The sequence below is a fragment of the Episyrphus balteatus genome, chromosome 1 (genome assembly GCF_945859705.1).
Source record: "Episyrphus balteatus chromosome 1, idEpiBalt1.1, whole genome shotgun sequence".
Classification (NCBI taxonomy): Eukaryota; Metazoa; Arthropoda; class Insecta; order Diptera; family Syrphidae; genus Episyrphus; species Episyrphus balteatus.
This window is the reverse complement of record NC_079134.1, coordinates 151,921,550-151,993,638: the sequence shown is the minus strand read 5'-3', so window position 1 is coordinate 151,993,638 and position 72,089 is coordinate 151,921,550. Positions and strand designations below refer to the sequence as shown.

Below are 72,089 nucleotides of genomic sequence, written 5' to 3'. Positions count from 1 at the left end.
TTATAGGTGATGTTTGTTGGCGCAGGTCAAAAGCTCTGTGAAGCCAAAACTTGAACTTCAGCATTTTTGAAAGAAAAATAAGATAGACGTTATTCAACCTTTTTATTATTTTTTTTTTTTTCATTCCAAAATTTCCGTTTTTTCACTCTTCAAAAATTTTTTAGAGTAAATTCATTTTTTTTGTAGGAAGTCTATAAAAAAATGGTCTAAAACGCTCAAATTAAAAAATAACATAAAAATTCCCAAAAATTTTAAATCATTTTCAATCAGTTTTGGAACATAAGAAAAAGCGATCTACATCGTGACTTACAAATAGAAACGGTTACAGAAGTTGTTAAAAAATACGCTGTATCGATTAATCAGAGACTGCAAAGTCATACCAATTCTGAAATGGTGTCCGTCTTGAATACAAGAAACCATGTTCGGAGATTAAGAAGACCCAAGCCTCATGAGCTTATGGTCTAAAAAAACATGGGAAAGTATTAAAAGTTTAAACTTCCCACAAAGTGATTTTACAAAGTTAAGAAAGAAAAATCTGATGTCGATCTCTCAAGATTGGTCCTGATAAAGAGGTGGTTTTAGTGGTTAAGAGTCCCACACTACTTGGTGTCGAATACTGCCAAGTGTCTTTTGAAGATTTCCTCCCGTCAAAAAAAAAAAAATCAGTTTTGGGCAGAGATCAGAAATAAATCTCAACCTTTTGAAAGGTTCCTTAATAACACTTATTTATCGCCATTTTTCAATAAAGGTCATAAAATAACCTTTATTTTAAAAAAAGAAAAATTTCGATCAAGGTCTGAGAGAAACCTTTATTTTGTATTTTTGTATGTTTCGGTCATCCAGTGAGATTTATCGCTGAGAGAAAAAAATAAATCTCATCTGCAAAAATTTATCAATTCCTAGAAACATGGGAGTGGTGCCATATGAAAGCTTATATTCTCAGCTACCCGTTAGTGGTATAATCGGATTTTTTGGATTTTTTTTTTTCAAAATTTCGAGAAAATCGCGTTTGAAGGTTGGGGTAAATTTTTTTTTTCGAAAAATCCCCGAATCTTTGAACGCTCCTGGAAGCTAAGCCGCTTGAGAGCAATTTTTGGGAGTGATGCCAAATAATAGCTCGTGTCATGGGCCTACGCTTTGCACATTTTCAGATTTTTAAAAATTCATCTTTCATGTTAAACCGCCACATCATGCCTATTTTTTCAGAATCGGGCTAAACTTTTTTTTTACCTTTAAGTTCTCCCGGTTTGAGAACGCGTGCACCTACAGGGATGAGAGTTGTACCCAAATGTAGGTTAGAGTCCCCGCTACGTTTTGGAATCAAAAATTTTTTTAATTTTTTTTTCAAATTCCGAGATATAGCCGTTTGAAGTTGGGCGGGCAAAAACGCTTCTGGAAGCTGAACGCTTTTACCTAGATATTAAAACATCGGTCTCCTGAAATATTCGAAATAGCATTGGTTATGCTTGTCGTCCCAGCAGCGACTCAAATCACAGTGGAAAACACATTTTCGTCTTTAGATTTTACTCTAAACGAAAAGAGATATAATCTTGGGTCTAAAGAACTTTGAGAGTCTATTTAGTTCATACATTAATACATAAACTTAGAAAAAGCATCCTTTTCATATTTATTTTTGCAATATAAAGACATTCTTGACAAATTCGACATTTTCCTTTGAATTGACCACTTTTGATTTATTTTCAGCGAAAACGGTTAAAGGTTGACCTTTTCCATTTATTTTTTGTAAAAATCTCAACCATTGAGAGATATTTAAAAAAATAACAAATAAATCTCAACCGATAACCTTTATTTTTGATTTTTAAAAATAAATCTCAAACCTTAACCGAAACTATTTAAAGTAATGTGGTAACTCTCAGAGAGAAACCAATTGATAATAAAGGTTGACTGTTATTTCTGGTCTCTGGTTTTGGGGGCAACACTGATCATCGTCTGTATTAGAAATATTCAAAAAAAACAAGATTTAATCAACGTTCAATAATGCAGTCTGCTTTTGGACGAAGTTTGTTTCGCCATCGCCTTTGTAAAGATTACAGAAGTGATTTTTACAAATCATCCACTATGATGTAGCTCATAATTGCAGCTTTACTCCTTTATTGTAACACTTTATTTTCAACTTGTTTAACTACGCTTCTTAAGAAGTTTATCGAGAAAAGATCCTCAAAACACCTTATCGTCTGACATCAAATTTCCTGCTACCGTTGGCGTTGGTGTGGAAATCCGCATTAGAACATATTCTACAGCTAGGTCATATCAGTTTCGGCTTCTATAAAGTTGCCTGCTTTTTCTAGCTTGATATTCAAATCAACCAAAACAGTTTAAATATCTTACCTAGTAATTTTCTCGTATATTTGGGGTGTGTAGAACAATTAAACTCATGCTGGTGAATAAAGTCTTAAAATGGAATGTGGAATGTACTCGGTGACGCAGTTAAAAATCAGGACATTCTGCCTAAGTCTGATGCCTCTTTACGAATCCGCTTCCACAAATTTACTGTGGTTGCGCTATCAATCACCGAAGGCCCAGCTTTTTCCGTCGTATTTTTTGGATGGGAATTATATCTTTATTATAGCAGTCCACGTGTGGATTCGAAATTCGTTGTTCTCATTTCTTTTGCAAAGGTTCATCATCAGTGAATCCATTAGTATCCACAGGAGACCCTTAACCTTGAGAAAGGTTTAAATTTCTTCCGAAAAACTACTCGTGTATAAACATTAGGGTGGACCAAAAAAATCATTTTTTTCATTATTTTAATTTGCTCTACCGCTAACTTGTTTTCTCGACACAAAATAATGCTACCCTAATTTTTTCAGAATTTTTCGATGATGTTTAGGGGTTGCGCACACCCTTTTATTAAAGAAATAAGCCCTTTTAGTTTTTAATTTTTTCAAAGCTTAAATAATTTTTTAATCGAAAAGCTGTTTGAGTAAAAAGTATTGAGTATCAATAGATCTACTTACATCAATTAAAAAAAAAAAAAATATTTTTGACTAATTCCCAAGCGTTAGAAGTCGAAATTAATGGTAAGTGCTGGGAAAAAAGCCTTAAAACTATGTTTTACTGTTTTTTATAACGGTTAGAATTATTTTTATCGTATTCCTCATCAAATTTACTATAAAAATGGTGCTTTTATATTGCTCAATTCTTCTTAAATTCATAAAAGAAAAATAATTTTTAAAAAAGATCATACCAAAACAAGTCAAGAAAAAATGTACTAATGTACTATATCTTCGGCGCCGAGATTTGATAACGGTATATTGTAGAGGAGTTAAATACGATAATTTTTTACTATGGGAGGGGTGGTCTATGTGGCTCCGTTTAGACGGGAATGGCAATTTTCTAAAAGATAACTTTAAATAATAAAAAAAATATTAAAAATCAATGGCAACACTTACAGTTATGAATGATACCTTTTTCAAAAGCTAGAACTGTACACTTTATTCTTATTTTGAAATAAAGTTATTTCAATCAATTATTTTTGAAATAATCGATGTAAAAGTAAAAAATTGGGAAAAAAGGATTAAAAAACACACTAAATACTATTTTTGTGAAGATTGTGGATTACAATACAAAAAATGGCTGGTAAAATAAAGTGTCACAATTGATTCCTTATCAGTTACTGAAGTCCATTTGTTTTAATGCTTTCTAGTTTTTGAGAAAATTGAAAAAATAAAAAAAAATTCTTTATTATCAGACCTACTCGAGATCGTACTTCTGATGGTTCTACGAAATTTTATTTTGAAAACTATCCATATTTTTTAATGATGTTGTTGTTGATGCAGCGCCTTATAATATTTAATAAAGGATATGTTTTTTGATGGTGACAAAAATATCGAAAAAAGCCATAAAAATTATAATCTGATAAAAGGAATTTTTTTTATTTTTCAATTTTCTCAAAAACTAGAAAGCATTAAAACATATGGACTTCAGTAATTGATAAGGAATCAATTGTAACACTTTATTTTATCAGCCATTTTTTGTATTGTAGTCCACAATCTTGACAAAAATAGTATTTGGTGTGTTTTTTAATCCTTTTTTCCCAATTTTTTACTTTTAAATCGATTATTTCAAAAACAATTGATTGAAATAACTTTACTTCAAAATTAGAATAAAGTGTACAGTTCTAGCTTTTGAAAAAGGTATCATTCATATCATCAAAAAATTCTGAAAAAATTGGGGTACACAGAGAAAAATATGACCAGCTAAAAACTAACAGATTGCCATATTGTTTTACCGTCCATACATTTCATAAGGAAATCTTATTAAAATCAACGATTAATAAGGTTTTTTTAAGGAGATTTCTTATTATTTTTATAGAGAAAATCTTATTAAAATTTGACTGAAAAGTTGATTTTTTTTGCAACTTAGCACTAGAACAAAAATCGCGATCAATATTTTCATGGCAGGTTGGTTCAGGTGGTAAGGTGGGCGACTAGTGATTTGAAGTCTCCAGTTCGATTCCCAACCTGGTCATCGTTTTTTTTATTTTTTTGCAGATTTTAAAACAATAAGGAAAACCCGATTGTTTTAATAAGGTTTCCTTATTGGATGAAAACCATAGAGAAATCTTATTGTTTTTGTTCTATTTTATGTGGTCTATTTTTCTCTGTGTAGCATTATTTTGTGTCGAGAAAACAAGTTATCGGTAGAGCAAATTATAATAATGAAAAATAATTTTTTTGGTCCACCCTAATAAACATAGTACCTACTGCGTTACACTCCAAACCCTCTATATCCATATCTTTGAATAAACCATCAACGAAAAAATCCCAAACACACTTGAGGAATTTTAAATACCTTTTTGTGTGCTTTGTGCTAACGAGCATTTCACTTTCCCCAAAAATCAGTTTATTACAATAATTCTCTTAATTTTAACCCAAACCCCGCATCATGATGGTAAATTAAAATAAATCATTCAAGTGAAAGAAAAGGAAACGTGCGGGAAACAACTCGTGATATGACACATTTCCCTTATATATTTCATTTGGAGACTTAATTTAATTAAAACAAATGATTTCGTTGTGTTTTTTTTTTTTTTTTTGTATGTGCGCACTTCAATACCTTTCTTTCCCTTTTGGAATATCCTTTCTATATACGTCCTACACTTGGGCTTTTCAAAGTCTCCCAAACAACTGCTACCAACCTATACCTTATTTAACTCTTAGAATCATCGGCCGTTATACACTTGTACCTGTTTAATAAAATACCACCACCGCATTTACCTACTCTTTTATACAATATCCTTGCATGCCAACGCAACGTTTACCAAACTCACGATGGCCAAGTGAAAAGTTGTATTGGTAACGGAGACGTTAATGGGCTGCATCATAAAATAAAATCGCCCCTTTTCATCTCTGGCTTCAACCAGTGCGGCCGCCAAGGGGCTCTCTATGGTGTGTGCCTAGTGAATGCCTTTAGCCGATGTTAACTTATGTGGAGGCTCGAACCAAAACCTTCAACCCTTATGCATACGTTCGTTCGTTCCCTAATCCCATTGAACAAAAATTATAAGCAGGGGTGAATTATGCTTATTACCACTGAATTTTAGACACATTGCTCTGCCATTTTCGTGCTAATGTGCTGCGTGCGCCTTATTCAAAATAATACCCCGATCTCAAGCCCTGTGTTTGTTATTGTTGTTGTTGTTGTTATTTCAAATGTCCATGTTTTTCTCGTTTTGAAAATGAAACGAATCCCAAGAAGTCATTCGCCGGATACATGCGATTAGGTTAAGGATACTTTTATTCCCTGCTTTTGTTACAATTTATTGTGTTGTTTAATGTAATAAGTGAATTATTATTCACCCCTTCTTTGAGTGTGTGTGTGGGTCCGGCATAATATTGGGCCTACTCTGAGTTTGTTCATGTGTACATTTTGGAGTAACGCGTGTTACATATTCTTTATAGGATAAAAATGATTTGCAATGTAATTTAGATTAAAGGATTTCCAGGTACAAAAAACCAAAGAGAATGGTCAGTCGAGTGTGCGAGGACAATATACAAAAAATACAATCCAAAAGTGTGTGGGTAACAAAAAAAAAGGGGATCACACTTCTCTGGTGTGTGATTAATTATTCTGATGAATCAATATGGTTCAACTGTTTTCAATGATTATACCAGCAAAGGTGTAGAAAACGATGAAAGGATTGTTGGTGGCGATAGGTAGTTGAATTAAATAAACCCGTGAAAATGTTACGGAAGTTGAAACGGTACAAATGAGTTATGGTTGGTTAAGGGATTTTGAAAAGACTTTTTTCAAGTTCTATGGTGCCTTTGATGCTTTTTGGGCGTCAAAATTAACCACGAGTAAAACTAGAAATTGAATTAAAAAAAAAAATAAAAACAGAAATTGACCGCCGCACCGCCGCCGCACCGCCGCACAGTGGGCCCATATGGCCTTAGGCATCTCAAAAATCTGTAACTTTGTTGTCTTTTGTGATAATTGCTTCAAATTTGGAATATAATGCCTTTGATATATAACGAATCATTCAACATACTTTTTTTTTAAATTAAAATTTATTTTAAGCTTTTAAAAATTAGTCAAAGTTCAAAAAGTACGATTTTCGCTTGATTTGGGTATTTAAAAATATCTGTAACTTTTTTGTCTCCTAAAATAATTAAACCAAATTTGGAACATATAATCTTTAAGTATCAGAAATCATTGAGCGTAGTTTTTTTTAAATGCAAATTATTTTTGAGCTTTGAAAAGTTAGGCAAAGTTCAAAAAGTACAATTTTGGCTCGAATATGACGTTCCAAAAATCTGTCATTTCTTTGAGTCTGAAAATAATTAACTCAAATTAGGAACATATTACCTGAAATGTTTAATAAATTATTTGACACACTGTTTTTTTAGCTAATATTTTTATTTAAGTATTAAACGTTTATTCAAAGCTAAAAAAAATACGATTTTGACTAGGCTAGAACGTCTCAAAAATCTGTAACTTTTGTACCTTAAAAGATTATTTTCTCAAATTTTGCAAAATAAGATAAAACTGGTTTCTTAATTTTATAAAGGCCTTCCTTTCGTGTCTTAAAGTTACTTAATTATTTTTATGAGTATTAAATTAAGAAAAAATACATTTCAATGTAGTTTGTTTGTGTTACGTTATTTGAAATTAAAGCTATTTTATTGAAAAATTATAAGAAAAATATTGATTATACTCATTTTAAATAAAGTCGTTTGTAAGGCAAAGTGAAATAGTCGAAAAACTACGCTTTTGAGAAAAGAGCAAAAAAAGAAATCACAAAAAAAAAACTTGTTGTCAATTTTTACCAAAATCCTTCTTAATTAAATACTTTAAACGGCTCTTTTGAAAATTTTCGAGTAAAATCAAAATCTGTAAATTAAATCTCTATGTAACTTTTTCCATAGATGAAATTTTTTTCAACAGTTACAATATTAAATTCTAACATTTTTCTGCTATCTTAGACTTTTTTTAATAGTAGGTACAAATATCTTCAATTTCGGGTGCATATACTAAGTCTAAGAGCCCACAGCAAATTTTAGGAGTGGAGGTATAACCAAAATGTGAGTATGCAGTTTTATAGCCTTATGCGTTTTAATAACGAATTCAAAAGTCTGGCAGCTTTAAATCGCGGCTTTATATGGTTTCCGAGGGGTTAAATATCGCGAGTTTTCCAATTAATGTGAGTAGGCTAAATTAACACAAAATCACATTCTGAATATAAGGACTGATGCTCTGTCATTCCCCCAAAGCCTGAAGACATCAATCTTGACAGTGCGATCAATAGAACTCAAGATATGTATTGAAACAGGTCAGGATGCACCAAAATACGTTTTTTGTACTATGTCTTTCGACAGATATATCGTTCTCTATCAAAGAAAAGCAGATAAAAGCAGCCAATTCTTTTCGTATCTTTTAGTACATAAACCAAAGAGCAAAATTGTGAAAAAAAGTAGACAGCGGAAGACAGCGGAAACATTTAAAACTCAATTCGAAATTAAAAAACTGCAAATAAAAGCTTATTGTGTGAAAAAAATAATATTAATTTAAAATATATTTTAAAAAATTTGTATTTTCAGCAATATAAATAGCAGTTAAAATAAGCTTTCCAACGACATACAACACTTATATAATTTATTCAAATATAGTTTTGAAAACGTATCGTGAAGATTTGCTTTATTTTGTTACTCAAACAAAGTATTTTCAAGTGGAGACAATTTTATAATAGAGAAACTCATTTTTAAAATCAATTTTCAATGAAAACATATAGATTGACTTTCCCTTGATTCATTTCCGTAAAGAAATTACCAAAAATTAAAATTTCATAAAAACCATTTTTGAGACGCAAATGGTCCTTTGGGCCCATTGTGCGCCGCCGCGCCGTTTGCCGGTAAATATCACCGCACTACGTCCGCACCATTTCATTTTGTATGAAAAAATTCGCTTCACGAGCGAACGATCACGTGGTTCGACGGTGTTGCGGCCGTTAAGAAATTACGAAATTTTTAAAATGGTGCGGTTGTTCTGCGGCGGTGGTGGGCTGGAATTCTATATTTACTCGGGACGGGCATTTTTTGACGAAAAACCATGAAAATCGGTACACTGAAGGATATTAATACGAAAAATATGAAAAGGCTGCCAACTTTTTTTTTCAAAATGGCGACTCCAAAATGCAAAACTAGCCAAATAAGTGAAACACAAAATTATACCTGTTATTACGATATTTCGTGGATCGTTTTTAAACAAGCACAATTTTGACATCTCTTCTATTTATTTTTCCTTAAAAAAAAGAATATTTTTGGGTAATATGGCTGCCAACTACATATGTTTTAATGTAAATATTACGTAACATGATAAAATGAATATCAATTAAAACTGAAAGATGTTATTATTCCAACTTCAAATCTGAAATTAAAAAAAAAATCTAGGGCGTCACTTTTTCGAGATATAAGATGTTAAAGATGAGTCTTTTTCTTTGAAACGTGACGTCATCGATTTTTTTTAATTTTATGATTTTTTTTGGGAATTTTGGAACTCTTGAATGCCAAAAACCCAGCTTTTGTCCAACATTCTTGAAGGTCTGCCCAGCTTTTATCTCAAAAAAGTGTAAAAAAACTACAGAATTTCTGTATCAAAAATCACTCAAAACAAAAAGAAAAGTGGAAATATTTAAAAACAAAGCTAGAAAAGGCTAATTATACAAGTTTGTAACACACTCGCATATTTTTTTTGTATGGTAATCAGTATTTTTGTGAACCTTTTAAAAACCACTGATTTTCTCCAGTCACACTCCCTTAATTTTATTACAAAACGTAAATACCTTCAGTACTAAAAAAAAAAACACATAATTAAAATGGGAAATTGCAATTAAATTAATTTCCCTTCGTAATCTACATAAGCTTCAGCACATGCTTTCCATTTATTTTCGCTCAATTCGAAAAAAAAAAATCTCAATACTCAAAGTATCCGAGTCCGAATGTGGGAGACAGGCAACATCTATTTCATGGAGACACGATGATGGCCCATCGCTTGGCACAAACACACAAAGGACGAAAGACGAATCTTATTTTAATTCGCTGGCAATACCTTACATGAGAATGAGATTGTTTTGCAAGTCCACTTCTATACTCGTACTTCCATTCATTCTCCCTTTTTACCTTCTGTTTACATTAAAGCTAATCAGAATGAGCCAAAAATCTGTCAATGCAGAGCTGGATTTGGTTGATAAGCCGGGGGGCGTTTTCTTTTGAAATTTTATTGTAAACTTCTTTGAAAACTGGACGGAAAATATGTATTTTCTTGTGATGTTTCATTTTCTGTTATAGAACTTTTATTTTTTAAGTGCAAACTTCTTTAGTATCGTAGTGATTTGAAATACGATGAAACGAAAAAGCTACAGGAAAAATTAATTGATTATAACTTTTTTTGTTTTGATGGATAGATTAATGAAATTTATACTTTAGATAGGTAATAGAATAAACTATAATTGTATAAAATTTCAATTAATTTCATATTCAAAATTCTGAGATAACGGTGAAAAGATGTTCTTTTTTTAAACACATTATATCTTTTGTTCTAGAGCACATACAAATTTAATTTAACTTTAATTCTAGATGTCGTACAGATATGATTGAAACATCATTTTAAAGCTTAAATGAGAACCTTTCATATGATATAAAATTTATCACAAGTTGTGATATAAATAAATGAATTTAAAGATGATGGAAGAAATAAATTGTGAATTGCACCACATGTTTATTTTTATCCTTCCTTTTCCTTATCTACAAGGTATTCCGGGCATGTTCAAATTGTCTTCAACAATGTAAGGAACAAAAACCAAAAAAAAAAAGAAGTAAGATCTCAGGTGAAACTTTGGAAAATGTATTTTACTTTGTTTTTCCAATTCTTTGCTTCTCAGTTTGTTTTCCAATTTTTTCTTTTGTCAGTCCAGCTTCATTCACCCCAAAAAAAAAAAAATTAATGGTTGAAGAGATGAACAAGAAGAAGAGATTTGGGGAATGGAAAAAGAAGAAGTACCTTACCTTACCTACGCTCATTTCGTTGAATGCAATCCAATCTTAAGGTAAACGAAAGGACATTAAAATCAGCTCAAGGCAAAGGACATTAATGGATTTACATTTTCTTTTATTCATTGCATTGCACACTTAAGAGGTCCGGCATTTTTATAGATATTTCTTTGCGACTTGACTTCTTTAATTTTTTTTTTTATTTTTTTTTTTAATTTTCTTATCACTCTGTTCTGTTTGTTCTTTATTTCATCCTGATGGAAGGATTCTTAAGGTAAATGGAGGGATTGTTAAATTTAAGGGTATGTGTCAGGGCCAAAAAATGATTAAGACTTTGCGCGAAGCTCTGTAGAATCCACATTTTTGAGAAGATTTTATTGAAATAAACGATTTTGGATTAAGAATATATTAGGTGACATATATAAGTGGCTTAAAAAAAAAATAAAAATTTTGTAGTTGTCAAAATCAGTAAAAACTATGAAAAATCGTCAAATTTAGATGTGTGTTGTTAAGAACCGCTGGGAAATTCATCAAATGTTATTTTTTTATTTGTGAATATTTTTTTTTTACATAACAACAAATACCTCCAAGTCTCGACTGAATCGTTTTTTTTGAAATTTGTTATAATTTGTCTGAAAAAAAATATTGCCAAACCCCGAAAAAAAGGGCAAATTTCCAAAAAACATCAATGCTAGATTTCGCATAACTTTTAAAGTTCAAAAGTTATAGAAACAAAATAAACTGTTTTTTAAAGCCTGAAAATTCATTAACATTACTGTATTTTTTTTTTTTTTTTTTATAAAAAAAATATGAGTTTTTGGAACAAAAAATCTGAAAAAATTATAGGTTTGGTGTCTTTTTTTTTGTTTTGATGGCGGGTAATCCATAAATAATTTTTTTAAATTTTTTTTATTATTTTAATATGATAAAATATATTTCAGAGCTGGGATCTGTTGATTGTTTTTTTTAATTTTTTGGATCTAACATACTTATAAACGCAGTTGAATATGTCAATATGTATAATGTCGTTGTGAAAGAAGGGAAACCTTGACAATATCAATTTATTTTTTTTATTTTTTTTTGTCATTTTGTCAATAAGTTCCAATAAAAAAAAATAGTTTTTCATGCATGGTATATTTAATTTTAATTTTTGAAATTGTGTCTATTTTGCGTTTTTCACCTAAAAAAATTCTTCGATCACGCACACAAATAACTTTAGTTCAACAAAATTCCACTGCTAAATCAGCGCTAAAAAATTCTCTTTTCGCTGTATTCTCTTTTTTTTAATAAATCCGCTCTCATTTTTTCTCACTTTTTTGTTTGACTCTCGTCTCGTCTGTTTTTTTTTTGTCTTATTTTTTATTTGTCTCATTTTTTTTAAATGCTAGACTTTGTGGAAGGTCAGATTTTTTTTTGTTGCAAGATATTTGCTTGATTTTTGTTTATGGGTGACAGTAATTGTATGTTTTTCGTTTTTGTTTTCACAGAAGTAAGTTAGGTATGTACTGTTTTTTTTTTTTGTGCATGGTCATGATTGCAATATTTTTTTTATCGTTGATGAACGAATATTACTTTTCGGTACATATATAGTGTATAGGAACATAGCTTGCATACATAGTAAAGTAGGTAGAATTAATTTCGACATAATTTTTTTTTCTTTATTGGTCTGTTCTATAATGAAAAGTCATAAAACACAAATAAAATACATTTTCGGGACATCATCCTGGTCGTGTGCCACTACCAGCGTCCTCGTCCTCGTAACCGACAGACATGGTGTCGTCGGTCGGCGGCGGCGCGTCGGCGTGCGCCAGCCATTAGCATGCCTACGTAGATATTGTTGTTAAAAATTTGTAAACACTTTTGGGTAGGATAATCTATCTACTTTTATTTCTTTCAAGATACTTGTAAATAAAATCTGTATAGTCTAGGTACCTATCTTGAACATTGGTTGGGTTGAAGAGTAGGTATTTTAAAGGACAATTAGAATTTACTAAATCATAAAATCAAATGGTGAGCGAAATTCTGCAACAGACAATGAATGTGTCAACATTCAGTGTTATATAATGTATTTACCAAATAATATGTAGTAGGTACATCAGAGAGGAGAAAATTTCATTTTTTGTTTTCTGTGGTTACATATGAACATTGTGAGAGAAAAGGGTTGAGTGGGTGATACCTAAAAGGAGGAGAAAGGATAATTGTAGATATATTGCATACCGTTTTTTTGTTCATCTTTGATTTGCATACAGAAAAATATTTTCTGAACTCCCGTCTGTAAAGATGATTTCTTTATTGTGGGTACACATGAGCATTGTGAGAGGAAGGGGTTGAATGTGGAATAAGTCTAAGGCGCGCAGAAAGAAAAGTAAATAAAAGCGTTTCCTTGTCATGATCATGTGCACTTGTCATGGTATCGATCGTTAGAAGAAATTTTGTTTGTATGTATTAATTAGGTAGGCAATTCTCCTCTTATTTTTTTTGTTTTCTTTTGTGACAAAATAGCTATTTTTGCTTGGAAATAGGAAGGAAATAGAAATTGACTGTTAAATTCCCGTTGTTTTACGGAGGAGAAAATGATCAGCTTTTGTTTTCTTTGTGGGTAATAGAAATCTGACCTATTTCAATTTGAATTGTTTATTCTTTGAGTGCAGTTCAAGTTTTCCGAATCTAATTAGATTATTGAGGCTATTATATAACATTGTTTGAATAATTAAGAAAAACATAAATATCTACCTAGGTATTTGGTGAATTGTGAAAGTGCTACCCAAGTGAATTTAAAAATTCAACTTTTATTTTTGGTGCAAATTCAAATTGTATCAGTTTGTGCAATTATATTAAATTTACCAAGAGGTAAAAGGCCAATTTTTTTCTAAGTGAATCTAAAAATTCAACTTTTATTTTTGGTGCAAATTCAAATTGTATCAGTTTGTGCAATTATATTAAATTTTACCAAGAGGTAAAAGGCCAATTTTTTTCTAAGTGAATTTAAAAATTCAACTTTTATATTTGGTGCAAATTCAAATTGTATCAGTGTGTGCAATTTTATTAAATTTTACCTAGTGGTAAAAAGTTACATAAAAGTCAAATCCCTTATTCTTTCGTTCCTTTAATTACATAATGCCTAAAACACCGAAAAAGGCTTACTATGGGCAACGGAAAAAAATTCATCCGTTTAAAAAAGTGGGCAAAAGGTAAGCAGTTCGTTCGTATGAATAGTTTTTTTTATGCGATAGTTTTTTTTCATTCAGTCTATTCGAATGATTTTTTCATTCAGTCATAGATATTTTTATTTATCTACTGTTTCTCTTTTTTAATATTGTAAGTGATTTTTTCTGCATTCGAAGGGAGATAAATGATTTCTTCATATACATACCTAGGTACATATTGTGTGATCTTTCCAAATTGTTTTTTTTTTTTAACGAGTTTCAAAACTGAATTTAGGTGTTTTTCTTTGGAGTGCAGATATTTTCAAAATAAAGGCGGTAAAGTAGAAAAAGAAAGGCGGTAGGTACCTACAGTGACATGAAAAAGAAAAGAAGTTTTGAAAATTATATATCGGTCAGTGCTTCCTAATAAATGTATGACAAAAAAAAAATAAAATGCACGACTGGGGTCGCACGTACTTGCTCTTGCAGTTCAAAGCACTTTTATGTTAGTCTACTTGTAGATATTAAAAGCTGCCTCTAAATTAAAAAAAAAAAAATGATATTGGGGAAGAGCCGACATTTAGGGCAAAAATTTTGTGAAATGAAAAAAATTTTTTTTGTTATTTGACTTTTTTGAGAAAAAATAAAAATGCAGTTTTATTGCCACTGCACTAAATATTACGTATACAAAGTTTAATCAAAATCGTTAGAGCCGTTTTCGAGAAATTTGCAATATCGTATTTTTTTGTATGGGAGGTATACGTTCTAAACGAGATAGAAAAAAACAAAAAAAAACCAACTTTCAGAATTTCATAAAAATCATCTGTACCAAATTTGAAGAAAATCCGTCCACCCGTTTAGGCTGTGGAAATGTGTACAGATGGACGCACAGACGCACAGACGCACAGACGCACAGACGCACAGACGCACGGACGGAATTGCGAGACCCACTTTTTCGGAATTCTCCATCATCGTAATGTTGGTTTTGATTAAAACCTCAATTTTTTTTTTCGACACGAAACCAATACTTGCCCTATAGAGCAAGTAAAAACAATAACTCTTTGACGTGGAAAGCCGAACATGTTCAACTGGTATATAGGTATTGGTGGAAAAACCCATATTTTCAATTTGGTGAGACATGGCGCCGGAAGAAGCAAAACATTCGCGCACATGTGCGTGCTGGTATCTGTGTCATAAAGTTAATTTTTTAAAGGGTTTAATTGTTTTGTCAATCGGCTGGAGAAAAATATGATGCAAATGTGTGGTTGTTTGGATAGTTGTAGGTATGTATACTTCTGATATTTGCAATTTTGCATGCGAAAAAGTAGGTAGATAATGTAAGAAAAGGAAATAAATCCTTTCGCGCAAGCACATACAGCAGGTATCTGTATCATTTTCATTTTTTAAAGGTTTGTTATGCTAATCGTAATCAGCTAGACAAAAATATAATGCAACTCTGTGGTTGGTTTGGATAATTGTATATAGGTTTCTACTCCTATACAATCGTAGATTTGAGATTTTCAATTTAGGGGGCTTGTTAACCGTCCATTTTCGCTGAATTTTTATCATATATTTTAGAGAACTTCTGATAGAATCTTACTTGTTCTTTTGTGTGTTAGCATCAGGGTTGGGTGTTTAGGCACGATACTATAATATATAAATAAGCGTCAATAATTAACGATTACAGATATGTTAAAAAAGGTTGTATCACGGAGGAACAACCTTCAACATCCAATCCTGAAAATGTTTTGCAGCAACAGGAACTTGAAGCTCCTCTGGATGATTTCAACATTCCAGTTCAAAAAGAAAACACCGCAGAAAACTATAGTTTTGTTCCTGAGGGCCGACGGATCGTAGATTTAAATTTATTTTTAAGTAATTTAAAACAAATTTCCATGCACGGTACAATGTTCGGGTGCACCTTGGATAATTTAGAATTAATTCAAGAAATTCGGCAAGGTTATTCAATTTTAATCTTTATGAAAACATAAATCTCAAAATTTTCAATTATACATTTCATAGGTCTTAGCTCAAAACTATTGTTCAAATGCAAAATGTGCAATATGCCCTTCGACTTGTTAACTTCCAATGAACAAAAAGAAAACAACGATGGTATTAACAAGGAAATCGTTGTAGCAACCACGCTAGCTGGTAACGGTTATTCGCAGTGTAAACGAGTTTTTGAAGCCATTGATGTCCCATTTATGTCCTCCAAATTATACCGTCAAATAGAAAATAGCACAAAGGAAGTATGGGTTGAATCTGCCCAGAAGCAAATGCAAGACGCAATAGAAGAGGAAAAGAGGATTGCTAGAGAAAATGGGAACATTGATCAAAACGGCTATCCTCTCATCACAGTCGTTACTGATGGTGCTTGGTCTCATAGATCCTATGGTTGCAACTATAAGGCCTTATCGGGTATCGCAACAATAATCGGCTACAACACAAAAAAAGTGCTGTTCTATGGTGTCAAGAACAAATATTGCCATGTTTGTAAAATTAACGAGAAAAAGACTGAAATCCCTGAGCATTCATGCAACATAAGCCACACCGGCCCATCAACCAAAATGGAGTCGGATATATTGGTTGACGGGTTTAGATTTTGTTTCAAAAACTATGGAGTAGTTTTTGATAAATTCGTTGCTGATGGTGACAGCAACGTTTATAAAAAACTTTTGGAGGCCAAGCCCTTTCCCAACCATACCATCCAAAAAATAGAGTGTGTAAATCACCTTTTCAGAAACCTTCGAAAAAAGCTAATTAATTTGACAAAAAACACCAAGCATAACATTATTTGCAGAAAAATTATTTCCTCTTCGATAGACCAAATTATAAAAGGAATAAAATGTGCGACTCAATACCGCAAAAAGAGCGAGTGCCCGGAGGACGAGAAGCTTAGACTGTTGCAAGCTGATATTTTAAATGTTCCTTATCATGTCTTTGGAAGCCACTCAAAATGTGCTACATATTTTTGCGCCGGTGTAAATATCGAAGAAAAAAACACCATAGAAAAACTCCAAACCGACGGAATCTTGGAATGTGTGAATCTATTTATATCGCGAATGATTCAAAATGCAGAAAGCCTACTTTTCGGGTTTGATTCAAACGTTTGCGAACAATTTAACAGTGTTGTTTGCCAATACGTGGGTGGCAAACGTATAAATTTTTCCTTGGGGCAGTCTTACAGCAACAGATGTGCCTTGGCCGTTGTTCAATTTAATTCAAAAAGAGCGTTTACGGAATTTGCTAAGACCAGTAACCACAATGCTAGCACACCAAGTCGAAAACTCCTTGTTAAAACCGAAACGAAAAATCGAGACGCACTGCGAAAAAGAAAACTATTGCGTACGCTGAACAAACCTGCTCCAAGAAACCGTAAACGAAACACTCCCGCCGACAAAAACTATGGCGATGTTGAAGACTCCGCAGAAATACTTGACCTCTCACCTGCTGCTATCGAAATAAAAAAAAAAGAAGTTGCAGAAAAAATAGAAAAAAACTATATATCCAGAATAGAAATTGAACAACAGACCAAAGACCAGGCAAACTGTAAAAAATGGCATGATATAAGAAGAGAAATGGTAACGGCTTCAAATTTCGGGAGAATCTGCAAAGTTAGAAACGTGTCCAGTTACCACAAAATAATAAATACTTCCCTCTATGGGTCATTTTCCTCTGCCAGTCTACTTTGGGGCAAACAAAATGAAAAAAATGCCATACAAAAACTTGAAGAAGTAGCAGAGATTCAAGTACAAAAGTGTGGTTTCATAATTGACAACGAAATACACTTTCTTGGCGCAACACCAGATGGTATGGTTGGAGAGGACGCCATATGTGAGGTAAAATGCCCATCATCTATAAAAGACATAAAAATAGAAGAAGGTGTAAGACTGAAAAAAATAAAATACCTCCAACTACAAGAGGGCAAATTGGAGTTAAAAAAAACCAACGAGTACTATTACCAAGTTCAGGGGCAGCTCCATATTACTGGTCGACAAAGGTGTTATTTTGGTGTTTGGACTACCTGTGACTTTGTATGGCAGATAATTGAAAGAGATGATGAATTTTGGGAGAGGAAAATGAAAGAAAAATTGGTTTCATATTATCAAAATCACCTTCTTCTAGAGTTGTGCGATCCCCGAATTCCAAGGAACATGCGCGTTTGGAACACATAAGATCATCTCAAAATTTGGTATGTATGAGGTTATTCTAACGTTTCCTTTTTTTTATCTAAAACCATCAATTTTAATTACGATAGCAGTATTGTCTATGCCGATCCATTTATAAAATACTTGGAGATATTTTTGGGGATGCAATAAAGCGGATGAAGCAATATGAGTACTTCTATAAAGGTAAAACATTTTTGTATTTTTAAATTTTATTCGTAGTTAATCATATATATATTTTCTTTTTTTTCATCTTCTAATACTACTTACCTTGACGTGGTGAAGATGCTCAGTATGTTTTTATTTTCTAGAAGAAATAACAGCACAGTTATCTGAAGCTGTTAGGCTTCTAATTAAAAAAAACAGAAGCTAAAAAGTAGTACTAGGTTTCTCAAATATTTTCGAAAGGAAAATGTATCTAGGTTAGGCTTCATAATTTTTTAAATAGAAATTTTTTCTTTGTTTTGATTTTAATTCAAGTTACCTACATATTTTTATCAATAGTTTTGGAAAAAAAATACATGATAAAGCTCAAAATTAAGGAAAACAAAAATATAATATATCTTACATCATTTGTTTTGCAAGATTGTGAAAATGTTAATTTATTTTGAAATACTAACTGGCCCTTTTGGTTTTGAATAGATCATTAAAAACCAAATGGCGCCACGTTGGCAGACCAAAATATTCGTAGGTAAATCGTAGGTAGTCGAACAAGGCATTCGGTTTTTTCTGCCCTGTTCGATTTCACTAGTCAAAAAGTTTTTTTTATAGAAATTAAAGTATATATTTTTCTAATGGTTTTTTTGTGCGTTGAGCTCCAATCCGAATTCAGAAAAATTCTATCACATCACGTTTTTGACATATAAACATGCCAAAACATCACAAAAATAGAGTTTTGGACGTTCAAAATTCAATATCTCATAAACTTTGCACATTAGAGCTATTCTAATGCTAGATTCATATTAAGAAGGTCAAAGGCCATAAGAAAAGTATAATTTGGTTTCCATGAAAAATTATTTCTCGCCAATATTACTGTCCTTTACGGAAACATCAATCTTAAAAATATTTTTTTTTGTTTTTCTTTTTTCAATTTTCCTCAATATTTTCTAAATTAAAAGTATGTATAGTTTTTTCACACAATCTTCAATAAAACGTTTTAATCTTAATAATTGCATCCCAAACTTTTCTAAAATCAAAAATTTTTTCGGTAACTTTTTTGATTGAAAAATAGGCTATTTTTTCAAATTAATTTCGTCAAAAATCCAAAAATTTACTTTTTGCTCAAGAAACATTTTTAGTAGATATAACACATAACAAAATAATTTTTAACCAGTTTGGTTAAAATCTAACTATTTTTGTAAAAGATAAAAATAAAAAATTGTATTTTTGCATTTTTTTCATTTTTTTGAGGTTTTATAAAAAAAATGGTTTCTACTTTTGGCACAAATCGTAAAAAAACACGATTTTTGACACCCACCCCACTTTTTCGCCCACCCACCCCCTTTCCCCCAATTTGTTTGTGTGCAATTTATTTTTCCCCTTTCATATACCTACCATTTATCCTAAATTTTCTCACCACCCATATGCTGCTAATAATTTTTTTATTTTCTAAAACAATTGGCACTGGTCTAACACAACTGGCAATCTTGTAAAAAGAAGTGCCACAAAAATATCGGACATAGATTTTGAAATTGAAAACAATAAAAAAGAAAGCCATAAATAACCAGTACCTACCTAGTCGGTGCGACGTTTTTCCTCGCTTTGTCCTCATACTCATAATTCATAACAACAACTAATAGATACCTACCTAAATATATACCTACCTAAATATGTATATACCTACCATATATTTATGTAGCGCTCTTACAACCCTTTCAAAAAAATTATTCCTTTTAGTAGGTAGCCGTTGTAGTTATGTGGGTGCCCAGCGCCATGTTCCGCGAAATGACTAAATCTATTTTTCCATTGTTCATCATCACCTAAATGATCAAAAAACATTTATTACTTTGCCACCGCATGACGCAGCGCACTGATAGAAAGCACCAATAAATATTTTTCAATATGCCAGCCTACATATTACTTTGTAACACTACTGCGAAAAAAAGAATTAGCTACCTAAATTGAAAAAGTGAAAGGGTTGCGAATCCTGCATAGCTAGATATACCTACATAATTATGTACCTACATAGGTACTATAATATTTTTGAAATGTCTGATTTCGCCTGGCGTTTTTTTTTATACATATATTTTTCTAAGAACCTATACAAATATCATTAGAAAACAAAAGATAATAAAACACATGACATAATTAGATCCAGCAAACAAAAAAAAAAAGAACTTGTTATTCATGCGTAATACATATTATTTATGTTCATAAGTAAAGGATAATATAAAAAAATCACTGTTCTGCGTCTGCCTGCCTAGCATTTTTTTCACACATCCCATGAATGAAACAACAAAAATGTATCTCCTTTGCCGTCTGGTTTTTTGCGTCGTATTCTTGTGCATAGAGGTATTTCTTTTCTCTATCTTCTTGTGTGCCTTTTAATTTTGTTTTTGTTTTTTTTTTTTTTTGCTTCACTTTGAGGGAAAAAAGAGTCGAAGAGCAAAAATGTTATTCAAAGCTGTGAAATCATGGCAAAGAGAAGTGCACTAATACATTCAAATTCATTTACATGAGATTTAAGTTGGCTGCTTGGGTAGACCTGCCCTTAAGTTTATCACTTAGAAATGATTGGTGATTTTCAATAAATTTTAGCTCAAGTTTTGATAAAATGTTGACTCTTCTGGAATGCCTTTTTGGATCCAGATTTTTATTTGCGATTTGGTTGTTACATTATATATATACTGAAACTTAAAAAAATACAAATCATCGATAAAGAAATGCTATTAAACCCCTTGCCAAAAAAAAAAATGCATTTTGAAAAAATTTCCTTCAAATCCATCGATTGAGACCTTAAAAGAAAGATCTCTTTAAGTTATATTTTTGAAAGTCTAATTTTTAGGCAATTTCGAAAAAAATTCAAGTCTAACCCCTCTCCAAAAAAAAAACGCATTTTAAAAAAATATCTCAAAATCCATGGATTGAGACCTTAAAGTAGGGTTTCTTTAAGCTCTAATCATGAATGCAACTAAAAGTGTTTTTTTTTTGTCAATTTCGAAAAAATCCAAGGTTAACCCCTTCCCGAAAAAATCCATTTATAAAAACTTCCTCCAAATCCATGGATTGAGACCTTAAAAGAAAGGTATATTTAAGAAAAGTTGGAAAATAATAATTTTTTTTTTTTTTGAAGACGAACTATTGGTTACATTAGAGTTCCGAACTAGGCCAAACATATTTTTTAAAGTCCAAAGTCACAAAATTGTGCCAAAACTTGGGTTCTTTTACCCAGTTCCTGGAAAATATTTTAAATTATTCAATTTTTTTTTTTTGCATATTTTTGATTTTTCAATTTTTGTTTTATTTTTAAAGTTATTATCAGCTAATCTGGAGCATTTAAGAGATTTTCCTTTGATTTTCTTAAGCCTTAAAGCCAAACGATTATTTTGTCAACAAAAAATTATTTCCCCCTTCCTTCCTGCACAATCCCCATCATCTAAGACCAAAAATAATTTGTTCAGCAAAACTTCACCCCTCTTCGATACAAACAAAAAAAGCTTTCAAGACTTAAATATCACTAACACCTCAAAGAAAAAAAAAAACAAGTATTGTATGACTCTCGTCTACACTAAAGGTATTACATGGCATTCAAAATAAACAAAACAGACAAAAACGGAAAAAACCCCAAAGTGAATTCCAAAAATTCAATTTACCATCATCTTCTTCCTGCTTTCACTTTTTTTTCAGTTTAAAAAATAATGCGTTGCATGTCTTAAGCTGATTCTAATCTATTTTTCTCACTTTGAAGATGTATGGACTCTTTTTTTTTGGTCTCACTCCTCTATTTTTCCCCACTTCCATATATTCTATCTAACCATTGATACGACAAAAAAGGCATAAGGGTGTTTTAACCACCCCTTAAGCTTCTCAATGTCTTAAAATAACTTACAAGTTACCTTTTGAAATAGAAAAAAAAGTTAACTCTAACGAAATTTCCGCACTTTGGGGAGTGGTGGTTGAACATTTCATATAGAGAAAAATAGGCATATACAAAAGAGCTAAATAACAGTACCTTACCTATTTGCTCCCCATTCCATTTTAAGAAAAATTGTAGTGTCAACTGGGAAATGGGGAAAAAAATATCAAAATAAGAAAGACCTCAATTTTTGTAGGGCAAAGTAAGCGAACAAAAAAAAAATCCTTTTACGCTGGTTAAATTGTATTTTTGTTCGCAGTCCTCGAGGGGTACTCTTACCTAGAAGTAATAACACCAAAACAACGAAATTTAAGGTGAATTTCACCAAAACAAATTTATTAAAAATAGGTGACGATATTATATGGGTTACTTAAAAATATACCACTACAAATATTTTGCAAAAAAAACTTGCCACTAAAAGGCATACTGGTAAAGAACTTGTCCCTAAGAAACACATTTCTTTTAAATTTGTCTCAAGAGACATTTTAAGAACATTTTATTACCATAAAAATACTAGTGAAATTCTATTTTAATCCTTATCTTAAAAAGTGTATCATACAAAATAATGTAGGTACTCGCAGCCATCTAGCTTCGTGCACACACACATACTTGATGTTGTTCATAGTCTCACCTTTAATACTGGCGTAGAGCTGCTCATTCCATAATATCATATTCTTTTGACCCCAGATGAAGAATGTCACAGAATATGCGTTTTTATTTGCATTAAAAAAAGCGAACAAAAGTGAACCCACTGCACGAAGCACATATACAAACTTAAGTGATGAAGTTCACCCACCCTCACCATGTCTCAAAAGTATTATAGACTTAATACACTAAAAATAACAAATTTAAGAAATTTTCTCAAGCAGCTCATTGAAGTTTAGAGAACAATGAGAAAAAGTCCTTAAGTTTACAACTTTATGTCAGGTGTGGATACAAAAAGTGGGTTTAAGGAGGTCATGACTCTCTCATGTTAAGAAAGTCATTTTTACATAAAAAAAAATGAGAAAAAATTTAATGAAATTGTTGTTGTTAGGTATATAAAATCGGATGAAAGTGATTTAAATTAATATATATCTCAACATTTCAACATAATATACATAATAGGGTGGGTCAAAAAAATCGAAATTCGTTTTTTTGATTTGGTACCTCGAAAACTCGATTGCTAGACACCTCTAGAATATACTCACCAAATATGAGCTCTTTGTCTTTATGGGAAGGTCCTCCGCTTTTCATTTTTTTCATTTTTACATCAAGCTTCTACTAAAAAAAAAATATTTTTTTTATTAATTGAATTTTTAGCCAATTTTTTTTACATATTCTTGTAGAAAATATGGTCCCTATGCATTGCGACTTGGATGCCAATATCTTCTAAACGGTTAAAGTAACCAATTTGAGGCCAAGAACTTTTTTGTAGAACATTTAAGATATTACATTAATCCATCTTACTAATTTAATAATAATGACTTTTCAGTGAATTAGAAAATTTTGAAAAGTAAAAAAAGTTTTTATATTTTTGTTTAACTTTGACCTCGAATATCTTTCAAATGGTTAGATTAATAAAAAAAGTTATTAGGACCTTTTTTGTGGAGCAATCTGTTTCCTACAATAATATGTCATGCGCGTTTGATTATTATAATTTTTCACTTTGTTACAAATTAAGAACAAAAAAGATTTTCTCGATTTTTGGACCTCAAATATCTACTTAACGGTTAGATAATTCAAAAAAGTGTATTTAAACTTTTATGTAGAACGTTCAATTTTCTAGAAGAATATGTAAAAAATTGGCTAAAAAGCCAATTGGGTAACAAAAAATTATTTATTTTTTTGTAGAAGCTTGATGTAAAAACGGAAAATTGAAAAGCGGAGGACCTTCCCATTAAGATAAAGAGCTCATAATTGGTGAGTATATTCTAGAGGTGTCTAGCAATCGAGTTTTCGAAGTACCAAATCAAAAAAACGAATTTAGATTTTGTTGACCCACCCTAATACATAAGTACATAGTACATTATGTTGTACCTATTATGACGAGGCCTTTAGTTCAACAATAAACGCTTTTTGTTGAAACTAGCTATTTTTTTTTTTACATACAATTTTTGTAATTTGTGTTAGAAAAACAACAAAAAAAAAACTTTAAAAAATAACAAACAAAAAGTTGCGCATACACCACAGTGACCCTGTAATTAAAACGCAAATCATGATGAAGGCTGGAAAAATGGGTCTCGTAATTCCCCCCGTCCACTTGTGCATCGCTGTGCGTCCATCTGTAAATATTTCTACTGTCTAAACGTGTGGACGAATTTTCTTCAAATTTGGTACAGATAATTTTTATGAAATTCTGAGAGCTATTTTTTTTTAAGCTATTGCATAGATTTTTTCACGGGCCGTATGGGGATCGAATTAAGCAATTTCGTAACGAAGAAACTTGACGCCACCTACTTGGGTGGTTCGCTTAATGTGTATGTATTGTATAAAGTACGACTATACGAAGCTTGCATGGATCGAGACAAGCGAAAACAACACACGTGGGAGATCGTTTGCTGACACCACCCACCAGTAAGGGTAGTGCCATAAACTCAGTTTTAATTTTGACGTATTTGTTCTTAAAAAATTTTAATATTTTTTTGAGATGTCGAACAGATATGGTTGATGCATATTTGTAAAGGTTAAATGATAAACTTTTTTAATGATATAAAATTTATTATAGGATCCCGAGTCGAACTTTATGTACGAATTTAGTAATTAAAATACTTTATAGAATCTTTTAAAGTACTTTTCATCTTAAAATGAACCTAAATTAGAACTTTGTATACTAACTAAACTCAGTATCTCCTGTGAAACCTTCACGACTGATGGTGTACGACTTTGAAAACTGAAAACACTTGTTTAATCCTAAATATTCTATTTTTGTCCAGAATCTTAGACCTTACTATGTACTTATTAGGCTCTTTAAACTTGGTAGATACTATTAACACTATTTAAGCTAGGTTGAATCTATTGAAACTGAAACTTTTTTAATGTTCTTCATGTGTCTAGAATGTTTAAGCCCTGAAATTGTACTCTTCAATCTAGGTTGAGACTTTCAAAACTCTAAATGCTAGTTAAGTCCTAAAATTTCATGCTCAAACAGGAAAAACCTTGGCCATTGTCTCGTCCACTTGGTACTTTGATATGGCATTCGAAGTAGGTCGTAAAAAATAAATTAAAACAAAGTTAAAAAGTTAAGAAAATTAATTCTTCAGCTTTTTCTAACTTTTGAATAAAAAGAAAACAAAAAGTTTAATTAAGTAATTGAAAATAAAAAATATATATGTAGGTACATACATTGTACTTTTTAGTGAAAAAACAGCGTTCGCTCTACATGTGCTCGTACCTTTGTATACGTAAAGTAAACAATATATGAGGAAAAGTGTTAAAAAAATTGTAAAATAAAATTTGAAGAACAAAAGTGAAAGTGAAGAAGATAAAAAATTAATATTTTAGTGAAAATAAAAAAAAATAAATTAATAAGTAGTTCGGAGTGTTTCTTTTTCTGAACATGTCTGACCTTGTTCAAAGCGCGTTCGTTTGCTGTGGTATTTTAATAATGCCGTCTTAGAATGTATGCCTTAAATTTTTTTATTGAATTTTGACTATTTGGCCTTATATATGTAAAATTTAATATAATAGTTCAAATAGTCAAAATTGTAAGAAATTAAACATTAATTTAACATTATTAAAAAAAATTGATGCTCACATTTTTCATTGATTTTTTTTTTCATAGTATTTTTTTTTTAATTTTCTGTAATAAAATTTCTTAATAATTTTTTTTTTATTTGCAATAAATATTTTTTTTATTGTAAGGGAAAGCAAATGCATTAAAAATCCCACCAAATTTTTAGAGTGAACGGTTTCTGCAACAGCAACAAAACGCAGTTGTCCTGCGAAAAAGTTTTTCTGTCATATAAAAAAAAAAAGAAAACAAAATCAGAGAAACTCTGCAATAGTGCTTGATAAAATTTAAAAAAAAAAATCATTTGGCGGCAAAATAAATTCTTGGTTTTTTAATCTTTGGTAAGTAGACGTAAGGGGACTTGGGGCTTACAATTAGTACCATGTCAGAGTCAGCATTATTAAAATCAATATAGTTATTCTTTTTGTTTGACATTATTTGACAAAGGGTAAATTATCTGTTCTAAATTATGCATTGAAAAAAAATTCAATGCTTTAAATATCCGTCGAATTTCTTTCAATTTTGGATATTTGACCATACATTAGGTTTATATAGTTGAAGTAGCTTATGCATGGTAAAATCTCCAAAATTGTAAGACGAATATTAAAACAAAAATTTAATGCACACATTTTGCATTGATTTATTTTTTAATGCAAATTTTTTTCAATAGCAATAAATATTTTTTTAATTCGAATGCATTTTTTTTTTTCAATTGAAAATTATGCCCAAATTTTAAACTTGAACTTTAACGTTCATATTATTAACAACTAAAATGAGTTAGTAGATCCTAGTTAGAATATTTAGACCCTAATGAGAAGGAAAATGCCTATAGAAGTCTTAGAAATACGTAGAATAAATAGGACTTAATGAGCTTTGGTAGAATATTAAGGTTCTAAAAAGGGTTTAACGATAATATTTTTGGTCCTAGATAACTACCCAAAATGGGATTTTTTCCGATAACCGACTGTTTGAGGTCTTAAGTAGAGGTTATTTCCTTTACAAAATAGGTGATATTTAGGGACTATTAAATCTAAACAGAGAATAGTTGGACTTTAAATAGGTTTTAAATAGTCCCAATTGTTCGACTCGGGATGTCATATAAAAAAATTGACAATATGATGTGTAAAGAAAAAAAAGTTAATTTGTTCGCTTTTTTTCATGAAAAGTGTTTGATTTCAAGAAATTATTTTTATACTTTTTACAAAACATTATAGGATTTAATTATGGTTTAATTTTTTAGAAGACATATAAGGCTTATTCAAGTTATAATCTTTTTGTATATAATTTTGCATATAAAAAAAATTGACATAATGAGAAATGCTAATTTTTAAATTTAGTTAATTTTAAATAATTTTATAATATATGTATTGAACTTCAAAAATTATAAATTATGACGTTATCACGTAAAATTATAGTTCATAAACAGGATTAACATTTTTTTCTTTGATAATACTTGTAAATTGAATTAATCAAATAAATATCTTGAATTAATATCGATGAAAAAAAAAAACATAGGTAGATAAAAATTAATAAAAAAAAATTATAATTGCATAAGTTGATAAAAAATATAATGGAATAGCTTTCCCGCTGCAATCTCCAGGGCCACAAATCTTTTTTTTTTATCACTTAGAAAGTGTACCTACAAAATTTTCAAGTTATTGCGAATTTCTCAAAAACGGCATTTTGATTAATCTTTGCATATCTATACATATTATTCAAAGCAATTGAAACAAAACTACATTTTTAGTTTTTCTCAAAAAAGTCAAATAAAAAATTATTTTTTCCACTGAACAAAAACTTGTCCTCCATGTCGACTCTTCCCGTATTCTTTTAGCCTACGTGCAATTTATGTACTCAAAAATGTATTTTTTTTTTTTAACTTTACTTATTGTGTTTTTTTTTTTTGGTCTAGTTGCAATATTTCTGTTTCGTAGAAAAATGGTGAACAATTTTAAGTAAATGTTCCTTCTTATCGATCTAATTTACAATTATCAATTTAGCGGCAACAATAACGAAAAATTTAAAGAGAATTATGTTTATCGAAATAAGAAAACAAAGTTGCTAAATTTGTATTTAAAAATTCAAAAAAAGTTCGTTCTCCAAAGAAAATAAAATGCACGACTGGGGTCGCACGTACTTGCTCTTATACTAAAGTAACTCTTATGTTAAAGCTTTTTATTCCAGAAAATTAGGAAAATTTTATTATTTGATATTTTCAAGAAATTTCATAAGAAGTGTAAAAAAATAAAATCTGTTTTTATAATTAATTAAACACCGTTTTAAATGATGTTTTTCAAAAAACCAAGTATGCCATTTTATTACTTGTATAAAAAGGTATTTTTAGAAAAAAAATTTCGAAAAACGTTAGAGCCGTTTTTTAAAAAAATAATTTTTTATATATAAAAAATTTCTAACATTTTTCAAAAAAAAAGTTGGTATGCCATTTTTAAGAAATAATTGATTTACGCATAAAAACGAAATTTCAAAATTTTTCACTAACTCGTTTTCAAAAAATTGATTTTTCAAAAAAAAATTTTGAAACATTTTTTAAAAATCCAAAAATTATTTTTTTGAAAATTTTCTAAAATTTTAATATTACTTTTACTTAAACGCTTTTGTATAAAAATTTTCGTTGAAATCGGGTTAATCTTGTACGAGATATTCAAAAACCAAAAAAACCGTTCTATGGCAGGTACCGTTAATAACGGTACAAAAAATATTTTTTTTATTTCAAAAGTTGGCTCTTATGGTAAATACTAAACACAAAAATTTTAATCAAAATCGTTAGAGCCGTTTTTGAGTTATTTGGTTTGAATTGAGAAATTTGTATGGGAGGTACACTTTCTAAGAGAGATAAAAAAAAAACAAAAAAAACCAACTTTCAGAATTCCATAAAAATCATCTGTACCAAATTTGAAGAAAATCCGTCCACCCGTTTAGGCTGTGGAAATGTGTACAGATGGACGTACAGACGCACAGACGCACAGACGCACGGACGGAATTGCGAGACCCACTTTTTTGGAATTCTCCATCATCGTAATGTTGGTTTTGATTAAAACCTCAAATTTTTTTTTCGACACGAAACCAATACTTGCCCTATTGAGCAAGTAAAAAAATAAACAATATTTTAAATGACATTGAGCTAAAAAAAAAAGTAGGTATACAATTACACTGGTCTGCAAGGAAATCCTCCTTTAACCCATTTCCGGCGGCTACCAGTTCCAGTTGACTTAGAAACTTGAAATTTTGAACACTATCTATTTTTGGTCTAATTAGATGAAATCTGAAAAAAAATTTTTAGTGATGCTCCTAGTTTTCCGGAAAATTCACGTTGCGTTTTCGCAACGTTAGCCGAAAGGGGTATCAAAATTAAAAAAAAAAAAAATATTTACATGGAGAATTTTATGAATTTTATTTGAATTAAATTTATATACATTGCGTAGAGAGAGGTTGTTGAAAATCAAAAAACAAAATTCGTAATAACTTAAACATTATACTTAGATATATTATGTTTACAAAGAAAGGGCTTTGGTGTGGTATTCTTCGAAGCATTTAGGGTGGAGGGGGATATTGCATTTCCTGCAGGAAAAAATGGTTTGGCTGGAACACTTGCGACATCGGAGACGTTTTTCTGTTTTGATGACAGTATGTTTCATACTGTCGAAACGGACCACTACATTGGGGCTTCCTTCCGTTTGACACACAGGTTCAGAGTTTGTTTCCGATCGCAACAGTGCATCTACAACAAATGTCCTAAACTCTAGTTGCGACATTGATGTTTCCTTGGCAAATTTTTTGCAAATGCAATGCATTTTCCATGCATTTACCAGCACTGCGTCCAGGGCATTTGTTAAAAGTGGCCAGTACCACTTTTTTCCTCGAATTCGTATCCTATAGTTGCTTGTAGCGTTATCGAATAAATCAACTCCACCCATCGTTACGTTGTATTGACGAATTGCATTTGGCATTGGAATGTTGATATGTTTCCTCTGCTTTCGATCAAACCGCTTCGCCTGATTAATTGGTTGGTCCATCAAATGATTCGATAAAACTGTTACAATTGAATTGTCGTTCCAACGAACAGCTGCTATTTCATTTTCCTTATCAAATGCGAAATCCATGGAACCACGACTTTTTTTCTTCATTTGTTTGGGATCGGTCAACACTGCTTTTCCAGTTCTATTTTCACGAACTGTGCCTGTAAATACAAAAACAGTAAGTTTTTCGCTACACAAAATTGAGATTGAATAAAATTACCTGTTGCGAAATAGCCCAATTTAGAAAGCCGATATATTAGTTTGTGTGACGTGAAAAAATTGTCGAAAGTTACCGTGTGCTGACTTGGTTTATCGATTTTTGAAAGTAATCTGAGTACAACATTTTCTCCCAACCCGAATTCAGAGGAGTTTTCACTACTTGCGCCACCATAAGGAATGAATTGGAACAAGTAACCATCATGTGAGCACAAATTCCAATACTTATATCCAAAACGTATTGGTTTTCCTCTGATGAACATTTTTGCAGAATGGCGTCCGTAGTATGGTATCATCTGTTCGTCAATTGAAAGATGATGGCAAAATACTCCAAACTGCATAAATCTTTCATTTAGCATATTGTTGAGCAATGAAACTTTAGCAAACTTATCTCTGGGGTCGATTTTACTGTTGTCACAAACGTGTAAATAGCACTTTATTTTCCGGAACCGATCTCGACTCATTGTATTTTTTATTAGGTCGCATCCAAATACTTGTTGATTAGACCAATACAAATCCAATTGGGGCACTGTATGTAATCCAGAGAAATACATTATGCCGATGAATTTGCGTATTTCATTGCCATCCGTTTTGAATGTTGGATTATTTTTGTCTATATTAGCATAGGCGTTTGTGTGGTCAACAATAAAATTGATAATGTCACTGTCTAGAAATAGTTCTAGCATTTCCAGAGGATTGAAATTACCTGTAAGAAAAATAAAAAGAGTCATCTCTCTTCTGAATAATATATATATTATAAACTTACCGATTTTGTCATAAATTGCTCGTATATTTTCACTTGATACGTCTGTTGGTTTTTTTGAAAATTCAACACGATGGCTTTTTGACCACTTCGGTAACTTATAAGGAAGACATGCCAATTCCTTTTTAGAAGTTGAAGCAACGTTTTGGGATGTAGATGCACTGTTTGGTTTATTTGGTGAAACATGGACTTCCGGTTCATTGATTTCAGGATTTTGAGAATTTAAATCATCAAACATGCATTCTAGCTCAACTTCGCCAGCCAATTCATTTGGGAACTCATTTCTATCCTCCAAAAGCTGCTCATTATCATCGATGTCCTCATTATCACTAACAGCATCATTTTTTGGAGGTAAAATAATAATGTTTGTATGAAGTGCAGCATCCAAATTCAAATTTAATTCCTCGTCTTCATCAGAACTGGGATTCATCAATAACTCTTCGAGTTCTTTAGCAGATAAAAACTTTTTGCGATACATAATATTGATTTTTTTTTTTTTTGTAAAACACAGATATAATTTTCAAAACACTTCTTGATAGCACAACTCACAGCTTATAAGTAAAAAATAAGCTCAATGCGAAGAGCTTATATTCGCGATCCATTTTTCCAATACAGGGCCCCATTATTAGGTACTTGTGTTTTTTTTTTCTTGGAATAAGAATATGCACTCCATTCATATAGTACCTGAACATAGTACAGTTGCCTTATAGGGACCACGCTGATAAGAAAAGTGACCTGAGCCTTGATGTTTCCTATATACAAAAAGTTATTGCCTAATTATTTCTAAGAATAAAGGCAAGTGAATGGTAAAGGGTTTTCCCAATATAACACTAATGAATGATTTTTATTTTTTTGTTCTCAGAACTAAAATATGCATAAATGGGTTTTCCAATATAACCCTTATGAATGATATTTTATTTTTTTGTTCTCAGAACTAAAATATGCATCCTTTTGTAGAACAATAAAAAATTATGATATATTTTTAAAATGTCAGCATTATAAATAAAAACACATAATATTCCAAGAAAAAAAACCGTTCAATTTCATTTCAAGCAGCAAACAAAAAAATATTGTGTTTTTAGCTACTGCTTTCGGCTAACGTTGCGAAAACGCAACGTCATGCTTTCATCTTAGCTGACAAGCAGACAACTCATGTAAATTACGTCAGAATTATTTTAGATCATTATTTGAACTCTTATTTATCTGCAGTTGACATTATTTTGTAAAATTATAATTTTGACGATATTTCGCGAAAGTTCAAAAATCCTACCTCAAAATTTTCAAAAACTCGAATTTTGAAAGTCTTTAAAAAGCACGAAAAAAAATTTTCACAAAAAAATCCAAAAACAGGTCGATTAGATAATTGTACTATATTTCAAAATCACTTTTTACTTCATTTCAATTTATAATCAGCTACGTTCCAGAGATCTTCAAAGTTGACGTTGCGAAAACGCAACGTTAGCCGGAAATGGGTTAAATAAAACTATACTTTTCTAAAGGATTTTTGTATGCTGATTCCGAATCCGAAGTCAGAATTGATCTAGCACGTCACGTTTTTTAGATATTCCCGTTAGAAAATCTCAAAACCCCATTTTTTTGCTGTTTTCGAAGAAATATTTTGGCATCATGTAATATTTTTCAATTAAAATTGTTACGGTTTATAAAAGAACTTATTTTTTTCTTTCAAATTCAGTTTCAATCTTCTCAATATCTCTTTTCTTCTCCGAGATATCTTAATTTAAGTAAGTTTAGTAGGTTTGGCATATCTTATCATACAAAAAAACTTATCTCTTAAAATTAATATATCTTTCTCCCTAGAACAAAAATATACTTTTCTAATGGACTTTAGTGTGCTGATTTTGAATCCGAACTCAAAAAATTTCGGTCAGCTCTGGTTTGTGAGATATGGTAGTTTTTATTGAGATTTTCTAATAAAAAACTTGATTTTGTGATACTTTAATGCGAATATCTTAAAATCCTCACCTGATAGAATTTTTTTGACTTCGGATTCTAACTCAGCACATCAAAATTATAAGAAAAGTATACTTTTGTTTCTAGGAGAAACAAATCTGAAGCTTTATAAGGCAGTTTATCGAATGGTTTATTACAAATAAGATATTTTTAAATAGATAAATAGTATATAAAATTACAAAACACGTAAAAATTTTGTTTAATGTATTTTATTATGGTTTTCTTTACATATTTGACTTTTTAAATATAATGGGCGTTGATATTTTACATTTTCCTTAATTAAGATGTTTTTTTTTCATGTTGGATTTACTAAAAAGTAAAGGATTTCGATATTTCTGCTTTTTTTATAAATCAGTATTTTAAAACATGAGTAAACATTAATGTAAAACGCCATATTTTGTGTCAATCGATAGGCCATATTACGAGGAATAAGTCCTCCAAATTTGAGCTCAATGCTACAAATAGTTTTAATTTTGCACGAGTTCAAATAAATCTAAAAGGTTGATTTTTTAGAAACTACCCACATTTTTCAAAAATCATTTTTACAAAAATGGTACCTGATAGAATTTTTCTGAAACCGGATTTAGATTCAGAAAAGTCTAATCTTTCATAATATCAAAAAAATATTTGAAGGAGAAAAAAAAGTTAAATTTTGCAGACCAGTGTTATTAGATTTCTATTATTGAGAATCATTTAAAATAATTCAAAGTCGTTTTAGAAGTTTAAAAATAAAATTACACATTTTTTTATAGGTAAATATTTAAAAAAAAAAAAAAATTGAAACAAATTTGGTATAATATTTTGTAGCAGTTACTAATCTACACCTTGAACCAAAATTTCAAAAAAAACTTCAATGTAACGTTTTCGAAAATTTAACTAAAAACAATTTTCTTAAATCCAATTTTTTTTTTATTTATTTATTTATTTAATTTAGTGCTTTATTTGTAGAACCAAATAGTTAAAATTGAACAAGTTGTTTGGTAGAAATTCAGACCTTAAAATTATAAAAATAAATTCCTGTTGAATATTTTGGCCTAACTAAAATTCTATTAAGTACTAAAAGACAAAGAAGATAGAAAAGGCTTTTTTTTAAACTTCAAAGTCTCGAAGAATTTTGTTTTAAATTAATTTCTAAGAGTTTCAATAATTTTTGATACGCACCTGCCATATCCTCTCATAACCTTGCCGGCTTTGTAATGTTGTTTTATACAATTTTTTTTTTTGTCACCTTCATCATCCCCCTTCGTCGTCACATTTCTTAACTATTTTTCAATAGAAAAACTTTTGATGTCGTTGCTCGAGAGTGGTGTTACTCTATGTTACTTTGATGATTTCTTTTTTTATTTCAAACATAAAAAAAATAAAAATCAAACAAATAGAAAAAAAATGAAAAGAAAACGAAAGTGTGTATAAACGTGAGTATAGAATGTTTGGGGGTAAAAAAAAATTGCGGCTGATGGATTTTTGACATTACCCCTAAGAAATTTTCTAGGTAAACGACGAATTTAAAATATAAGAGAGTTGTGGTTGTTATGTTTTTTTTTTTTTTTCTTATTTTTTAAAGCCAAATGAGATTGGTATTAAGCTTTATCCTTCCTTCCTTCCGCCATCATCATCACACAGTCTTCAGTCGTCATCGTCTCCATCGTCATCGTCGTCTTTTAAGTTGATTCGTCGTCTCTGATGATTCTAAATCTCAGCCAAAAAAGAGATTGACACTTCCTGATAGGATTTAAACAAAAAAAAAAAACAACTTTGTATGTGTGCAGGAGAAGAAATTTTTCCAAGGTTTCCTTTCCTTTCCTTTCGTTTTTTTTTTCTTGTTAAACATATTTAAACGCGTGTAGAAAGAAGCTTCAAGACAGATGAAAGACGTTCAGAATTTTCTTAAAAATTGTTTTTTGTTTTCAATTTGTTTGTTTTAAGTTCAATCTTTCTTAAAGAGACTGAATTCTGTGAGGTTTTAGCAAACTTTCGAAAGTGACTGAAGAAGTCGCTGATTTCCCGAATAAAAATTGAATTCCGCCGCTCCACCACTGCACCACGTCCGCACCACTTTTTGACCGCCGCAATAACAGTGCACCACGTGTGCACCATTTCATTTTGTATGAAAAAATTCGGCGCACCGCTGCACCACGTCTACACCATGATCAAAAATTCTATTCTCGTACTTATACAAATTTTAAAGTCGTTTTCAAAGTTATTTTGACTTAAGCAACAAATTGCCAGTTCGTACAAACATGACTTGATAGTCGAGTGGTTAAGGCGTTGGACTTCTAATTGAAAGTAGGCACTCTGGATACTTGGGTTCGAATCTCCTTCTCGTTGGTAGTTTTTATTTTTATTTTTCAATAATCCAAAATTATGTATAATGGTGCAGCGAATTTTTCATACGAAATGAAATTGTGCGGACGTGGTGCAGTCGTGGTGCAGCGGTGGTGCAGCGAATTTTTCATTCAAAATGACATGGTGCGGACGTGCTGCAATCGTGGTGTGGTGCGCCAAACGGCGTTGGTGCAGCTGTGGTGCGGCGGTCAAGATTTTTTAAGAAATTTTGTCTTTAAAAATTCAATGTTTTACGGTTTCTTCCACTTGACTTTGAAATATTGAACTACTGTACTCGGCATTTGCCCAAAGTCTGGATTGAAAAAAAATCGTGATATCGTCCAAAAACGTTAATTCGTCACGTACACACATTAAAAGAATATCTACCAATAAATTTGTTCAGCAATTGCATACACGTTTGCACTGAAAAAGTCGGCCCAATCTGCAAATAACTCTTTTATATTTTCGGATCAGATCACGTTAATTACACAAAAGAGCACACGAATTGTTTGAACTACTGTACTGCATCAACAACCACCTTTTACCCCACCTATCTTTTGCCAAGGACCAGAGGTCTATCGCTACAATTTGACATATCGACAAAGTACAAAAGGACCCTTGAACCTTTTTTGCCAATAATACCAATATAAATCAGCTATATTGTTCGACCGAATGGGTTAGTCGGCCCGTCGACCTTCCTATCCAACGGATGGACGACGGGACGGACGTTTCGATTAACTTTTATCTTTAACATGGAATTTCGGTGTAGCGTGCAGCCGCACGTGTGGTCTTGCAATGGAATGTGTTTGTAGATATGTGCGTTTTCTAAAGGATACGCACGAAGGACGATAAAGCCGCCGCTAACAACAAAAACAAAAAATAAAACAGAAGGGTTAATGAAAATGAAAACGCTTGCACATTTTTGTACTATCACTAACTACGGTCGGCGGTGGTGCTGCACCCCCAGCGGGCTACGTGCTTTTTTCTGATCCAAATTCTCTTTTTCAATTTTTAACGAGAGAGGGAAAAAGAGAGAGAAAGGTGCTCAACCCCACTGAGTTTGGTTGCTCATGAAAAAGGATTGTGCATTCGGGGGATAATTGGAAATTGAATTTGGTGTCAATAGCAGTTTTCATATAGATGCCGCTATTCTTTAGAGGGTTCTTTTTCACTATTTCTGTGTTCTGTTCTGTTTATTGTGTAATTACTATGAGAGGGAATCTCTCTTATAAGAAGAACAGCTCTCATATCCTTTAAATGGATAAAGTACAAAAACAATGCGGTGGGAGGACCTTCGAGAAAGAAAGTTATTCCATAAAAGTCCTATAGGGCATGTAGCATGCAAAAGATTAGTGAAAATAATTGTATGAATGTGTTTCATTTTCAATTGGGCGACACGATGATAATGACGATGGTAGACGATATGATGACTATACGACGACATTGAGAACGATGCGCGACGGACGAACAACTTCAAAGAATTTTTCCATTAAGCGATTTTGATGGAATTAACAAACAGTGCAAAAGGGTTCTTATATTCATTTTCATCAGATACCAACATATACCTATACAATAAAAAATCTATATCTATGCGATTACTGACTGAACTGAACTCACATAAACATCCTTTTTTTTGGCGGCTTGAGGGAAGGATCTTCTGTGTTATTTTTTTTTTGTTTTTGTAATTTTTTGAGTGAGCCATAAAAATCAATGGCACTGATGAGATTTGTGCAATTTGAAAGTAATGCTTTTGAAAATTTTCTCCATTTGCTGGGTTGTTAATTGTGATTTTAAAATGGATTTTGGAACTTTTTTTTTCTCTTTTGGAGATATAGAAGGATGTGAGACGAAAGATAAAAGGGTTGCAAGGCGCTGAAGTGGTGTTGGTTTACTGAATTAACTTTGTTGGATTATTTTATTATAATTGGTATATATTGGTGGTGTGGAATATGGAAAAAAATTACTGCGGAATTTGGTAATTTGAATTTTAAAAAAGTAAACACTTAAATTAAAGTAGGTAGATAGTTTATAATTATTTTTTAATTTGTGCATAAAATCAATTTTTCTCAAAAAAATTATAATAAATCAAAAGAAATCCTTAAAAAATTGTTCGTATTCAATAAAATATAACATCATGATGAAAAACAATAGACCTGTTTATAAAAGAATCAAGGACATTTTTGTACATTTTTTCGTAATCGTAATTTATATCAGATAGCCTTTAATTTTTATATAGCATTTGACTTTATATACAGTCTTAAAATGTCCGAAAAAAAGAATTATGAAATTGAATTTTAGAAGCTAACTCTATTGATCTATGAAATTAAATGCACACTGGGATTGAACGTACTTCGTCTTATGTTAAAATTTGCTCGGAATATTAAAGCTTTTTAAATATTCATAAAAGAATGTTTTTGAGAATAAAAAAAAAAACTTAATGCTAACTATAAAGTTTGGCTTAAAGTAACCAAAACATCTCTTTAAATGGATTTGACCTCCAAATATAGTGTATGTCATTTAGTTTATTGTAACCAGAGACCAGAAATAACAGTCAACCTTTATTTTCAATCGGTTTCTCTCTGAGAGTTACCACATTCCTACTTTAAATAGTTTCAGTTAAGGTTTGAGATTTATTTTTAAAAATCAAAAATAAACGTTATCGATTGAGATTTATTTTTTATTTTTTTAAATATCTCTCAATGGTTAAGATTTTTACAAAAAAAAAATGGAAAAGGTCAACCTTTAACCGTTTTCGCTGAAAATAAATCAAAAGTGGTCAATTCAAAGGAAAAAGTCGAATTTGTCAAGAATGTCTTTATATTGCAAAAATAAATATGAAAAGGATGCTTTTTTCTAAGTTTATGTATTAATGTATGAACTAAATAGACTCTCAAAGTTCTTTAGACCCAAGATTATATCTCTTTTCGTTTAAAGTAAAATCTAAAGACGAAAATGTGTTTTCCACTGTGATTTGAGTCGCTGGGACGACAAGCACAAAACCAATGCAATTTCGAATATTTCAGGAGACCGATGTTCTAATATCTAGGTCAAAGTGTTCAGCTTCCAGAAACGTTTTCGCCCACCCAACTTCAAACGGCTATATCTCGGAATTTTGAAAAAAAATGAAAAAAATTTTTTGATGCCAAAAGGTAGCGGGGACTCTAACCTACTTTTGGGTACAACTCCCATCCCTGTAGGTGCACGCGTTCTCAAACCGGGAGAACTTAAAAATTAAAAAAAAAGTTAAGCCCGAATCTGAGAAAATAGGCATGATGTGGCGGTTTAACATGGAAGATGATTTTTTAAAAATCTGACAGTGTGCAAAGCGTAGGCCCATGACACAAGCTATCATTTGGCATCACTCCCAAAAATTGCTCTCAAGCGGTTTAGCTTCGAAGATCGTTCAAAAGTTTGGAGATTTTTCGAAACAAAATTTTACCCCAACTTTCAAGTGCGATTTTCTCGGAATTTTGAAAAAAAATCCAAAACCCGATTATATTACTATCGGGTAGCTGAGAATATAAGCATTCATATGGCACCACTCAAATGTCTCTAGGAATTGATACATTTGCAGATGAGATTTATTTTTTTCTCTCAGCGATATATCTCACTGGTTGACCGAAAGATCTCTCGGATCTTGACCGAAATTTTTCTTTTTTAAAAATAAAGGTTATTTTATGACCTTTATTGAAAATGGCGACAGATAAGAGTTATAAGGGAACCTTTCAAAAGGTTGAGATATCGTTCGACCGTTTAAAAAAAAAAATTAAAAAAAACTTTTGTTTGACATTAAAACGGAACTATTCACATAAAAACAAAGTTTCACTGAAATTGATTGGTCCGTTTTCAAAAAATTGATTTTTCAAAAAAAAGGATTTTTTTTTTAAATTCAAAATATATTTTTTTTTTTAATTTTTCTTTATTTTAATCTGAGATTTACTAAAATATTTTTGTACAAAAGTTTTTAATGAAATCGATCTCGTCGTTTACGAGAAATTAAGATATCATGAAAACGATTTTATTGAAAGTAACGGTACCTATACAATTTTTGTTTTTAAAATACCTAACTCCATTTTTTGTCATAATGACAAGTACCGTTAATTTTAATCCATAGTGCTTATAATTGTCTTCAAATAGGTATACCAAAAGATTTTTAAATACAAAAATATTTTCAAAAATATTACAAAAAAAAAAATTAGTAGCTATGCCAAAAAAAAAAAAACAAATTTCAAAAAAATTCATGGCCTACTTTTGAAATTGTAAAAACCGCTGTTTTGTATTATTATTTTCTTTAAGATTTATTAATATTAAATTTTCAACTTTTTATGTCGCACCTTTCACTCGAAAACTTATGAACTCATTGCCTTGATTTTTGTGGTTGAAATAATTTTATATAATAATCTTATAGAATTCTCAACCGATTTTCTTTTCGTACAATGTGATGTCAAAGTGGAACAAACGTTAAAAAAAAGGATTTTTGAAATAGATAATTGAGCCATCATCGTTTAAATTGTCTATAATTCTCGACTGTAAAGGTAAAGTATCTTATGTCAATTTTGATGATTATTCAGGAGAACAAAAACAAACTTCAAAGCTGCCTCCCAAAATTCTTTCAAGTGTAGGTTTAATTGTATAAAACATTTAGATGTCAAATTTTATGATCTTTTTTATTAAATTTATTTCAAAAAGATATTTTTAATATTTTTCCCGTTATAAGGACTCAAATACGTTAAATATGACTTAAGATAGTTTGGCTTTTTTATAAATTGTATTTTATATTAATATCCAACATCTTAAGTTGACATACGATGATTTGCCTTTTCACACTCTTTCGGAATTTTTGAAAATATTTTATCTTATGTCAACTTAAGGATGACTTTTTGTTTCTGCTTGCACGCGAAAAAATATCTTAAGTCAACATAAGATAATTTAAGATGTCACAATAATAAAAAAAAATCTTAACCCAATATAATCTTAAGTATACTTAAGGTTTTGAATATGTGTCTTGTGAGATATAAAGATGCCGATAAGACAGAACTGTAGGCCTTTAAGATGGCACTGAGGTTCAACAAAAAAAACGCGAAACATCTTAAGTCGACTTAAGATACTTTACCTTTTCAGTCGAGAATTATTTATTTTCTAAATAAAATAAATCACTGAAATTAGTTGAAATTGAGGACGATAGATTTTGTGCAATGGCTAAACTTGAAAAAAAAATTTTTTTTGCTTCTATATCTAGATTTTGTATGAATTTTGTTTATACATTTTCGTAATCAGTAGAACAAACCCTACAAAGTTAATAAGTTTCCTTCCGGGTATTTTTTTTTTTTTTTTTTAGTTTTTCAAAGTGTTATTATTATTAAAAATGCATTGCATTAAGTATATCAAAAACTATGCTATGTTGTTTAAAAAATAATTTGAAACTGGGGCTAAAATTGTATAACTAATTAATAGTTAAAAAAAATGTAACTACTTTGTGACCATAGTTGTTTGTAAAAAGTAAAAAAAATCGTTCAGATGTGGAACACATAACAAAACGAGTACAACTTTTGTTAAGATTTCTGATAACAATATTGAACTCTTTTTTAACAATAACATTACTTTGAAACATTAAGAACGAAATGAAGTTCCGAAAAACTTGAAACTTATTTACCGAAGAACATTCTGTTATTATGCTATTTTAGATCAGAATGTATCAAAAAGCCTATTTAGATTATTGTTGGATTTTAAATGCTCATATCAATAACTTAGTTGGTGAAATATATAATTCTCAAAGTCTTCGTTAAATTTCCATTTATGTTGTTTTAATTTTAATTCTCAAACTCAATTCACATCCATTATGACACAAAACTTCGAAAATTAAATTCAAGTTAAAGTATTCGAAAAGTATTTTATTACCAAGAAGTATCATCATAAAAATTGCTTTTAAACATTGAAAGCACTTAGCGCAAACCCCAAAAATGTTTAAGCTAAATTTTAGCAAAAAAGAGGACATTCTTTAAGTACGAGTGTAGGTTTATGACAGAAAATTAAATTCAAGATTTTAGGAATGTAAAAAAAAACTAAGTATAATACTATCCACTTTAAAATAATAATCATTGGATTGTGATGTGAAATAATATTTATCGGTCATAATTCCTTAAAAAAAAGGTACCTCCTTATTATTGCAAATATTTAAATAAATCTAAACAATTTCTTTTTAGGAGATTCCTCTTCTTTGAATACATTTACGCCAAAATAGACCCATCCTCAATTCGTCTTCATAAAATTCTTAACTTTCACTATAAGAAATGGACATTAACGACATTAAGAGAGGGTAGAAGGAAACAATTTATTTCCTTCCTTCAATGTCCTTGCTCTTGAATTCAAAGGAAAATTATAATAAAAACAATTTAAACTTTTCTAATTTTTCTTATTTTTTTTTTCTTTCTTTTTTTGGTTGTGTTTCATGAATGTATGCAAAAGGACAAACTTTTCGTCTTCTTCGTCCTGTGCGAGATAAAAAAATAAAATAAGCAAAAAAAAAAAAAACTTTTATTATGTCGCTAGATACTTTTAATCCTTTCCCAATTTCCGATTCGGTCGTCATACTTTGTTCAACTTTGATATACGCAAAAGGAACTTTGGAATATTTTGTTGTTGTCCTATACTTATCCTCTGTACATACAAATAGGTACGATTGGGAGTTTGTTAATTCTATATGGTCAAGCTTAATGGAGAAAGGGAGAATATCGAGAGTTATTGTGAATTTTTATTACACAATTCACATTACTAAAGTCTGGAATTTCAAATTAATTTTTTATAAATTTTTTATTGATACCAAAGACCAAAAGATATCTATTTAAAACCATAAATTCTAACCGCAATAACAACTATTCAACTATTAATCGTTTAGCCATCAACGATGTAAATATCATTATTCATTTAATATTTTTGCCAGTAAAATAGTAATGACAAATGAGAGGTGGACAAAAAAATTATAGTCTATGAAGTAACGTTGTTAATACAGTAACAAAATATAATGCAATCAAAAATATGTATATAATATCTATACCTTTATAGTACAGTAGGGTGTGTCACTTTTGTATAGTCGAAAAAAAGTACTCTAATTTTGCAATGTAATAGTGGTGTCCAAAGTTGTATTAAAGTCTATGGTTAAATAATAATGTAAAAAAGTATTATAATATCGTTTGTCTTTGGCTCAGCTTTTTTACTGAGTGTTCAGTTTCAACAAATGTAAGCTTAAAAGTTTTTTCTTTGAATTAAATTTAACGAGAAAGCCTAAAAATATTTAATTTAGATATTGTTTTTTTTTTTTTGCATCCAAACGGTGCAGTTAAAAAAAAGCGTATATTTCAAAAATCTCTAAAAATGTCTTCCTATATTTTGATCGAGCCATCTTTGGCTCAATAAAATTGATAATTGTAAAGGCAGAATTTAATTTTAATAAGCAATGCAACTTTTAAAAGCTATTACACTTGAATATTTAATAATTAAGCATTTTGACACAACCTTATATACAGTGTGTCCCACAGTCACCACCAAATAAAAACCATGGATTCCTGAAGTCATTTTAAGTCGAAAAACTTCTCCTTTTTATCCCGTTTTCGAGTTATGACGGTTTTTATAATTTTTGCTCCCTTTTCCTTAAACTGCCTTTATTTTTGCCCAACTAAAGAAAAATAATTTTTAAATAAATAATTAATTTAAAGAATTAAAACTTTTTCTGAGCTATTGTGGTTAAGAAAAGAACAAAAAGATAAAGCTCAGAAAAAGTTTTAATTCATTTAAATTATTTTTGTTTTTAAAAATTATTTTTTTTTTAATTCACTCAGTTTGTTTATTTTTTTAAATTACTTTCAGTAGTAACTTACTTTCAGTAGTAAAAATTAATAGTCATTTACGTGTTTTTTTTTTACTTAAACTTAAAAAACGAAGAAAATTGTGTTTGATGCAAAATTGCAGAAAAACGGTTGTGCGCGAAAAAAAGGCTAGTCTAAGGAAAAGAGAGCAAAAATCATAAACATCGTCATAACTGGAATACGAAACAAAAACGAAAAAAATATTATTTTAGTTAAAAGGAAATATTAACAGCATAATAAAAATTTCAAAAAGATTAATTTACCCGTTTTCAAAAAGTTGATTTTTGAAAAAAAAAAAAAAAATCATTTTATGTGTCAGTTTTTTCGTATGTTTACATACTATTTATTCCGTCAATTCCATTATAAAAATAATTTTAATTTTTTTTTTTTTTTTTTTTTAATCCAAATTTTTTTAATTTTATTCGATTTTTTTTTTATGTTTTAACATAAATGCTATTAAAACATTTTCTAAGAAAAAATTCGTTGACATAAACGAGAATGTTAGAAGCCAAGAAAACGGTTCTGTAGCAGGTTCCTTTAATATAATGCTTCAAAATACTTTTTTTTTTTATTTCAAAAGTAGCTCAAGTAGCACACTTGTGTATAAATTGGTGTAAATTCATTAATTTTGGTGTAAAATTGAGAAAATTGAAAAAATATGGTGTATTTCTCAAAATTAGTGGTATAAAAATTATACCACTGTCTTTTCTGTACAAAATTTCAACATTTTTTTGAGATTCCGTGCAAAAAATACACCGATATTCAGTTGTTTTTATAATATACCATTAATGGTGCATAAAATCATTTGATTCTGAAATCAACCAAAACGGTTTATTTTGTACACTCTGTTTGGTGTAGGAAGCACACCCTGTGGACATAAAATTCACCAAAATGCATATGTGGGAGACGCCATATTTTTCAATGGACGCCATTTAAAAATAGAAGACAGCGATTAATTATTTTATTAAAATAATATATTTATCGACCTAATAGTCCCGCATTCTTAGTTTTTTCGATTCATTATAAAATAACTTTTCTTAAAAAAATGTAAAACAACACAAAAATTATAATTTTTGAAAAATGGATTCTTAAAATCGAAAAAAAAATCATTAATTCACTGACATTTTTGAGGCGCTCGATTTTTAGAGGGGGTAGCATCTAAAATTAGTAGATAGAATGTGTTTCGTTTTAAAATTTGGCAAACAAAATCATATTTAACCATTGGCAATATTATGAAAGTGAATAAAAATTCATTTTCATTTATTTCATAAGAAATGGTGTGAATTAGAATTCATCAAACTGTTTGAGATAAAAAATAAACTTTGGTTCAAATTTTAATTCAGAATAATTTAAATGGTGTATTTTATCCATAGATTTATTGTGTATTTTTCAATTTCAAAGGGATAATTTTCACCAAAAACAGATCATTTAATATACCACTAGTGCCATTTATACACCAAAATCGGTATATTTTTTTAACCACCGGAGTTTATTTTATACGAGAAAATGGTGTATTTTTTATATTCAAAATGCATATCACGAAAGTGCAAAAAATACACCAAATATTTTGGTGTATCTTAGACTTTTGTGCTACTTGAGAGGGTCTTATGTGCCAAAGTAAACATATTTTTTCAATCAAAATTGTTTGACCATTTGTAAAGGTAGGTCGCCCTGCTCGGTTTACGCTAATTTGTTTCTAAATCACAAGATTTTTCCCCCTTTTTAATTGTTTTAATCTCTAAATAAAGTATGAAATTTGAATTCTTATAACAAAGAACATTTTATTTTTTTTTTATTTTTGGACCCGCTTTTTAAAAAAATAATTTTTGTGTAGGTACTTATATTAAAATTTTAGAAAATTTTCTCCAAAAAAAAATTGGCATTCCGTTTTAACCAAATTTTTTTTTTTCACAAATATTTAAACAACATTTTAAGTAAATTCATCAATCCGTTTTGAAAAAAAAAGAAATTTAAATATTTTTTAAAAATCTGAAATTGACAAAATTGAATATATTATGAGCAAGCGAATTTATGTTGATATACCTAAAACGATACAGTTTACCAAGTTTTTTGGCTTCAGTTTTTCAGTTCAATGAAGACCAAAAATGTCAAATTTTGCGTACCAAATCTGAAATTTCAGACAATATCCGTGTTCAGCACAGTTCACTGAAAATATGTTGAAAATTTTGAAGCAATTGTAAGGGCAGTAAGAAATTCCCAAATTCAAGAGTGATGGGCTTTAGAATTGCACTAAGCGAGGCATTGTTAAAAGTGGACAAAATAAATTCCAGCGAACTAAACATATTGAAACAAAAGCCTTATTCCAGAACGAGCAGAACTGGTCAAGTCCAAAAGTCAACTTGACGCTCTTCACTTTTTTAAAATTTAAATGAGAAAAACAAGTTGGACGATAGCATAGAAAAATAAAAAAATTATAACGATTTCGATTATGTAAACAATACTAACTAAGTTTTAACAACTTTTTCAAAAAAAGGCAAAACATTTGACCACTTTTGCTCGTCTCTGTTTATCAAAAGTAAAAATAATAATTGCTGCACAACAAATGCCAATGAAGTTGTTTGAATTGCAAAAAAAGTGAGTAATCTTATACCAGTGCAAACCATTTTTTGATAAAAATTGACTAATGGGGAAATTTAGGATTAGGGATAATTGCATTCGATCGCAACAGAGGATCAGAAGTGAGAAAGGAAATAAGCGGTTTGAATGAAAAAAAAACAGAGTTTTTAATTATTTCTATTATTTCTGGTAAAATTACACTTTATTGTTTAAAAAAAGCTATATATTTTTCTTCGTTATAATTAAAAGATTTAGAATATTTATTTCGATAATTTTTTTACGGAGCTATTCTTCTATTTCTTTTTGCTTTTTTTATTTATAAAATTAACTAAAATAGTTTGATTTTGATATTGAAAAACTGGTCTGTTGCCAAATGAAAATTTTGGTAGAGTAATATTTAAAAATTGAAAACCTCACTACTCTTATTTGCGTACTAGTAATTTTACACTACTAAAAATAATTTTAAAGTATTTTTAAAAACAAAAATAAGCCCTACCAACCTATATTGAAGTTTCCAGAATAAAAAAAAAATTATTTGAAAACTACATAAGAACTTACATTTTTCAAAACAAAAAAGCGTAAGAAAATATGTTATATTTTTCTTCAAAAAATTTAAGCTTACAAAAAAAAAACATTTGCACAAAGTTTTGTTATCACCAAAATATTTTTGAATAAAATTAAAACCAAAAAATTTTTTTTTTGCATTTTATTAATATTTTTTCAGGCCAAGTAGGTATAAAAAAATGATCTTTATAAGTAAATACTGTTAATCTTCAACTTTCACATGCCTAAATTTTTTTCATAAAAAAATCAGTTTTTTTTTTAAATCCGCCTACTTTTTTCCTTTAACCACCCCAATTTCAATTATTTTCACTGGTCTGAATTAACTCATTTGTTCCTAATAATTCCATTCTCAACGATTTTGAAAAAATTTGACTGTAGGTATAAAAAAAAGTTCAAGTATATATAAATAAAATATTCTACATTTTCCTGCATTTAATTTTCCAAAGCAATAGCAAATCACCAAATTAAATAATACAAAAAAAAAAAAAAAATTGCCATTTAAATTATCACACTACAACTCTGACTGCCTAAACTATTATTAACCAAGCGACTAATTAACAATAATACTCTAATTTATTATTAATTAATTAATGTGTATTATTGGGAGATTTCAATTTGTGGCCGATTGGATGTGAAATTTATAATCATTAAAATGGAAATTGAATTTTTCATCATCATCATCAGGCTGGCTGCTGCCGTATATTATTATTTCAATTAAATTCTATTATTTATTTTTTTTTTTACTTCCTACTACTGCTGATTTTTTTTTTCTCTCCATCCATCGTTTATATTTGTAGCTTCTGGATTTATTAATTAAAATATTATTTACGCCACAAATGCTCACACAAGCCACATACATGTAACTATACGAAACAGAAATATGCGGTTTGACATCATTAGTGGCCACAACAACGAGAGGAGAGATCCAATCCAACCATCATACATCAAATCCACTTTGGATTTACAATTTACTATTTTTGTTATTTTTATTTGGTTCGTTTTTCGAAAAAAATGTGTATAATATCTCAAGGGACAAAAATAATTATAATTAACAACGACATCAGTTACATTGATGTAATTTACAACAACAGCGAAAAAATGAAAAAAAAAAGAGGGAACAAAACTACACCATTAGTTGAACTCATTATTATTATTATTAGTTCCTTTCAATTTTTGAAATTCAGTTTCAGAGAATATTGGATTTCGACAGGGAATAGGACGAATTTCATTATTTTTTTTTTCCTGACAAAAAAATGTGTAACTACAGTTTGCAGGGATCCAGGACATTGTTGTCAGCGAAAATCTAAAAAAAAATAAGTATTTCATGACTGATATTTTTATCAAATGAGAAAAAATTCCAGTAGCTAAAAAGAAAACAACTAAATTCTTAATAAATTTTTCTAAAAAATAAACTTGAAGGCGCTAATTTCATGTATATTATATTATACACTAATAACTAAATAATAATTTCCTCCAAATTAACAAAAAATAAAAGAAGTGAAGAAAAAACCTCACTTACACAGAAACCCAAATTTATTTCGAAAAAAACTTTTAAAAAAATAGTTTTTTTGATTTACCTAATTTTTTTTTATTTTATTATTTTTTTTTGAAAACGGAACAATACAATTTTTTGAATATTTGTGGACATATGTCGACTTATATTGTCTGTATGATTAAAAGTCTGTACCTATTTATAAAAATTTATTTTTTTAATAAAACGTCTCTTTCAAATTTCAATATTTTTTTCTAAAAATTCTTTTTTTAGGAAAAATTAAATGTTATGAGTTCAAAAATATTTCAAAATATGTTTTTATTTCATAGTTATTATTTTATATTTATTTTATTTTATATTTAAATATTCTTTCAAGAACTTTTTCATATAAATCGTCAGTATTCACGTCAGTAAGCACATTTTACTATAACATACATGAATTTTATTTTATTATATTTTATTTTAACTTTTGTTTTTTGAAAATTAAAATTTTTAAAAACTTGTAATTTTTTTTTCTTTTTATATATATTTTTTAATTTTTAAAATTTTTTATTTATTTTATTCAAAAGCGGCTTTAACAATTTTCATTTTTTTTTTTCGTAAAATTCATTGTTATAAAAAAAATGTTATTTTTTATAAAATCATTGTCTTCTTCTTAATGGCATACTAACTTTTTTTAATGATTTCATACCTTTCAATTCATACCTACATTAGGGTGGGTCAAAAAAAATCGAAATTCTTTTTTTTGATTTGGTACTCCGAAAAATCGATTGCTAGACCCCTCTAGAATATACACACCAAATATGAGCTCTTTATATTAATGGGAAGGTCCTCCGCTTTGCAATTTTCCATTTTTACATCAAGCTTCTACTAAAAAAAAATAATTTTTTTATTAATTGACTTTTTAGCAAATCTCTTTTCATATTCTTGTAGGAAATTGAACGCTCTACAAAAAAGGCCTTATACTCTTTTTTCGTTTATCTAACCGTTCAATAGATATTTGAGGTCCAAAAATTGAGAAAATCTATAAAAATTCGTTTTTTGTTCTTAATTTTGTAACAAATTGAAAAATTATAATGATCAAACGCGCAAGACATATTCTTGCTGGAAATTGATTGTTCCACAAAAAAGGTCTTATTAACTTTTTTCATTAATCTAACCATTCTAAAGATATTCGAGGTCAAAGTTAAAAAAAAAATATAAAAACATTTTATATTTTAAAAAAATTCTAATTCACTGAAACTTCATTATTTTCAAATTAACAAGATATATTCTTGTAGGGACTTAAACGTTCTACAAAAAATTCCTTGGAATCAAATTGATTGCTTTAACCGTTTAGAAAATATTCGTATCCAAACCAATGCTCACTGATTTCAATAGTTTTCTTATGACCCGTATGCATTGCGATTTAGATACGAATATCTTCTAAACGGTTAAAGCAATCAATTTGATTCCAAGAAATTTTTTGTAGAACGTTTAAGTCCCTACAAGAATATATCTTGTTAATTTGAAAATAATGAAGTTTCAGTGAATTAGAATTTTTTAAAAATATAAAATGTTTTTATATTTTTTTTTAACTTTGACCTCGAATATCTTTAGAATGGTTAGATTAATGAAAAAAGTTAATAAGACCTTTTTTGTAGAGCAATCAATTTCCAACAAGAATATGTCTTGTGCGTTTGATCATTATAATTTTTCAATTTGTTACAAAATTAAGAACAAAAAACGAATTTTTAAAGATTTTCTCAATTTTTAAACCTCAAATATCTATTCAACGGTTAGATAAACGAAAAAAGAGTATAAGGCCTTTTTTGTAGAGCGTTCAATTTCCTACAAGAATATGAAAAGAGATTTGCTAAAAAGTCAATTAATAAAAAAATTATTTTTTTTTAGTAGAAGCTTGATGTAAAAATGGAAAATTGAAAAGCGGAGGACCTTCCCATTAATATAAAGAGCTCATATTTGGTGTGTATATTCTAGAGGGGTCTAGCAATCGATTTTTCGGAGTACCAAATCAAAAAAAAAAATTTTCGATTTTTTTGACCCACCCTAACCTACATATTCATTTTTACTTGCTCTATAGGGCAAGTATTGGTTTCGTGTCAAAAAAAAAATTGAGGTTTTAATCAAAACCAACATTACGATGATGGAGAATTCCGAAAAAGTGGGTCCCGCAATTCCGTCCGTGCGTCTGTGCGTCCATCTGTTCACATTTCCACAGCCTAAACGGGTGGATGGATTTTCTTCAAATTTGGTACAGATGATTTTTATGGAATTCTGAAAGTTGGATTTTTTTGTTTTTTTATTATCTCGTTTAGAACGTATACCTCCCATACGAAAAAATACGATATTTGATCAAACTTTGTATACGTAATATTTAAAGCAGTCGCAATAAAACTGCATTTTTATTTTTTCTCAAAAAAGTCAAATAACAAAAAAAAATTTTTTTCATTTAACAAAATTTTGCCTTAAATGTCGGCTCTTCCCCAATATCAATTTTTTTAAAATTTAGATCCAGCTTTTAAAATCTACAAGTTGACTAACATAAAAGTGCTTTGAACTGCAAGAGCAAGTAAGTGCGGCCCCAGTCGTGCATTTTATTTTTAATAGATTTCTAACAATTTTCAATATTTTTTTCTAAAAATTCTTTTTCTACAAGTTAAAAGTTCAAAACCATCTAAAAAGATGTTTTTATTTTATATTTAATTTCTTATAATTAAAATATTCTGTTATGAACTTTTTCATTGAAATCGTCAATATTCTTAGCACATTTTACTATATTTTGTTTAAATTTTTAGTATCTTATAGCATAGGCGGATCCAGGGGGGGGGGCACGGGGGCACGTGCCCCCCCCAGAACTTAAAGTTCATACTTAAAGGAAATCAAACTATAAGAGTTTTAAAAATATATGAATAATAACAGAAAGAACTTGAGTGAAACTCTTGTCTATTTCTGGCTGAAAATGCGAATTTTGTTGATTGTTGCATCCCTTTCCCATGAAAAGCTCCACCTCACAAATAAATAAACGGCTATTTGTTGGGTACACACGAATTTTTTTTTCGATTTAAAAAAAAGTGAATTTTCAAAGTGATTTTGGTGAAAAATTTTGATATGGACATCGAATGACATTGAATGATATAAAAAAAATAATTGTATATGCAACTCTATTTTTTCATACAGAGGGGTTAAAAAATTTGCACTTTTTTCGTTGCTTTTTTTTAACATTAGTGTTTTTAAAATAGCGGAACACGTCACAAAATTGCATAAACTATATATTATAGAACTGCTGGATATGTAGAACAAACTTGCATTTCAGAAGTTTGCCCAAGTTTGCACCCCGAAAATAAAGACCCCTTGAAAAAAAAACTCCTCAAAAGCGACCCTTACTTATAGATTTTTATAAATATTATTTTATTGAGAAAATTTCTCCAGGGATACCTCTAAAAATATGTAAAAAAAATAGTGTTCCAAATTTCAAAAGAATCGGTGCAGTAGTTTTGAAGTTATGAGGAGCACCGGAGTTGAAAACATTAGTTGTGGGGATAACGATTTAAAGTTTTGAACTCTGGACTAAAAGACTAAAACGTTCCTAAGGGAAGTATTAAAATACTCATAACTTGGTCAATTTGGCTCCAAGAGACCTACAATTTGAACACAATATTCTTGAGGTATAAAACAATTTAACCCCTTGTAGCCCCATGTGACATTTCTGTAACAAACCGAAAAAGATTGCATAAAAGCTCTACAAACTATTTTTTTTTTTCATTTGAAGCTTCTAATATTATAATCTTTAAGTATTGCTTTATCGAAATAGTACTTCAAATTTCTAATAAATAGCACCCATAGTTTTTAATTGACAGTTAATGTTGAAAGTTGGGCTTTTTTTGAAAATAAGCAAATTTGTGTGAAAAATACGAAATTCAGAAAAAAAAATAGTTTTTGTTAGTAAACCCCACGGGGTTTAATATTTGGATTTTAGGAAAGTGCCTAAAAATTAATATTAGATAGTTTTTTGCTTGAATTTTTGCATTTTTATATAAAAATAAATTATTTAAACTTTTTTTTTACTCCCAAAATATCGAAATAACTAAGTAAATAATGACTTTATTGAATTTTTAAAAAATACATGTTTTATTAAAGATAAAGGCCAATCGATTGACTTATTAATTTTTAAATTTACGACCTTGGGTTACAAAAGGTTAATGCAAATAAAAAAAAACAAAACTGGGCTTCCCGGCAAAAAAGTATGATTCAGTTTTTTTTTGTTATTCTTAGGAACTTTAATATTTATTAGAATGAAGTCTTTAGTATTTGACTAAAAACTACTAGGTCATTAACTAATGGTATAATTATGTCCATAATATTGCAAAATTTTATACAAAATCAATTAAAAAACGTAAACATTATTTTTTTTCAAAATTTCATCTTTAAAACTTAATTTCTCAAAAACTATTTGGTGAAACAACTTAAGTCAAAAAATTAAATAAAGAACAGATTTCTAACTTTAATATAGCACAGAATTGTACGTGCATTTTCTGATTTTTTATATTTTTTTTCTTCCGGCTAATCCAGGAGTAAGAGGGTTAGCACTTAAGTGGCTTTTACTGTAACAAGAAAATGAAAATTTTTCCTTCCGAATAACTTTTTGGTCATTTGGTACCTATTTGGTGTGGGAAATGTGCCTAAATATTTTTGGCCAGGTTTTAGACCACTGTGGGTCGTTAAATTTTTCTGCTTGTTAGTCAGTCGTATGGTACTTCACTTTATTTCTAACTGTTACTGTTTTTTTTTGCCAATCCGTCCCTTGTGCCCCCCCCAGAAAAAAATCCTGGATCCGCCCCTGTCTTATAGTGATTTGAAACAAGATGAAACGAAAAAGCGACAGTAAAAATTAATTCATTGATCTTCTTGCTTCTTTTGATGAAAATTTATTATCCTCCAAAAGAAAATATTTAAAGCTAAAATAATAACCTTTCATATGATATAAAATTTATTATAGGTTGTCATATAAAAAAAATAGAATTTAAGTGATAGAAGAAAAAAAAGTTAGATCTTTTTTTTCAAGAAAAATGATTTTTTAAGGTTTCACTTCTACCAAGTGTGAATTGCTCACATGTTTTTTTTTTTTATTTTTTTTCTTTTAATTTTTATTTATGAAAATTTATATTATTCAATAATGGGTTCAACAATTTTTAATTTTTTTTATTAAAATTCTTTATTATTTTGTATAAAATTCATTTTTAAATATAAAATCTATCAAACAAATGAGAACAAATTTCGGTAGCTGGAAAGAAACTCCTAAATCTTTAATGAATTTCTCCAAAAATAAACTTTAAGGCGCTTGCAGCACGTATACACTAATTAATAATTTCCTCCAAATTAACAAAAAAAAAGAAGAAAAAAAAACTTCACTTACCCAGAAACCCAATTTCATTTCGAAAAAGTTTAAAATCACAATCACGAAACTTTTTCCAAACTCGCAGAATTTTCTCTCCCTCAGAAATATTCGAGGATATCACACTCCCCCTTCCCCTCCCTTACCGACCTACTATCAAGAGCAAGTAGGGGCACGTTTTCTAAAAATTTTATTTGAAGTGGTAACACGTTAAACAAGCAACCAGAGTAGAGTAGAGTAGTGCAAAAATTGAAAATTTACAACCTCAATTGCAGCAGTTAATGACCAGTTCACAATCGCCAATAACTTTTCTAATTTCCACCAAATTATTATTATTATTTTACTATTTTATTGAGTGCCTTTGGGTTTTTTGCTATGTGTTCGAGTTGGTGGAAACATTTTTTTTTTTTCGATTTTTCTTTTTTTTATTTCCACAATTTTTTCAACTTCATTCCTCTACAAAAATAATCTACTGAAAATAATCGCCATAGTATGATGGTTGGGGGTTTCGTTCGGGGTCTCCACTTGAGTCAACTTTGCACTTCCTGGAATTTTCGAATGGCCAAACTTTTCCCATAACCGTTAGTTTAACGAATATACGATTATAACAGAAGAAGAGGGAGAAAGAGATAGTGGAAAAACCGACATAGTACAATTTTCATTTTGGCGAAAGAATGAAAAATTTACTGAATATTAGCGAAACAACGATCGGAATGCCAAATAAGGAATTTCTCTTAATTCAAAGTTTTTCGCGCGAGCATTTACACGAGAGACACCAACCAACCAACCAACCAACTTGATGATGAGTCCTGTTTGTCCTAGGTTCTTCATTTTGTCACCAATTTTTTTTTATGCAGAAAGCCTTCTAAAAGCAAGGCTTGTTTCTTATTTTTTTTTTCACTTTGTGGTATTTTGTTTTTTATTTATTTTGTTGGCAAAATTGTTGCCAAAAATGTCCTTTAGTCCCGCAAGGGTTCTACCATCTCTTCAACATCGCCTATTTCACCAGTCAAAAGGAATTCATCCTTTGTCACACTGAAAAGGAAAAAAAAAACAAAAAAAATGTTGTCTGCACCAGAAAGGACGAAAGAATAACGAAAAGGGTTTTATATCGCTAGTGTTTATGTATGTTCGTGTTTTTTCATCGGTATAGGGTCCTTTTTGGTCCTTTCTATAGCAAATGAAAATTGAAAATATGCGGCGATATAAATTTTCAACTCGCTTGCAGCCCTCGGGGTAAGTGTTTAATTGTTGTAATTTACGATTGGCATAAAAGTCACCCATTGTACCTATAATGGTGTAGGACTCTAAGGGATATATAGTTTGGATTTTCTTAGGAAAGGGTTATTTTTGTTTTGTTTTTTTATTTATTTTCTTGTTCCACCACAAATAAAAAAAAAAAGAAGAAAAGTGGAAGTAACAAAGGTCATAATGACGTAGGCTATCACAAAATTGTCGTCGCCAAAAATTCCTTTTACATGGAAAGAGAGAACGCGGAAAAAGATGGATGGCCAACATCGTAAAAAATGGCCAGAGTATGTTTTCTTTAGGAGTTTTTATTTTTTTTGGTTAGGCTTAGGAATTTGTTTTGGCAATATTCACAAGAGAGGAATGCTTTTTTTACACAGTTGAAAATACTTAATCGTTTTAGATTTTACTTGTATGGGTCCAAATCATATAGAGGTGGGAGATTTCGAGGTCCGAATTATTAAAAATCCAATTTATTTAAATTTTCCTTTTAGTTACTATTTATGAGTTCCTAAATTGTCACATACGCATGTAGTTAATATATCGCTAAAAAAAATTTAAAAAAAATCGAAAGAACCTAACTTTTTTCTTCCATCACCTTTAAATACATTTTTTTTGTAGGTATAACAATAAAATATAATAAATTTTATATCATATGAAAAGTTATTGTTTAAGCTTTAAATATTTTCTTCAACCATGACTATGCGACATCTACAAAAAGAGCTAAATTTTTTTGAACCCAATCAATTTTTATCAAAAAAAAAAGCAAAAAAACAAACATTTTTATCTTCTAACACCATTAAATCCATTTTTGTATAACATAATCTATAATAAATTTCATATCATCTGAAAGCTTATTATTTCGCCTATTACATGACAATTCAATCATATTTCTACGATGTCTACAAAAAAAAGGAAGTATTTTTTAAAGCCAACCATGTTGAAATTTCAAATTCCGATTACGATACTTAAGGTATTTTTCAAGTTTTTCAATTTAATATTGTGTAACTTGTAGAGCACGTTATGTGTGATATATCAAATGAAATGTAATATTATCAACATGTGTATTAAAGTTAAATCAAAATTGTATGTGCTCCAGATCAAAAGATTTATATGTGATAATATTATCTTTTATTTGATATATCACACATAATGGTTCATGCTACACAATCTTAACTTGAAGAATACCACAAAAAATCTGTGGAGATCTGTTGCCGAATGATGACCAGCCACAAGTGAAGGGAGTACCGTAATCTCAGTTTGAAATTTAGACATAGTTGGCTTTAAAAAATTCTTACCTTTTTTGTAGGCATTGTACAAATATGATTGAAGCATCATATTAAAGCTGAAATAGTAGGATTTTAGATCATATAAAATTTATTATAGGTTGTCATATAAAAAAATCGACTTTAGGGCATCTAATGAAAAAATTTTTTTTTTGATTTTCTTGCTTTTTTGGATGAAAATTGATTGGGTTCAAAAAAGTCCCAACTTTTTTTGTAAATGTCAAACAGACATCCTTGACATGGTTTCAGATGGTATAAAACTTTTTTGTCATATAAAAAAATGGATTTTTGGATGACTTTTTATATGCTAACCTATAATAAATTTTTATACCATCTATAAGCCTATTGATTAAGATCAAAATATTCGTATCTTTCATGTCTAAGTATATGACATCTACAAAAAAAGCTAGTATTTTTTTTAACCCAATCAGTGATTTTTTCACTTTTTTCATAAAAAATTATTGTTTTCAATAATTTATTTTCATACCTTTTGTTCATTGTAAAAATTTAAATATGGTTTTATTCTTTAGAAGAAATATTAAGCTTTTTAATGATATATAATTTGTTTACAAGGTTTTCATATTAAAAAATTGAAATAATGAGAAAAAAAAGGTAATTTTTTTTTAGCTTTTTCTTTAAATTATATGATTGTATTAAAAAAATTATTCGGTTTTTCTACAAAATACACAGATATAAATATGTTACGTTTAAATCTTTAGCTGAGGCATCTATATTTTCTTGATCCTGTGCCACAAAAGCTCACAAATAAATACCACACACGAAATTCCATAAAGTACAATTGTCAAGTAAAATATATACTCAAAACTTTCAACACATAAAACTTCTGGTTCTTGATTCCCTTGAATATTTATCAAATCTCCATCGTTCAATTTGTTAAATCCTTTTTGAAAATAATTCAATATACCAGCTTCTTCCAATCTCACTATGATATCATTAAACTTTGGCAATATAAATGAATGCATTTGGAAAAATATACAATTTTGTTCTCCAAAAACTGATTCCATTTGTAATTTCTTAATTGCATTTGCCGGAAAAAATGTATAAACTGTTATAAATGTTGTAACCAAAGCTTCTTTTTTGTCACCAGCCAATAAGTCAAAAATTTTCGTCACATCTATAATTTCTTTAAAATTTGGATAGTCAATATTTTTACTTAGGTCATCTACAATATATTTGTAATAGTATGTTGCCAAGATTGTGTAGTTTTCAGCAAAGAGTTGTTTTAAACTTCGCGGAGGTATCAACAAGGTCTGACCTCGAAATGCATCATAGATTTTACCAATATATGCTGTCCGAATTACCAATGTTCCCAAACTCAAGGCTGTCAATGAAAATCGTAAGAAAATTTTTTTTGGCAAGTGCTCAATAGATCCTCCAATAACAAGTGATATAACGTCAAGGCCTCCTAGTTGACTATCACTTTGTCGAATTAAACTAAAAATTTGTTTAACTCGACGAGTATTTGCTAAAATTATGCAACTAGTTATCAAGGATAACGATGCTATTAGGAAACTCCATGTTGTGAAATTGAAAGGTGCCACGATCCAAGCCTGCGTCCGAAATTTGTTAAACTGGGGGTAAACAGCTATTACCATCCATGAAAAATAGTACGGTACGGTTTTTGAGTACAAATAATTTTTCTTTGGACTATTTCTAATGTAACTCAGCAGAACATCAATTTTTCCATCAGTGATCTGTTGAAAAAAAAATTACAAAAATTTTATATTATAACCTTTTTAACAACCCCCATTTAATGTGTACCCACCGGAAGTTCAGAATCAGGAGATTTTAAATGAGCCCATTCATAAACTTCAGGCATAAAATTCATTCTTGAAGTAAATTCTTTTAGCATTTTGGCTTCAAAAATGGACATTCCATAGTTTTGTAGGGCTTTGGGTTTCTTATAGTTGGCCAAGTTAAGAATTACTTCATTTGTCGTCAAAACTCGAAGAGGACATCCATGAAAGTTGACATCTTTGGGGGGAAAAAATGGTCCATCAAGATGGACAAAGTTATCATTGAAACGATGAGTGAGCACAGGTATCGTTGAACGACATGCAAATTCTTGATATGGAAAAAATGTGTAAAAAAGAACTTCTTCTGAAGCAGTTTCCATTATAACGTTGACATTAGCAATCATTAATATTAGAAAATCTGAGAATATTTTTTCTATTTCATGAATGTAATTCACTTTTTCGACAGAAGTTCTAAAAATTATAAAACAAAAAAGTTGTGAATCTCTGTGATTAGCATGAATCCAAGGAAGAAGACGCCTTCAAATAGAAAGAAATTTTATTATCATGATATAAAACTTCTATAATACTTCTATAACACTTCTACTTACTCAAAAGCTTCATATGAATCAATAAACCACAAATTGTAATCACCTGCTTGCTGTGGAACTTGGTTTTTTACATAAATTTGAACTTTAAACTTCCACTTCTCCTTCAGGATAATATTTATTATATCAATAAAAAATTCTTTATTTTCATCAAAATTAGTCTCGATGACAATATTCAATTCATCGGCAGTGTTATTAAATGAATTTGCAACTGCATAATTTAAAGCTGCTGGTAGAAGATTTTTTGTTTGTGATGCAAGAAATCCTTGAAAAAATATTAAAACAATTAGGTTTGATTTCACCATGATTGGGCACTTCAAAAGGAAATCAGACTGCGGAAAAGACTTCAAAGTCATTAGTTTTTATATGAGTGTCATTGTTGTTATTAAACATTGATACTAGAGAAACAATTAAATACAAATAATTTAATAATAATTGTATGTTTAATATAGAAATGGAATCTGTGATAAGTGAAATGTGTTTGATTTGAAATATTATTTCCATATCAACCATGGATAAGTGCAACACAAAACCTCGGAAAATCTAAACGACCGCGACATTGTAGTCAAACGTGTGAATATTTTTGCTGTCAGAAATTTTAATGATTAAATCTTAAGTACGTTAGTATTCATTAATATTTTTTTTTTTTAATTTTTATAGCAGTTTAAATTTAAATAGGTATATAATTTTTTTCAATTCTTGATGTCTGACGAAAATTAAAAAAATTGTTTCAATTAACGAAATTTAATGATCTTTAATAGTCCTTTTCGAAATTATATTTAATATTTTCCAGTAAACAAATTCATATGGGTCTGTTCATTTTCAATGGGCACAGTAAATATTAGGGACTAGATATTTAGGCAACGGCATTTCCTGAACCGAAAGGAGATGGCACATTTTTCTATGGAGCTTGGGCCCAGTGTGTTCACTAACGAAATTGGTATCAAATGAAAGGTGACGGTAAGCACATTACGTGGGTAAAATATTTTCAAATTCGTTAGTGGGGTTTTGGAGATATTTGAGTTTGAAGTTTCGGATTTCACAATCAAGATTTCAGCTAATTTTTCGAACAATTAATCGTAGAATGCGTAATAATGGGTGTACAGAATTAATATTGATATAAAATAAAAGGTATTTCTCTTGTCTATAAATCTGTATCAAAAGTTTTTTTCTTTGTTAAAAAAAAATAATACATACATACATACATACATATTAGGTATTTACTTCTCAAAAGGTGATTTTTTTAAGCGAGGCATTTGGCACATCGAAATATCAAAATATTCAGTGGTGACATGCACTTTTTTTTTGTAATTTTTCGATAGCTTAATGTGTTACCTTTAATTCTATATATAAAATAGTTCTATAAAACATACAAAAACCTTATAATAAGCAAAATACACAAAAACGCGCTGAAATATGCCTATTAAATAATAAGAATAGAAACTATAGTTCAGTCAATGGGGAAAAATCTGGAAAAAGCTATGACTTGAGCTAAGTTTGAATGCAGTATTGAAGAGGGGTTTATCCCAAGTACAAATCTCAGATTGCGTATTGTTTGGTCTTGTGGGGCGACCGCCATTTTGAAAAACGCATTTGTCTCAATATCTCGTGAACGACTGGTCGGACAGAAAACTAGAGAGGACTTTTTAGATTGGAAATTAGTTAATCTTTCTTTTTCTAGTACATCATTTTTCTCTAGGAGTTAAAATTTCAGAGTTACACTACCGAAAATTGTGTGTTTTTTGATATTTTAAATATTTTATTATTTTATTTGCGGTTCTGTTACTCTGAAAGTATAACTCCTAGAGAAAAATGATGTACTAGAAAAAGAAAGATTAACTAATTTCCAATCTAAAAAGTCCTTTCTACGCATTCTACGATTAATTGATCGCAAAAATAGCTGAAATCTTGATTTTGAAATCCGAAACTTCAAACTCAAATATCTCCAAAACCCCACTAACGAATTTGAAACTATTTTACCCACGTAATGTGCTTACCGTCACCTTTCATTTGATACCCATTTCGTAAGTGAACACACTGGGCCCAAAAATGTGCCATCTCCTTTGAATAATAAAGTGACTAAATAAGTTTGGATACGCCATTATTGTCAAATTTCGAAATTTACTTGAGAATTTTACAGATCGCGTGGGGCAGACACCAAATTTCACTTCTTTTTTATAAATAAATATTATTAATTAGGTATAACCGATAATGTACCTTTTACTCGTTTTTTCACACAATTCTGTTGTAATTAAAAACAATCATCTGTCATGTTGACAAAAAAAACTTTCCTAAATTTTTAACTTTCCAGTCAGCTTTCCAATAAAATTACATAAATTGGAAGGATTTTTTTGACAGTTGACCAATCAGAGACCGAGAAATTACCTATGTATGTAAATATTTAGACCCTCACGTTTCTGAACCTGTCCAATTTAAAATAATTTTTGATTTTTAGTTTTCCAAAAAAAATTTGGATATATTAGGGCCATTTTTTTTCACTCGAAGTTAAACATGCATAACTTGAGGAATTTTATCTTCAACTTCCGAATTCAGTTTTACTCACTCCAAGTTGACGTTTTCAACTTTTGATTCTCAACTCGAGAGTTAATAAATTTTAAATTTCTCAACTCTTGGAAAAAGTAGAAGTTGGCTGAGGAAACTAGAAATTTTACGAGAAAAATTTTGTGCTCTTCTTTTTTTTAGTCATACTAATTTGATATTTTTGTTTTTACAATTTAACACAATTTAACAAATAAAACAACAAATAGTATACAAATATGCTATCCATATGACAGATTCAAATTTTAATTAAAATAAATGACAATTTTTGTTCCATATTTCATAAATATCCCAGGGATATTTTTCAAACTTGAAGTTGGCTGACTCTACAAACGAAGCTACAGCCTAAACGGATGGACCGATTGATGTCAAACTTGGTATGTAGAGTTATTTGGTGACTCTCCAGGGAATTAATATTTTTGGACCAAAAATTACGGTATACCTGTCATATATCGATTTTAGTAAAAATGAATTTGCTCGAAAACGGCTCCAACGATTTTGTTAAAAAAATTCAAATATTATTTTTTAAACAAGGTCTATATCTTCTAATGAAAACAAATTTTTTTGAAAATCATTATTAACGGTAGAACCGTTTTTTTTTTTTTTTTTTTAATTCTATTTACCTAATCTAAAACTACTTACTCAATTTCAACGAAACTTTTTATTAAAAGCATTTATATAATTTTAATATAAGCCAAAAATAAAATTTTGAAAAAAATAATTTTGGATTTTTAAAAAATATATGAAAATTTTTTTTGAAAAATCGAATTTTCGAAAACGAGATATTGAATTTTCTTGAAATTTTGTTTTTATATGTTGATTACTGATTTCTACAAAATGGCATACCAACTTTATTTTAAAACTTTTTTTCCAAGAAATTATTTATAAAAAAATAGTTTTTTAAAAAACGGTTCTAACGATTTTCAAAATTTTAAGGAAATAAAGAAAATTCTTAGTGTTTAAAATGCATTCTCGTTTAAAGTAAGTCTGTATTTTTTTATTTGTAATTTGACCTCGTGTTTTTTTACCATGTTATTTTCAAAACTCCAAATTAAAAGTTTGATTCGTCTTTTTTACCGTCTTCCAAAAAGGAGGAGGTATACAATTCGCCTGTATTTTTTTGTTTTTATTTTTTTTGTTTTTTTTTTCTTCTAGTTTTTGGAAAAATTGAAAAATTATTTTATCAGATTTTTCTTTTTTCAAAATATTTTTTGTTTTTATTTGTTTTTATTTTTCAATTTTCTCAAAAACTAGAAGACATAGAAAGATATAGTTTTCACTGTTCGATAAGGAATTAATTGAGGCAGTTTTCTGTCTAAGTAATTTATTTACTAAAATTCACAGTCTGGACAAAAATAGTATAAAATGAGTTTTAAAAAAATTTTTGTTCCCCTATTTTTAACTTTGAAATCTATTATTTCAAAAACTATTAGTAATATTATATTGATTTAAAAATTAGAATCAAATGAACAATTTTGCCTTTTGGAAATGGTATCATTTATTACTGTAAGTGTTGCCGTTGTTTTTTAATAACTTTTTTTTATTTTGATAATTTTTTTTTAGAAAAATGCCCCTCCCACATAAACGGGGTGGGAGGGGCATTTTTTCCCAAAGAAAAAAAATGTTTGTATTGAGCTCCTCTACAAAAACTCTTCATCAAATCCTGGCGCCCAACTTATCCTACTACGTGCCGAAACAACATTTTTGTTTTATACCTAAAAGTTCGAATTTCTGTATCTGGGTTGAAATCGAAAAATTTTTTTTTCTAAGCCAATTTTGAAGTGATTTTCATAAAAAATACCTCGATCAATTGCGAAATAGATATAGTTTTAGAATATATTTTTTAAATAGCATATGGTTTTGAAAACATATACTTTAAATTGATGCCGAAGTTGGGCAAATGACAAAAAAAATTGAATTTTTGAACTTTGACATCTTATAAATTCTAAGTGGTTTAACCGAGTTACATGTTTTATACATTGTTAAAAAGGTATATTTATCTTCTATCAGAAACTGTAAAAAAATCGAAAATGGGTAAAAAATTGTCGAAGCCAGAATTTTTTCAATGGGTGAAGGTCCAAAAAACCGTTTTTTGCCCGTAACTCCAGATTTTGGGGGTGTTAGGGGATTTTCAAATACCGTTTCGTATTCAGTGCAACTAGCTCTACAAAACCTGATAGGTCTCCGCCCGCGTATATTCTGAGTGTTACACCGTGTAATTGCTTAAAATAATGGTATATACCAATTTTGCTTAAAAAAAAAAAAACATTTTTCAAAAAAAAATTTCCTCTATAAAAAGTCTTAAAAAATCTTAGAAACTTGAACTCTCAGACTAAGTTCATATGACCCAGTTATGCCTTTTGTTTTATAATAGGATTTTTTGTTTTTGAATTTTTTTGATAATTTATATTTATTTCAAAAATAGCAACTCCAAAAATTTTTAAAAGTAAAAAATCAAAAAAAAATCTTTGTTTTGTATTTTTCTATTTTGATGGTTTCTTTTAATATTTTATTTTTAAATTAAACAAAAGTTTTTTTTATAAATTCTTAAATAAAAAAATCTTTAAAAAAAAAAACATTAAAACAAAATCAGTCATCACATAACACATTGTATTGACGCCTAAATTCTTGTGCTTTGAAACCAAAATAAGACAGAAAAACTTAAAGAAAAATATATGCAAGAAATTTTAGTATTTTGTTACTACAAAATAAAGTAATAAATTACTCTTTTCATAATCAAATTGCTATTAATCCCCTTCAATTTTCCACAAAAACCAAATCTTTTTTGCTGTCCTATAAGAATTTTTGAATGTCTATAATCACATTGAGTAGCATCACAAATGGTTCACCACCCAGATGCGGCAGTAGACCTAAATTCCCTATCAATAAATCACACCATCCACCCCGTTACCAAAAACAAAAAAGAAACAAAAATTACTCCTTCTTTTTATACTGTGTTTCCGCCCTCATCGTTAATTCAACATCCGGGTGTAATTATTATTTTGTCATTATTCATTGAAATTTTCCAAAAAATAAATCAAAATATTTCTTGTTTAGATCAGAAAAACATGGCGTAGAAATTTTTGTTTCATAGAATTCGACCCTTTTTTTGGCCACAAAAAAAGCTTCTTCAAAAATTAAACATATACAAATCCCATCATCATCATTTTCTCCAGCTAAATCCTTTTAAAATTGAATTATTTCAAATCAGTCGAAAGTGTTAAAGGAAGTAATTTTTGAAGTTATACTTCTTATGGGAGGGTGAGTATGAAAATTTACTTTTTGACAAGAATGTCAAAGGGATTATGACGCGATCACCCTGGGTAGTAGGGCTGTCGTTTCACCTTTAGAGTAGGCAGTACTTTAGTATTTAAAAATGCAGTACGCCGCAGTACGGCAAACATAAAACACACAACACGTTGCAAGTTACATGTTTCATGTGGCAAGTTGCATGTGGCAAGTTTTATGTGGCAAGTTGCATGTGGCAAGTTGCATGTGGCAAGTTGTATGTGGCAAGCTGCATGTGGCAAGTTGCGTGTGGTAAGTTGCATGTGGCAAGTTGCGTGTGGCAAGTTGCATGTGGGAAGTTGCATGTGACAAGTTGCACGTGGTAATTTCCATGTGGCAAGTTGCCAGGGTTGCAAAAAGCTCACATTTCAGCTCAGCTCACAGCTCAGCTCAAATTTGAGCTAGCTCACTTTTGAGCTAGGTACCATAGCTCAGCTCATTTGAGCTGAGCTGAAAGTGAGCTGAGCTGAGCTGAAAGTGAGCGCCCCCAACTTCCAACGCCTATATCTCGGAATTTTTAAGAAAATGAAAAAAAAATGCCAAAAGGTAGCGGGGACTCTAACCTACATTTGGGTACAACTCTCATCCCTGTAGGTCCACGCGTTCTCAAACCGGGAGAACTTAAAAGTAAAAAAAAAATAGGCACGATTCTGAAAAAATAGGCATGATGTGGCGGTTTAACATGGAAGGCGATATTTTAAAAATCTGATAATGTGCAAAGCGTAGGTCCATGACACAAGCTATCATTTGGCATCACTCCCAAAAATTGCTCTCAAGCGGTTTAGCTTCTAGGAGCGTTCAAAGATTCGTGGATTTTTCGAAAAAAAATTGTACCCCAACTTTCAAAGGCGATTTTCTCGGAATTTTGAAAAATATCGAAAAACCGGATTATACCACTATCGGGTAGCTGAGAATATAAGCTTTCATATGGTACCACTCCCCTGTCGCTAGATGAAAGCTTTCAGCTTCCAGAAGTTTTTTCGCGCCCCCAACTTCCAACGCCTATATTGCGGAATTTTGAAGAAAATTAAAATAAAATTTTGATGACAAAAGGTAGCGGGGACTCTAACCTACATTTGGGTACAACTCCCATCTTTGTAGGTCCACGCGTTCTCAAACCGGGAGAACTTAAAAGTAAAAAAAAAAATAGGCACGATTCTGAAAAAAAGGCATGATGTGGCGGTTTAACATGGAAGGCGATTTTTTAAAAATCTGATAATGTGCAAAGCGTAGGCCCATGACACAAGCGATCATTTGGCATCACTCCCAAAAATTGCTCTCAAGCGGTTTAGCTTCCAGGAGCGTTCAAAGATTCGGGGATTTTTCGAAAAAAAAATTTACCCCAACTTTCAAACGCGATTTTCTCGAAATTTTGAAAAAAGTCGAAAAACCGGATTGTACCGGAATTTTTTTTTTATGATAAAAAAAGAAATATTTTACTAAAAAAATAGAAATATATTTACTATTAAAAAAACCAAGAAAAAAGATCACGAAAAATTATCTGTCTTATTTATTAAAATATCCATGTGTTAAAATAATTCCATTAATAACTAGAACCAAACATCTTAAGCTATAGTGTTTTATAAAAGTTTAAAATATCTTCATATTTCATTATACTTTCCAAATAAAAATCAATGTATCCCCTCACCCATCACAGCTCAGCTCAGCTCACTTTACTTTAGCTCACCCAACAGCTCAGCTCAACCATCAGCTCAGCTCACTTTCAGCTCAGCTCAAATGAGCTGAGCTATGGAACATAGCTCAAAAGTGAGCTAGCTCAAAATTTGAGCTGAGCTGTGAGCTGAGCTCAGCTAACTTTTGAGCTTTGTAGAAACCCTGCAAGTTCCATATTGCTACTACTAGTGCTGAAGCACACACAATTCTCATAAAATTACCATATCAAACATTTTATGCGCAATTCATTTACTTTCGTTAACCATATACTGTACGTTCTGAACCGCACAACATGAGTAAATTTCACAGAATAAATTAAAAACTACAGGGACGCAAGGAGGATGAAAGAATTAATTTATTGTTCACTTGATAAAAATGTAAAAAAAACTAAGTGTGGATTAATTACTTCATAATAGAAATTAAAAATATCAAATGAAATTCATTTACAATGAGAAGTATAACTTCAGTCGCGTGTACATGTGTACACACACTCTTTTTTTTTTTGACACACTTGCCCCCTTTCAAAAAAAGGTGTCATTTATTTGAAAATGTATAAAAGGATTGCAATAAGTAAATTGATTTAAAATGATTAGATTTCAACAATAGGACATTAACGAACATCGCTAAAAGTGAGTCCTCTCCCTCTGTTTATTCACTCGACCAACCAGACATTGATTTAAAACACCCGCTCTCTTATAATTTAAGTGGGTTGAAAAGAGTGTGTGTAGGAGTACAACCGACCCTTAAGTTTTGTGCCTGTCAACAACATATGTGACAACAACGGACTCCATGTTGACAACAGAACAGGACCAAGGACACGATGACGACGACGACTACGATGACGACTTGGCGTCTCTCTGTGATGCTGCTTATATGCGTATAAATTTGCCTTTTGTCAAATAGAAAATTTACAGCATAATAATAGCGGTACACAATACAATACAATAACAGGCACTCCACTCACCAAAGCGGTAACGTCTGCATTTCTCAAATTTTGCATACATAAATATTTATGAAAATATAAATTTTGCTGCACAATTCTATTTTACGTGAATTGAACATTGTATATCTAAACCATATGGAGAGGGGGAGGATGGGAAGGGGTGTTTGAAGTACCGTCTGCCTGGTGTATTGTAATGACCACTGTCACTATATGGGGGCTGAATACTTACTCCATTTTGAGACTAGATATTCAGTTTACATAAAAATATCATACCTAAATCATTGTTGGAACAGTAAAAATCCAGTATTTGAATTTTTTAATTTTGGGGGTTCAGAAACCCCCCAAGGTTTGAAAAAGAATTTTGCATTTTTTTTTTCGCATTTATGATCCATTTGTGAGCCATTCACGATACAGTAATAGTTAGTGCTTCCCCCCGCCCCCCCCCCCTTTTCCCCTTCCTAAAAATGCATATATTTCCTTTGTCGTCAATTTTAAGCTTATGTTGAAAAAGTCTCAAACCTTCATTGTTGTTTAACAGTAGAAATCGCATATCTGAATTTTTTAGGGGTTTGCAGACCCCTAAGGTCTCAAAAAAATAATTTCGTAAATTTTGATTCGAATTTATGAGCTATTTGTGAGCCATTCACGATTCGGTAATAGTTAATGCTCGCATGTAGCCAACCCCCTTTTCCCCTCCTTAAAAATTCATATTTTTCCTTTCTCGTGGGTCAATCTTATGATTGTGTTGAAAAATTCTAGAGTCTTTTGATACTAAATCCATTTTGAGACTAGATATTCAGTTTACATAAAAATATAAAACCAACATCGATGCAGTCGAACAGCAAAAATCGGATATCTGAACTTTTTGAGTCTAGTTTTCTGACAATTAGTGACCCTTTAAGAGGTTCAAAGACCCATCAAGGTCTCAAAAAGAATTTTGAACATTTTATTTTGCTATGAATGAGACTTTTGTGAGCCATTCACGATATAGTGAACGTTATGGCTTCCAACCCATGCCCCACCCCCTTTTCCTTGGGTCCAAGTCTATTGTTTCAGCTCAAAATATTCACATTAACCATGTCTTTACAAAAACTGGAAAATTAGTTAGAATTTGTTTGAACCCAATCCATTTTCATCAAAAAAGCAAGAAAATCAATCTTTTTTTTTTTTCCATTACCTTAAAGTCAATTTTTTATATGACAACCTATAATAAATTTTATATCATCTAAAAGCTAATTATTTCAGCTTTAAAATGATGCTTCAATCACATCTGTACAACACGCCTAAAACCCATCCCACCCACCCCCTTTTCCTTGGGTCATTTTGAAGCCTTTTTTCGAAAATTCTAAAGCCTTTCAGAGTTTTACCTCATAATTTCGTCAAATTGAAGATACGGGATTTTGACTATGTGTAATAACTGGCGACCCCCGACGGACTTTAGATGTATACGTTTATGTGCGATGTCATAATCAAGGGAATTAACATTCTTTGATTTGATGACCCTTGAAGGGTGTGTGTGTTGGGTGCCTGTGTGCTATTGTCCAATGTTTTGTATGGAGACCTAAAAATGCTAAGTGGAACTTTTTGAGTTTTGAATAAGAGAAGACCTACTATACATACTTTACACCCTAAAGCGGAGCAGAGAGGAGGCCTGTTGTTATGTCAATGGCAGGTAAGAGATCGAGAGATACTGGACCGTGCGTCATCATTGTCGTTGTCTATGTGATTAACAATTGAGTGCAACTGAAGAGTCGTCCAAAAACTCAACAACACACACACACACTCAAACAACAACAACAACAAAATAAAAGATAAAGTGTGTTTAGGCAGAAAAATTCAAGCACTCGTACCTTTCAAATGGAAAATTGGATTTTCATATGACAACAAAAGCCAATGGAAATTGTAAATCCAGCGGAAATCTTTTATGTTAAGAGAGTGAGAGAGACAGATAGAGATATGGTGAATGGTAATGTTAATGTTGTTGATGTGAGTATAGCTGGAGGCTGAATATCTGATGTCCTTCTTCCTTTTGTTACTACCTTATTTTTTTGCTTCTTTTCTTTTGTATTTCTTCTTTTGTTGGAATGTGTTGTATTTCATTATGCTCAAGTAGTTTATCGAGAGAAGCTTTGAGATGAATCGAAGGTAGGTATATAGATGGGCTAAAGGTGAGTAGTTTGAGGACCAATACCTTCGTTTTCTTTGAAATTGGAATACCAATATTGGACTTCTTGAGGAGATATTTGATTTTCTATTTTCTTTAGGGAAAACCAACCCATTCCAAAGATGTAATTCAAGTTATTTTATTTATTACAAAAAATAAAATTAAAAAACTATTTTTTTGAATAGGAAACGTGCGGACAAATTTTATTTGTTTTGCTGGTTGTAACACGTTTTTTGATTGGAAACTGAATTTCCTTACCATCAGAACCAATACGCTAAATTTTAAGTTGCAGAATTACAAAGTGACATCGATGAGTCACTCTTCTTATCTGCAGCGAAAAGTACAGGACCTTCTTTGAAGTTGACAACGCTTTTGGCGATTTAGAGGAAACTTTCTCTGGCGTCCTTTCTCCTGACATTATTTTTTTAATTAGAAATATTTTTCGTTTTAATTTTTGTCTTTAATTCATTTCGTCGACAAAGAAATATTCATAGCAAAACTTTGAAATACGATATCTTATTTGTTACCGAGAAATTTTCTTGTAATTAAACCAATTACAAACGGAATTTTTCCATTTCTCAATATGCGAACTTTGAATTCAATATATTTGATCATTAAATCCCTGAAACTTAAAATCATTAATCAACTCTCATTCTCACATAAAGATTTATTGATATCGATACGCGCATATCAAACATACACTCCATACTCTCACTCGCACATTTTCAATTTCAAGAGAATTTAATTTGCATTTCAATAAATTTTTCTTTTGAATGCAGTCGTTAACGAAACCTAATAACTACCTTATAACTACATAATAGTGAATATCCACCATTAGGAAAAGTCCAATTAATAGCATAATATTACTCATACGCCAATACCAAGTTTCCTCAGATTTCATCAGCACACAAACAGAATTGGTGCATTATATGTATGTCTTTGAGTCAACTATGGTGGGTGGGTAATCGGAAATTCTTATATCATTTATAAATAAGTGAATCTTCTCTTAATTTAAAACGGAAGTAATTCTGCTTAATTTTAGGCAATTTTACGAGGAAAAGCTAAAAAAAATTAACTTTTTTGTCTTTTCTCATTATATTAATTTTTTTATATGAAATTATACCATTAAAAGCTTAATATTTCTTCAAAAGAATTAAACTACACTTTAATTTTTACAATTCACCAAAGATATAAAAATAATGTATTGAAAACAATCATTTTTTATGAAAAAACGTGATTAAAATTAATTTCATCACCAAAAACTTAATTTTTTTATATGGCAACTTACAATAAATAAATCTGAAAGTCTATTGTTTCAGCTTTCACATCAACAATGTCTGTACGACATCTGGAAAATGAATTAGAATTTTTTGAACCCAATCAATTTTCATCAAAAAAGCAAGAAAACCAATCTTTTTTTTCTTCCATTACCTTTAAGTAAATTGTTTGTATGACAAAGTACAGTAAATTTAATATCATCTAAAAGCTTATTATTTCAACTTTAATATGATGCTTCAATCATATCTGTACAATGTCTTAAACCGTTTATAACTCGGTTTCAAAGCTTTCTAGAATTTGTTCAATATCTTTTTTAGCCTAACAAAAAATGTATTTATTGATAAAAAAAAACAACTTTTTACAACCAACGCACAGTGGGGCGACCTATATAACAATGTTGGAATTTATTCAAAAAATAAAACAAAAGATATCAGTGTTATTTGTTAATTTTCCGTTATATAACATTCCAATGCATCAAAACCACACTTATTTTATCTTGGTGGACTTCTCACTCCAAAACGAGCACTTGAAGTTGCCACATTAGATGTATTTTAATTGTGTTGTAAAAAAATTAACAAAATGCTTTGATGTTCAACTAGCTGCCATTTTTCTTTAAATAACAGTACAATTATGATTAAACATGGAATCGAAGGAGTCGGTTGTATATTTTATTATTTAAATAAAAAAATATAAATCAATGAATTATTTTCCTCTATTTTGTATCAAAAGTGAAGTATTTAAAATTGTTAGTTGGAAACTAAGCTATTTTCTAAAAACTTTAACTTAAAGTTAATTTCCACACACTTCCACATCGAGATTTCAGTATTTTCATATACCTTGATTTATTATCTGTGGAATTCTAAAAAGAACAGGTGCTCATATGTGATCCATTTTTTGTTTTTGTTTTTTTTTTTTTTTCAGTACATCCTCAGTATATTTTAAAAGGCTTACTTTTTGATCCAGGTTTATTAGGAAGGTTCTTATTTTTAAAATATATGTAATTTGTTGCCTCCATAATCTGATATGGTTGGAACAAAAATAAGAATATATTCCTTAATTAAAGTTCCTGACTTAATTCTAACCAGTATTGTAGTTTCTTATGAGAATAGCGTGGTATTTAAGTCCTTGAATAGTAAACTTTAAAATTTAGCGAAACTAATGCATAATACGACAAACAAAAAAATTATCTCACATCATCATTAATTTCATCCCTCAAAAAAATAAAAATAAAAAATGTTGAAAAAAAAAAACGGTCAAGAACTTTGGGGCAAAATAAATATTTTTCCCCTATATTCGGTGAAAAATCATTTTTGAAATAGAAATTTTTGCACACGTTCGTAAACCTATCTCACATATATGGACTATAAGTTTCAGATTTTTTGCATGCTTTCAAGAACTCCTAAAAATAAAATACAACTCAAAAATATCCCTAAAAGATAGCAGTTTCTTCAAAAATTCATATTTAAAAAATTAGGGCCTTAAAAAAAATCCGTATGAGAAACAATTTTCTTATTATCTTTCCATTGGAATACTTAGTTCAAATTTCGGTGAAAAAAAATCTTTCATCTATTTATAACAACCACTTTTTCAAAAATCTACTATCTGGATTGTTTTTAAAAAACTATTCATAACTCAGAATTCAATTTTTGAAGTTATACTTCTTATGGGAGGGTGAGTATGAAAATTTACTTTTTGACAAGAATGTCAAAGGGATTATGACGCGATCACCCTGGGTAGCAGGGCTGTCGTTTCTCCTTTAGAGTAGGCAGTACTTTAGTATTTAAAAATGCAGTACGCCGTAGTACGGCAAACATAAAACACACAACACGTTGCAAGTTACATGTTTCATGTGGCAAGTTGCATGTGGCAAGTCGTATGTGGCAAGTTGCGTGTAGCAAGTTGCATGTGGGAAGTTGCATGTGACAAGTTGCATGTGGTAATTTCCATGTGGCAAGTTGCCAGGGTTGCAAAAAGCTCACATTTCAGCTCAGCTCAAATTTGAGCAAGCTCACTTTTGAGATAGGTACCATAGCTCAGCTCATTTGAGCTGAGCTGAAAGTGAGCGCCCCCAACTTCCAACGCCTATATCTCGGAATTTGAAGAAAATGAAAAAAAAAAATTTTTTTGATGCCAAAAGGTAGCGGGGACTCTAACCTACATTTGGGTCCAACTCCCATCCCTGTAGGTCCACGCGTTCTCAAACCGGGAGAACTTAAAAGTAAAAAAAAAATAGGCACGATTCTGAAAAAATAGGCATGATGTGGCGGTTTAACATGGAAGGCGATTTTTTAAAAACCTGACAATGTGCAAAGCGTAGGCCCATGACACAAGCTATCATTTGGCATCACTCCCAAAAATTGCTCTCAAGCGGCTTAGCTTCCAGGAGCGTTCAAAGATTCGGGGATTTTTCGAAAAAAAAAAAATTTGCCCCAACTTTCAAACGCGATTTTCTCGGAATTTTGAAAAAAGTCAAAA

At 30.1% G+C, this 72,089-nt stretch overlaps 2 protein-coding genes across 2 annotated transcripts; both read right to left on the bottom strand.

Moving 5' to 3' along the window:
- Nucleotides 1-29,122: 29,122 nt before the first annotated feature.
- LOC129911386 (piggyBac transposable element-derived protein 3-like) lies at nucleotides 29,123-31,104 on the bottom strand. Its single transcript, XM_055989189.1, has 3 exons — nucleotides 30,630-31,104; nucleotides 30,027-30,569; nucleotides 29,123-29,808 (listed from the first exon to the last, which is right to left on the bottom strand). The coding sequence occupies exons 1-3, from the start codon at nucleotides 31,102-31,104 to the stop codon at nucleotides 29,123-29,125; spliced, it is 1,704 nt and encodes a 567-aa protein (XP_055845164.1).
- Nucleotides 31,105-53,771: 22,667 nt separating this feature from the next.
- On the bottom strand, nucleotides 53,772-57,507 carry LOC129911380 (uncharacterized). The gene is made up of 3 exons (XM_055989175.1): nucleotides 57,133-57,507; nucleotides 56,166-57,061; nucleotides 53,772-53,847 (listed from the first exon to the last, which is right to left on the bottom strand). The coding sequence occupies exons 1-3, from the start codon at nucleotides 57,505-57,507 to the stop codon at nucleotides 53,772-53,774; spliced, it is 1,347 nt and encodes a 448-aa protein (XP_055845150.1).
- Between the last annotated feature and the right edge of the window lie 14,582 nt (nucleotides 57,508-72,089).

Coding starts and splice junctions, on each gene's coding strand:
- LOC129911386 (XM_055989189.1), bottom strand. CDS start 31,104: ATGTATCGCAAAAAGTTTTTATCTGCTAAAGAACTCGAAGAGTTATTG. Junction 30,570..30,629: donor AGCAATTTATGACAAAATCG/GTAAGTTTATAA, acceptor TTTTTCTTACAG/GTAATTTCAATCCTCTGGAA. Junction 29,809..30,026: donor CATTCCTTATGGTGGCGCAA/GTAGTGAAAACT, acceptor TTGTATTTACAG/GCACAGTTCGTGAAAATAGA.
- LOC129911380 (XM_055989175.1), bottom strand. CDS start 57,507: ATGATTGCTAATGTCAACGTTATAATGGAAACTGCTTCAGAAGAAGTT. Junction 57,062..57,132: donor CTCCTGATTCTGAACTTCCG/GTGGGTACACAT, acceptor TTTTTTCAACAG/ATCACTGATGGAAAAATTGA. Junction 53,848..56,165: donor TTATGTGTTGAAAGTTTTGA/GTATATATTTTA, acceptor TTTCCTTTTCAG/TGTGACAAAGGATGAATTCC.